The sequence below is a fragment of the Manihot esculenta genome, chromosome 2 (genome assembly GCF_001659605.2).
Source record: "Manihot esculenta cultivar AM560-2 chromosome 2, M.esculenta_v8, whole genome shotgun sequence".
Taxonomy (NCBI): Eukaryota; Viridiplantae; Streptophyta; class Magnoliopsida; order Malpighiales; family Euphorbiaceae; genus Manihot; species Manihot esculenta.
In genome coordinates, this window is record NC_035162.2 from 14,669,165 (window position 1) to 14,731,815 (window position 62,651).

The 62,651-nt window shown below is 28.3% G+C and overlaps 4 protein-coding genes across 16 annotated transcripts; 1 reads left to right on the plus strand and 3 right to left on the minus strand.

Moving 5' to 3' along the window:
- Positions 1-528: 528 nt before the first annotated feature.
- On the minus strand, positions 529-6,552 carry LOC110609029 (WD repeat-containing protein PCN-like). The gene is made up of 11 exons (XM_043954322.1): positions 6,173-6,552; positions 5,936-6,079; positions 5,297-5,603; positions 5,146-5,209; positions 4,839-4,952; positions 4,568-4,730; positions 4,196-4,346; positions 3,438-4,033; positions 2,685-2,866; positions 1,315-1,575; positions 529-1,125 (listed from the first exon to the last, which is right to left on the minus strand). The coding sequence occupies exons 1-11, from the start codon at positions 6,335-6,337 to the stop codon at positions 816-818; spliced, it is 2,457 nt and encodes an 818-aa protein (XP_043810257.1). The 5' UTR covers positions 6,338-6,552; the 3' UTR covers positions 529-815.
- A 2,598-nt stretch (positions 6,553-9,150) lies between these two features.
- LOC110606738 (probable S-adenosylmethionine carrier 2, chloroplastic) lies at positions 9,151-15,871 on the minus strand. 3 transcript variants are annotated; one of them, XM_043951416.1, is made up of 12 exons: positions 15,724-15,871; positions 15,293-15,427; positions 15,076-15,158; positions 14,079-14,155; positions 12,675-12,765; positions 12,260-12,313; positions 12,072-12,167; positions 11,658-11,747; positions 11,312-11,363; positions 10,494-10,555; positions 10,256-10,336; positions 9,151-9,475 (listed from the first exon to the last, which is right to left on the minus strand). In XM_043951416.1, exons 1-12 carry the CDS (start codon positions 15,794-15,796, stop codon positions 9,341-9,343), a joined length of 1,029 nt encoding a protein of 342 aa, XP_043807351.1. In that variant the 5' UTR covers positions 15,797-15,871; the 3' UTR covers positions 9,151-9,340. The 3 variants fall into 3 exon arrangements, with proteins under 3 accessions (XP_043807351.1, XP_043807357.1, XP_043807353.1); XM_043951422.1 differs by having other exon boundaries at positions 15,289-15,510; positions 15,724-15,833; XM_043951418.1 differs by lacking the exon at positions 11,658-11,747.
- A 10,362-nt stretch (positions 15,872-26,233) lies between these two features.
- On the plus strand, positions 26,234-30,706 carry LOC110604173 (probable choline kinase 1). Of its 2 annotated transcripts, none has more exons than XM_021742307.2 (8): positions 26,234-26,390; positions 26,761-27,143; positions 28,315-28,436; positions 28,539-28,734; positions 29,805-29,922; positions 30,047-30,094; positions 30,229-30,329; positions 30,425-30,706. In XM_021742307.2, the coding sequence occupies exons 1-8, from the start codon at positions 26,300-26,302 to the stop codon at positions 30,557-30,559; spliced, it is 1,194 nt and encodes a 397-aa protein (XP_021597999.1). In that variant the 5' UTR covers positions 26,234-26,299; the 3' UTR covers positions 30,560-30,706. The 2 variants fall into 2 exon arrangements, with proteins under 2 accessions (XP_021597999.1, XP_021598006.1); XM_021742314.2 differs by lacking the exon at positions 26,234-26,390 and adding an exon at positions 26,427-26,625.
- A 2,341-nt stretch (positions 30,707-33,047) lies between these two features.
- On the minus strand, positions 33,048-51,537 carry LOC110609323 (type IV inositol polyphosphate 5-phosphatase 3). Of its 10 annotated transcripts, XM_021748819.2 has the most exons (13): positions 51,264-51,534; positions 42,283-42,381; positions 41,915-41,947; positions 41,648-41,816; positions 41,434-41,514; positions 40,669-40,741; positions 40,318-40,422; positions 38,372-39,206; positions 37,610-37,794; positions 35,558-35,666; positions 34,707-34,849; positions 33,782-34,013; positions 33,048-33,306 (listed from the first exon to the last, which is right to left on the minus strand). In XM_021748819.2, exons 2-13 carry the CDS (start codon positions 42,331-42,333, stop codon positions 33,283-33,285), a joined length of 2,040 nt encoding a protein of 679 aa, XP_021604511.1. In that variant the 5' UTR covers positions 42,334-42,381; positions 51,264-51,534; the 3' UTR covers positions 33,048-33,282. The 10 variants fall into 10 exon arrangements, 9 of the variants coding, with proteins under 9 accessions (XP_021604511.1, XP_021604510.1, XP_021604515.1 ...); XM_021748818.2 differs by lacking the exon at positions 33,048-33,306 and having other exon boundaries at positions 33,337-34,013; positions 51,264-51,535; XM_021748823.2 differs by lacking the exon at positions 33,048-33,306 and having other exon boundaries at positions 33,338-34,013; positions 41,648-41,765; positions 51,264-51,535.
- Positions 51,538-62,651: the final 11,114 nt, after the last annotated feature.

Consider the following 62,651-nt stretch of genomic DNA (forward strand, 5'->3'; position numbering starts at 1 on the left):
AAATATATTAAAATATTAAAAAATTATTAATTAATTATTCTATTAATTTTAACTATTAAATATTTTTTTATTTATTAATTAATTTATTAATTTTACAAAAATAACTATTAATTAATCTTTTTATATTTAAAAAATTTTAATTTTTTTTAAACCAAAATTAATAAATTTTTTAAAATTTTAGAAATATTTTAATATATTTATAAAAATTCAACTAATCAGTTTACCTGCGTCAGAGAGACTCAGATGGCGGCGAGCACTGTCACCATCCCTTCTTCAAATAACATGTCTTTTCTATGCACTGTCACAAGCAATATTCAGTGTCTGGATATTGGCTCAATGTGACCAAAGACATTCGCATTAACACCGACAAACCAACCAAACCCTCACGCACAGTTCTGATTGATATTAGGACTTTTCCATCTGTTTTCAGTAAGGCACCTTCAGGAGCTTTGCCTCCATAGCATTTCCATAAATAAATATTGTGATAAAAATAAAATCCAAGAAACAAAAAATGGCGAAACAAAGAAATTGAATGCAAGGAATTTACGCACTTACTGATCAAACATATGAATTTCAAAATGGTACAAAGAAAAATATGCTAAAAGAAAAAAAAATGCTACTTTTTAACAGGTCAGAATTATTTTAGTGATACAATTGACAACATGCCCTGGAATATCTCAACCCCGGCCCCACCAAAACTCACCCAATATCCAGTGTAGAAAAACTCTATAGTATTGTCAAAATTTTGGGATCAATTGCCACTTCTGCATTCTCCCATCTGAGGCTGTAAACTACTAAAGACAACAACACAGCAGTTATGTCCCATATATATGTCTGTGTACAGGAGCGGCATCCAAACTCTTAACCACATCCATCCATGGTTTGTCCATAATCAAGATTGAATTTTCAGAAAGGTTTCCAATAAATAAAACAGGATCTCTGAATGCGAGAAATTCAAAATTTTTTGGATGTTTAACCTCTGTTTGACAGTCTTTTAACCTCCGCTTCAATTTCCCGTTAAGAAGAGTATTTTGTAACTTCTTGAATGGAGAATGCTGACTGTTTATCAAATCATTGTCCTCCTCGCGATCGACTGGCATCCCAAAGTTAATCAAGCACATTGCCCTACACCATAAGCAAAATCTCAGCACTAGAATTATCATTTGGAATAGGTAGTAAATAATATCGGAAATGGATTCTTGCAAAGTCGTGAGAATGATGCTTTGATATATTTCTTGTGTAGCTACTTTGATGAAACTAACAAAATAGACAATTGCTATGTAAAGACTTAGAAACCAAATAAGAGAGCAGCACCTGGCACTGTAAATGATAACAGAAGGTGGACTTGATAAAGGTAAGAATGAGAGCCCTATAACCTCCCCGGGAAATTCTTGGTATCTCCTGGGCAGAACAAATGTATGCCGCATGGACCATTCTCCCAACTGTTTTGCCTCCACGTCAAATGCATAAACCTGGTTTGAAGAGGTGGTGACTACAAGAACATTGTTATTTTGAGGAGGAAAACCACCAGCTGTAACAGAGGCACCATCCAATCTTGATATAAACCAATGCTGCCTGTTGCTCAAACACAAAATATTACTAATTATTTCCAGTGAGGAAAAAAGAAAAATACAGAATAGCAATGCAAAAAGCATAGAATTCATAGGAATTTCTAAACTGCAACCCCTTCTGAACGTTTGAGATTTAGTTTTGTTTTTCTGATTTCGATAATTGTCAAATTTTTTGTTCAGATTCAATTTCCAGTTGAAGATGCAATACAGAGCAAGCCTTAACTTCATATTGGAATTTTCTACTCGTGTTTATATGGATTGATCAGCAATTTTTAGGACAACTTTGTTCTTATTAAATAGAACTTAAACTTGAGATTTACTCTGCTTGATTCCAAAGGTCGTTGTTTTTCATCTTGTTTTGACTACATGGACTACTGTATAATCATGGGAAAAGGGGACACTTGGATCTTAACCCATAATTAATTGTTCTAAGCATCATAAAATAAATTATTAAGTTTTACTGGCATCCAAACCACACCATTCTTCCCTCAATATCTTCATCATTATAAACATCTTGTCTCAAATATCAAAAGTTTTTTTGTTCAATAAATAATATCAACAAAGTAGCCAGACCCTAGGTTGTTTCACAAGACATGGATACTATGTAGCCCAAACTTGAAAAACATTTTCACTGGGGCCTCAGTCTATCAAAGAGAATATAAATGGCATAATTGGATTAAATAATACTCACTCCGTCCCATAATTTGTCTACATTGCTTCTTCACACATATTAAGAAAGACAATTTATTAACCTTACAATTATATCCATCTTAAAGACATTAAATTTTATTGAATACTAAGATTAAATTTTATTAAATACCAAGAGATGTTTTGAATACTCATTTAGAAAAATAACAATTTATGAGAGATTTGGAAATAAGATAAAATTAAATAGTTATAAGAGTTAATTTACACATTAACCATAATGTACAAAAGGAATGTGGAAAAATTATGGGATGGAAGGAGTACATAAAAGCTATTCAGACCTGTGTCCATTCAAATCAGATTCTTTAACAGTGTAGTCAATCTTATTTCCAAAAGTACCACAGATAAAATCATCACAGACACCAAAAAGAAAAGGTGAAGTTTGAGAATAAAAGTATGCTTCCATACCTTTGCGTCTCCAGATTAAAAATATATACATCTCCAAAGCAATTGACAGCAGCTAACCACTGTCCATCACCACTGGTGAACATTTTAGTTATAGGGGGCTCAGTGGGTGGTAATTCCTCATCACATTCTTCATGCTGAGGGGTGAAAGTATGTACTAGTTCCAAGCTGCCCACGTCCACAACCTGTAGCAATTGTTGTAAATAAGAATGAACATATTTCAAACTAAGCCTATTTCTGACTAGCTGGAATTCTTTTCGCAGCTTCAACCTTACTTTTAATTCAGAAAACAAAGTATTCTGCAATTAGGGCTCAAAAAATTTTGCAAAAAAAAAAAAGAAAGAAAAGCATTAAGCTCATTTCCATAAAAAAAAAAAAAAACACTCATAACAACAAATTCATGGACATATAGCAGCCAGCAAACTAGACCTCAAATTAGGCTTAGAACAAACTCAAGCAACCTTCATCATGCAACCAAAGAACTTCTAACACAGCCAATTCAATTCAAGTGAAATAAAAACCTTGAATGAGTGCATTCAGCCAGTACAAACTCTCAAAACTCGATTATATGAAGTCTTTGATGCAATAAATAGAGATACCAACACATGGGCAACATGAGGAGAACATGAAAAATGGTAGTTTCCTACTCTTGGCTCAGTGTATAAGCCTTATTAAAATTATGAAACTTGTCAAACATAAAAGACAGTAAAGAAAAATTAAAGAACTATGCCAAAAGAATTGGAAAAAAAAACTTACATATATTCTTCTATCATGCCCTGCAATCATCAGCCTAGAAGAATCAGAACTAAAAATCATGGAATGAGCATATGGTAATTTCTGAGGAAGTTGCTTTTTATTAACAGCCCAAGCAGTTTTGCCACTATGCTTCTTCAATTCAAAAAGATTGGGTTTAACATGGTCTGAATAAGCAAACAATGTTCCCGCATTAGAAATGGTGCTGCATATGATCTTCCGAGATGCTTTAGTTTTAATTCGAGCCAGCAAATCCGTATTTGCATAACCACTAGAGGGGCCAGGACCAGCATCTGGCATGATCCCACTTTTCACACGAACACAGAGAATATCTAGCCAATAAGATCCTTGAACTAGAAGCAAAGAATTCCTGTTGAATACAGTATTAAGAACTAACTGAATAGGCACTCTCTGTGGTGCAGGGCAGATATCATGAGGAGAGAACTTGGTGAATTCCTTGGCAGAATAGGCAAACAGCTTTGTGTCATCACCAGCAGAGATCAGCATGGGAACTCCCAGATGGGCCCACTTACGATAACTAAAATCAATGGGCCTCTTTCTACTACGAGGTCTTTTTACCTTTTCATCAGGCAACGGATCTGCCAATTTACACACAATTTAGTTAACTGATAAACATGGAGATGTAGAGCCTATAACAACAAAATGTGTGAATGCCTGAAATGTTTGATGTAAATACAAACTTAAGAGACAAGGCAGGTAACATGAAAACTAAATGGTTTAAAACTAAATCGTGTGCAGACCTTCCCGACTGATTGGCACCGCAACTGTCAATGCCCTAACATCATGCGTGTGAGCTCTTACATAACCAACATATACCCATTTCTTCATCACTTTTGCAGACACATCTTCACTAGATCCAACCGTCTCACTAGAAAGCTTATAAAGAATAACCTACCAACAGAAGCACTCAATTTTAGCAGAATGCCCAACTTCATTCCAAACTACAATGAAAATGTAAGGAACTGAATGCTGGAAAATGATATTTTATAAGCAAAATTTACTCAACCTAACAAAAAGAGTATTCCAAACCAGGAATTGAGTTTGTTATTACTTAAAGCAACAGTCCCACAGGAATAATATACTAAAGTTTCTATTCTAAATAAAAGCTGTACCTGACCGTCAGATCCAGCGGAGAACACCCTGTTATGACTAGGAGCAGCTGCCAGAGCATTCACACCCCCTTTGTGAGAAGAATGTGCCTGCAACAGTGTCCCATGCTGAGAGTCCCAAAATTGAACACTACCAGCACTGTCTGCACTAACAAGGGTCCCACATCTGAAATTGACAATGATTGATCATCAGCAATGCCAGAAAAACTAAAGTAGTGACTTCAATATATCAAGTCCAAGCCACGTAGAGCACATAGAGTGCTTCCATTTCTACCTCAGAGCAAGTAAGGACCATACACAAAGTTCAGGTCCACTACCCACGCCACCAAGCCCAACTGTAATCCTGTACATCTCATGACCCACTTTAGCATCCCAGCACCTTATAAATCTGCAAGAAGGCTGACGTTGTAAGGTATCATACACTTCAATATAACAATAAGGAAGAAGAAGCTGCTCTAGAGTGCAAAATGCAAATGTCACAAGTTCTTCTAGTCCGGTGAAACTATTAAATAACAGCATGCACCTCAGAGCTTAGCTATCACAGTACAAAAATATGCAGAGTCATCCTTGGTGGAACTTACCCATCACTACTCCCTGAATATATCTTACTTGCATCAGCACTCCACGCCACACTTAAAACTCGCCCTGCAAGCAATTATACAAGTAAAGAGCTCTTCATAAAGGAAGAAGAAATGATATAGAAGAGAAGTCGGGGAGGTGAAGAAATCTCACCACTGACCCTTGGCAACGTTTTATTATATATTAATTCATCTGAGTCAGGAATAGTGTATATCCGCACACAGCCATCATCACAAGCAATTGCTACGCGTGGATCCTCAACAACGGATTGCTCGTGAGGTTCATCAGAGTCTGAATCATCTTCACTTTCACTGAATGGATAATCATCAGTATCATTCTGTTTATTATTTAAATATCCATTTTCAACGTTCTTGGGTTTAAGATCTTTTTGACTTGGTGGATTACTAGAAGGTTCCACTGCCATCTGCCAAATTGAGACAGCAATTGACTCTAGGACAGTCTGCAAGCACACAAATAAATACAGGTTATTCAATGGCAGAAATATCTAACTTGATTTCATTAAAGCAGCTTCCAAATAGCATGAATATTGCTCTTCCAACATATCTTTCACCTGTAATATATAACCCAATAGAATGAACACCTATAATTACTGCATTGAAATATACTAACAAGCTCAGTTTCAGATTTGCCAACTATGGATTTATTGGTAAAAAAATCTACTTCTTACTAATGAAGCGTAGTCTTTATTTCTAAAATTGTGGAGAAGAGAAAATACTACTTAATGGAAGACTATTATATGCAAGGAAATAAATGAAAGCAGCAAAACTTTACCTTCTGCTTCAAGTGAAAAAGATCCCATTCCGAAACTGAACCATCAATACTTGACGAGAACAACCTGCCACAAGGCAATCCTTTTGAGCCATCTCGACACCAAACGAGTGATGAAACTCTCGAATTAGGGTCTCCATGAATAGTCTACAAACCAAATCAGCCAAGACACCAACTAATTAATTTAAAATGACTAGATAAACACTTGCTATGTATACATAAAGATAAAACATTAAGTACCAGCTGACAGTGCCAGCCAACGGAGCCAGGAGACACAAGCCAAATCTCGAGTGAGCCATCCTCACGAGCAGCAGCGACCTGGGAGTCATCTGCGCTGGTGGCTAGAGCTACAACAGGAGATGGCTTCCACTGGATTGAGCTGTTCCTGTAAGCAGCTTCGAGCATTTCGGTTGGATAGAACAACAAAAACTACACCAAAAATCTCCTTTCTATCCACCTATATATTAGCTGAAGGTCCGAAAAAAGGAATAAAATCTCTGATCGGACGGAGCTTAGAAGCGCCTGGCAAAGACGGAGCCACGGAGGAGAAGAGAGGGAGAGAAAGGGCATCAGAGGAGACGCAGTGTGCAACTAGGTTTTTGAGGGTTTAAGCGCGGCGATTGATCGTTTGTGGGAATGTATATGTGAACCGGATGTAGGACCCGGATGGTTCAGGGTTTGAGTTAGACCGGGTTCTGGGAGCGGTCTGGTCAAGGCATGAAACGGCGACGCTTTTGTGCTATCTTAACCTCCTTCAACTAATTGCGTGCTTGAGTTTTGGTCCCAATCAAATTCAAAACTATGGTGATTAAAACTGTATTCAATTTATTTTATTTTATTTTAATTTAATTTTAATTCCTTATTTAAAATTAATTCTATGTCAAATCCAAACTAAATTAAAACTAAACAAAAAAATTGATTTTATAAATAATTTTTCTATAAATTTAAAATATATTATATACTTTTAATATTAATTTTGTAAAATTAAAATTAATACATACATTATTTTTTATTTATTTTTTTCTTAATATTTAGTGATATATTAAATCATTTTATAATTTTAATTGTAAGTATATTGTATATTGTGTAATCAGTGACGAAGTTAGAATTTTTGTTGAAGGTGGGCAAAAAATTAAAAAAAAAATTATCAAAATTATTTGTCTTTTATATTCTTTTATTTATATTTTATTTTATTTTTTATTTATCTAATTTTATTTTTTAAAAAGACTATGTCGTTATTATTTTCTAGAGGCTAATGCAAAACTTTTCAATTTTTTGTTTTTCTTATTTGAATCACACCACTTGTTTCTATGTTTACATTGGAGAAAAAAAAAATCTACTTGTCAAATGTTAGCTTTTAAGTTATAATATACTTATAAAAAATATATTTTAAGGCGAATATTCTTAATTATTAAGGAAAATAAAGTTTAACTATATAAATAAATCACTATTTAAGGTAGTCAATTGCTTACTATATAAAAATAATTTATTCTCTCTATCTCTAATAAACCAAACCGTTCGTGAGTTATTCGAGATTCGATTCGATAAAAACTCGATCGAGCTCGACTCGATTTCTAAACGAGCCAAGTTCGAGCTTAATTTTTAGGCTCGTTTGGTAAACGAGCCAAACTTGAGCTCCATAGTATTCGGCTCGTTAAGGCTCATGAGCTCGGCTCGTTTCTGAGTTCATGAGCAGGCTCGCGAATAGGCTCGTGAATAGTCTCGTTAAGTAAACTGAAATTACTATTATAAGAGAAATAAACTCAAACCCTGCATATTCTTTAATGAACCAAATCTAAATTTTTTAAAATTCAGCTCTATATAGTTTAGTTATACTCTTAAACTTGCATATATTTGGATCATTAAGATTTAGAAACTCATCTTTATAAGTTTACATACTAATTTGTAGATATACTTATTTAACTAAAATTATTTTAATTTTAAACTTATTAGTTTTAAACTAAAACTCATTATACATGTAAATAAATTAAATTACTCGTGAATTATTCGAGACTCAGCTCGATAAAAGCTCGACTCAGCTCGATAAAAGCTCGACTCAGCTCGATAAAAGCTCGACTCAGCTCGATAAAAGTTCGACTCGTCTAAGCTCGTTTGCTAAACGAGCCAAGCTTGAACTTTTTAATACTCGGCTCGAGTTCGATATGAGTAAAGCTCGAATTCGGCTCGAGCTCGAAAAAATTTTAACGAACCAAACTTGAACTCTTCAAAGTTCGGCTCGGCTCGATTCGTTTACGCCCCTAGTTTCTTCCTATAGAGAGATTTCTAAAATGTATTTTCTCCCTTCTCTTTTATAGAGCGTTCTTCTGCCTTTTTATAGGTTTTCATTATCCCTATAGCTAGGAGAAGCTATTTTCTAACTCTTATTCTAATTGTATATTGTTTTTCCCGTACTCTAGATGGAGTGTGAATAGTATTTTGACTTGCTTTTATTAGTGTAGATTAGAGAGTTTTAACGAGAGAACATGCATATCGCATACGAACATGCATATTGCATACTTTACTTTCTACCTTTCATGTATTGTGGTAGTATTTTTTCCATCATAAATATTGGCGAATCTAGTTTTTAAATAAATTTTGCTTTCGAAGGACTTGATTTGGTGGTAGTCTTTCCAGATTTGACCACCTTTTGTTAGCTGCTCTATGGTAGTTGAAGATCCAATTTGGTCGATTTAATCTTTCTCAAGCTAGGAAAAAAGAAGCATTCAGTTTTAAGTGTGATATTCAGCTCCAGGATCTATAGTAACCGTCTTACCTTGGTCACATGATACTTAAAAATTCAAAAGTTGATGAAACTCAAACCTCTCCAGACATCTACAAGAAAATACTTTTTCTTGTTTGGGGCTACCATGGTGGTGTTTTTTGAAAGTACTATGCTTCTTGACTTCTATGTTAAATTTCTTGCTAGGAGACGCGAAAGATGGAAGGGCAGCGGCGACAACGTCTCCTCCTCTACAACCATAGGGCTTTTTCTTTAGAGGCGTCGTGAGCCTTGTATTTGTTTTGTTGGGCTTGGGTGACCCTTTTCTATTTTATCTCTTATACTCTTGGATTTCAGTTGGGCTTCTTTTGCAACTTTAATATAATTATCATAATCCTTGACAAAAAAAATACCCACCATACACTGGTCCTAGCTTTGCCACTGTATGAAATACGATTAATCTTTAATTATGTACAACAACATTAATTAATAACAAAAATTAAAAAAAGAAAACAACCACCAAAAAGTTCATTTATCCATCAAAATTGATCCCAACACTTACAAACCCTCAAGCATTTAGCTTTAAGTCAATGCTGAAGTTTCTAAAATAGTCTAATTCTCTAGTAGCTAAAGGAAACTATCAAATGGCAGATGATATCCAGCAGAAGATTCAACTGGTTTTGCAAAAGTTAATCTTGCTTGAAAGAGATCGACTTCCCTGGAGGACCTGGGCATCTTTGAGCTAGTATCTGCTTTGTCTTTTCAAGGACACCAAAGAAGATTGCACCTCCAACACCTATCCATATTATCCTAGGTCCAATACCCTGCAACGCATAGCATACAGTGTTAGTATGTTGTAAGCTCGTTTGTGTCTTGTACATGTGTTACTTTTGATTGATTTGTTACAGTAGAGTCATTAATTTTGGCCACAATTATTTGTTAGGAATTGTCTAACAGAGTGTTTACATGAACATGAGGAATAAATTACTTGTTTCTTCTAAGATCCCAAGTAGAAAAAAATATTAGAATTGACAAGATACTTTGCCCCATTTTAAGACATCAATGTCAACATCAGCATCAAGCTTGTCTGACTATGATAAGCCAGCAATCAAACTTCTTCTTCCTCCTCTCTCCCTCTCTCTTTCTTTATCTTTTTGTGAAAGCGTCACTACCATGACATTCATTCATGAGATAATCAGTTGTGCTTAAATGCTGCACCAGCAATAAGGTGTTCACAGAGAAACAATATCCGAATAAACTCCTCTAAACTGTAGCTTATAACCTGTTAGGAGGTAGAAGCAGGCTTCATGTTTTTTTTTTGTGTGAACCAGAAGGATAAGAAAGCCAGAAACAAGAAGATAAGGGTTAAAGCTGAAATCAAAGCATAAAATTGATATTCTTGAAAATTTTAATATATATATATATATATATATATAAACTACTATTCATAAACCGTCTTATCCTTTTAAGTTGGTTGGAAATCAGTCCTAACTCCTAATATATGAGCAGCTATGCTATGTTATATAAGCATAGAAAAATTTTATTAATGGCTACGACTCTTTGACAACTGCATGTGATAGGTAGAGAGAATTAGGGAAACCGACCTTGAGAAGAGCATGAACTCCCTCTTCTTTAGTAATAGTCCTGGCACAATCGAAAAACCCTTTGTACTGGTTTGCTGGTCCCTGCAAAAATTTGAAAAGAAAACAAGCATAGAGAAATCTTCAGTGACTTTCAATCAAAGGAAGAAAACCACTAATCATCTGTGAAAAGGTTTAGAAAGGAAAGGGAGATGTAGAAATTAATAGAATCTATAAAGAAAGCATAACAGATTATTTGTACCTGAACCATTAATCTAGTTTTCACCACATCAAGCGGAGTAGTTAGAGCTCCAGTTATTGCCCCTGTATATGGACCAGCATAAAAAATTGATCAGCATCGTGGTTTGTCCACATTGTAGAAGATTGTGGAAAATAGCACATCCCAACTAAAAATACAATTGACCATTAATTTATTTTCAATATCGCATCCCCCAAATAGGAAGGAAAGTTTGAACTTTAACCCACAAAATAAATCAATTCTGGATATAAACAATTTTTTGTTAGGATTTACACCAAAGACCTCTCTAGATTTGGTTTCCTGCTTGTAGTTTTCTGATGGAACATTACAATGCTTTTTTTATTTTAAGAGAAGCCGATTTCCAAACTCTATAAATTGGAGAGACTTTAAAGTATTATAAATTTTATGAACTATGATAAATTGTTAAGATAATGAATGAGTAAAAGACTAATCACCTTACTCGAATAAATGAAATAGAAGGAACGAAAACTACCAGACATGCAACACAAGAATTCGAGTGGTTCACCTACTATATAGGCTTGCATTCACTAGATAAAAGCAATCATAGAAAGTAAAATCGATTAGCTTTTGCCTAAGATATTGGCTTGACAAGAGAGTAATGGAACTCAAAAAAAAAAACTATTTCACTCACTGGATACAGCAAAGAGAGCCACCCATTGAGTGAAAATGGTACTTATGGAACTATCTTACTCACTCCGCGATATTTACAGGACTTATTTTTTCATGCAACATGGATTATCACTTATTAGAATTCACAGAAATCAAGAAGAAATTTAGGAGCTTCTGAAATGTTCCATTACCAGCAAAAGCACCAATTATAGCAATCTCAGGATCTTTCAGATCTCTTTGTGCCTGCAGAAAAAGGCAACAAATTTTTTATTTCTGCATAATTTTTTTCGCTACACCAAATTTTCTTAAAACATAAATAGTAGATTCATTTGCTTCTTATTGATGTGATTTAAGAAACAATTACTCAAATATTAGATGATCTATGCATGTACGCCATCAAGACTTTCATGAACAACATTTCAATACCCTTTAGATCTCAATTTGATCAGGATCCTCACAACTCCTCTCAATCAAGCAAAATCCAACTAGAATAAACTTTATGCATGTACATGCCAAACAACAACAAAGTGAGTTTACCGCTAGCTTATATCCCATTAAGAGTTGCTCATAGATGCAGAACTGGAAAGCATCAAAAGGCAAATCTCGTAATAAGAAGGATCCATATCCCTGCAGTTTTAAAGTAATGAATAAATAGGGTGCACAGACCAAGATCAAGTTCATAAATAAAGACAAATAACATTCACGTGCTTAATGACAGTCAAACAGCAGTAAAAAGCAATGGCGCGCAAGTGACTAGTAGATTGCTTGAGCCTTGAGCTGTGAGAAAAAAAGATGCCCACCATAGTTTACTGCATCAGTCTCTCATGATCATCATATGACAATTATCAGTTATCTTATTCTCCAGGAAAAGTTTGCAAAAAATACAGAAGCACCAAAACTAAATCCCGGAGTTCCATGACAAAACTTAAGACATTTAGAAGTATAACATACCGCGTAAAGACCTTTGAAACCCTCTTTAGTAACAATAAGACGGACAGCAGTAGGGGCTGAAGCAAATTGCCCAGTTTGCATCCTCTGCTTAACAACCTGAAAAAAAAAAAAAAAAAAAAAAAAAGCCCAGTTCCAGAGAACTAAAAGAAAACAAAATAGGCTAAATAAAAAATAGCCAAGTTAATTACCTCTGACGGCACACGAATAAGGGAAGAAACGGCACCTCCAATTGCACCTGCAGTCTGAGTGAAGTCTTAATCTATTATAATAAAAAAGAAATACTCTATCCAATATATTAAATCCCAAAATTCTCTTTGTTTTAGAAAAAGATGTATTGCTCAGTAAACTCAAACATCAAAGCGAAGAATGTGCCAAATTTTTCCCTCAGTTTAGTTGCAAAAATAAATGATTATGATAAATATCGTTGGGTGTGTAACAAGTGAATTGCAAATGTGAAAGCTACAAGGCCTTAAGGGAAAAAATTTAAACAGAGTAGACTAGAAAACTGATGCTGGACTCAATAAGACATATAATCCCAGACTAGTTAACAGTTTTCCTAAGAGTTAGTTTAGCAACTTGAAGTACATTGTTCAGGAATCTTACCAAATGAGCAAAAGCACTGAGGTTTTCAGGCAAAGTTTTTAGCAATTTCTGTTTCACAGGTTCATAAACACCAAAAAATATGGCAGAAGCCCTGCAGATGAACAAAAAATTCATAAATTGAATGCCAACCAAAAAAATAAATAACAATTTTCTAAATGTCCCTGGCTGCTGAACTACATGAATTGAAAAAAAGGACTACAAGTCCACATTTTATCACAAAATCCCTGCTAATTTGAAAGGGAAGCGCTACAAAGACCAAAACTCAACCAACCATCAAATATGATTGCAAACATTGAGTGGTAAAGGAATAATATTCCACAAACTAATCATGGAAGAGATGAAGTTATAAGATGCATAAGTGATTGGTGAATGTATAAGACAAAATTGAATAAAAACAACATTCATAAGAAGTGGTTACCCAATGAGTATATGTTAAAATAGGACTAATTGAAATAGTTTAAATCATATCCATGACAGGCAAGTGAACAAGTATAAAAGCCTAACCATATATATAAATGTTAAGGGGTTAAGGGAGTAAAGGCAAGAGGTAAATTAAGTATAAAGTGGGTAAAATGGTCAAGATGATTTAGCATCTCTAGCATGTTAAGGGGTTAAGGGAATAAAGACAAGAGGTAGATTATTTAGCATTCTAGCATGGTTTCAATTGCAGAAATGTAGTCACAGTCATGAGTAACAGGCCTACAAAGGTCATAATGTAACATTAGTGATCAGACGATACCCAAATTTTTTTTTAAAAAAAATTGCAAAGTTCATGAAACAGTTAGATATTAGCAAATACAAGTAAAACTGAGATACACAACTATATAATAAGGAAAAAAATAAAATATGGACATCATATAGATATACTAGTCATGTAGTATATGATAATGATACACAACAAGATACATCAAATAATGAAAAGAAGTTGAAAAAAAAAAAAAGAAAATAGTCATCTTTTTGCAAGAAACTCTTTGTGGAAAATAAAGATAGGGAGAGACATGTAAAAAGGAGCAACATGGGTGGAAGTTTGAGGTAATGTGATGGAAACAGTAAGTCTAGAAGGATGGAACATGTAGAAATGAAAGAAAAAAAACATTGTTTTTAACTAATTTATAGAAGTTGCATTAATGGGTTAACAGCCGTTACTGTTATGCAGCGGTAGTAATGGCCTTTAAATAATAGGGTAACCAGTAACGAAGCCTAAAAACCTATAAATAATGGTTGTTATTTAAAACCATGACCTCTAGACCTTTAAAAAAAATGTGGAACCATTAATGGAAGAAACAAACCCATATAACCAACCCAGATAGATTGGAACCAAGCTTGAGTTATATATATATATATATAGAGAGAGAGAGAGAGGTGTGTGTGTGTGTGTGTGTGTGTGTATTATTAAGTACTCACGGTAAGGCACCAACAAGGTTTCCAGCCAGTCCAGAATATAGACCCTTGAACATAATTTTTCCTCCATCATGAGCAGCCTAGCATCGGAACCACAGTTATCGAATATCATAACTAAATAAAATAAATACACAAATTTGGAAGTGTTGTATATTAAGTTTGAACAAGTAGATTAATCACATCCAAAACACACAGATAGACATTGGTCCTCAAAAGAAAAAAGGAAAAAATCTAGCAACTCTCAACTCAAATATGCTAAGCCATTATCAAAGTAGCACAGTTTAAATTTTTTCTTCTGTCACCTCCCAAAATCATAAGAAAGCAAACGTAGAACCACCAAAGTTCATGAAACCCACTTTGCCAACTATAAAACATCCTGCTCCAAATAGGCAAACAAAAGAATAGTGCAAATTAATGATGGCAATGAATGACATAACTTATAAGGAAAGGCAAATAACACATAAAGGAGATAACTTTGAGGTCTTTAAACCTGAAACATATTGTTAATATTAATCCAATTACTTACAGAAGACAGAATAAAAGCCTTCAAATTATGAGGAGCCTTGGTCAGCGCAAAAAAAGATTTGCAAGAGAAGGTGCCAAAAGAATCTGACATCCAAATAATTATACCCAACTCCAACAAGAGAAAACAAAAGTTGAAAATGTCATGCAAGGAAAGGGTGTTTCAATGACCCGAGAACCAAGGAAATATTACAATTTTGACAAATAGCCATGCTGCCACAGAATTTGGGACTAAGACCAATAAAGCAGAGATAAAAGAAATAATCGTAACACTCTAGTGTCCATAGTTCCATCTAGCCAAGAGCAGCATGATCAAAATATGCTGACATCTAATATAACCGCATAACAAAGTCAATAAGAAAATGGGTATCCATCAGATTCTACTATTAAACTCCAAAACTATCCATAAATAATCCAAGAACGTGGCCGCAATATCCTGCAATAAATAGAGCAAAAACATGTTATAATATGAACTTGCCTGCAGTCGAGTTTTTATTGTATCAACTGGGTACAAAGCCGCTTCTGCAATAACCCCCGCGGTGCTTCCAGCTATAATGCCCTCTGTGGAAGTCAAACAAAATTAAAGAAAATATGAATGCAATACAAGCTATAATTTCAGCACACAGTTTTTTATTTTTATAACAAGCTAAATTTGAAATTCTGTGGATCCAGTTCAATCCAAATTCCATACCTACCATATAAAGCACCTAAGAAATCAAATGGCTTATCCTCTCCTGCACTAACTGAAGCAACAAACTTTTCTGGCTCTTTCTGAGAAATGAACTCCTTATACTCGAATCCATTCCCATGACATTTTCGTTGTTCTTCTTCTGCAGCACAAAAAACAGCTAACGAAAAATTCCCAACAATGGAACAAACACCATTGCTTGAAATTCAAATTCATCCACTGAAGCTTTTGCTCAAACACAAAACACCAATCAAGAATTTAAGAACTCAAAAAATTTAAAGAAGCCAACAGCATCCATCAAAACGTAATGATAAAATTCAAAATTGAAAAAGCAAACCCAAAAAAAAAATATCAGATAGTGGAGCGGAATCAAATTCCAGAGTTAATTTTCAGCAAATTTGCAAAATGGAAAAGTATTTCTATGAAAAATAAAAGTACCTAGAGAGAATGTCTGAGAATTTCGGACTTCCATTGATGCAAACTTGCAAAGCTGAACAGTGGTCTGGTTCATTTTTTCCTTCTTAGTTATTTTTTTTTTTTAATTTTAAAACTCAATTCGAGTGTGAGTTTGACGAATTTCAGTGTTTTTTATGAATGTTCCAGAATACCCTTGGTGCGCCCGCCCTACCCAGCCTGCCACTTTTGAATTTTTGATTATTTTTTTCATTATTTTATGGGAAATTTACTTTTTAGTCCATGAGGTTTAACGTAATTAACACTTCTGTCCCTCTATTTTGGCGACCCAACACTTAAGTCCCTCACTTTCTCTTACGTCCAAATTCGTAGTCCTTCCGTTCATTTAAACCATTGAGTCAAAGGTGAAATGTGATAATTTTTTCCAAAAATACCCTTCTTTCAATGTGAAATTCCAGAAGAAGAAGAAGAAGAAGAAGAAGAAGAAGAAGAAGAAGAAGAAGAAGAAGAAGAAGAAGAAGAAGAAGAAGAAGAAGAAGAAGAAGAAGAAGAAGAAGAAGAAGAAGCTGCTGTAGAAAGAGTAGGAAGAAGAAGAAAGAAGAAGAAAGAAAATAAGAAGAAGAAAGAAGAAGAAGAAGAAGAAGAAAGAAGAAGAAAGAAGAAGAAAGAAGAAATAAGAAGAATAAGAAGAATAAGTTGCAGAAAGGGGAAGAAGAAGAAGAAGAAGAGGGTTAATTTTGTCAATTCACGTGTTCCAAACGGCTATTTTGAACGGAAGGACTACGAAGTTGGACAGAAAAGAAAGTGAGGGACTTAAGTGTTGGGTCGCCAAAATAGAGGGACAGAAGTGTTAATTACGTTAAACCTCAGGGACTATAAAATAATTTTTCCTTATTTTATTTACTACGTAATTCAAAGATTTATTAAAAAACAAAAAAATAATTCAAAGCTAAAATGTAATTTCGGTCCTCAAAAAATATATTTCTTTTTTTCTCATAAAAATATAATTATAGCTATAAATAATTAAATATATTTCTATTATATTTTACACTATTCAATTATTAAATTATTTTTAAACTAATAAATTTTACTTTCTAATACACACTAAATAAGTTAATAAAATTTGTTACTTAAAAAAGTAATTTATAATTAAGATAGAATATATATATGACAGGAAAAGTTTTTTTATTTTTTATATAATTATCTCCAATTGCAAATTAAATTTAATATTTTTTAATATTTAAAAAAATTTCAAAATCAATAAATTAAAAATAATTAAACAATAAACTCAAATGAAAATCCATATGGGGTTACTTGGCCCAGAAGAAAATCCATCTAGATTAACTCAGATTGATCAATCGTGACCCATCACATATCAATATTGATATAGATTTTATTTGGCTCAAAATTTTCAATTTTAATATATTTTTTAAACAACATATTGTTAAAAAATTTACGATAAAAATATATTTATAAGCAATTTTATTTGTAAGAAGTAAAATTGTTTTAAATTTATTAAACTAATAATATTCAAATATAATTTATACTTTAATAAATTAAAAAAATAAGTTAATAAATTTCATAATATTTAACTAAGTTGTAGGATTTTTAGGATTGAATTAAAATTGAAAAATAATTAATGATGTAGGAATTGAGTAGTATTGTATCCAACTTATTTAATTATTTAATTTTGATTTTTTATAATAATTAAATTGAAATCATGATATTTTATATGAATGAAATATAAATTAATAAAATCAATTTTATATATATAAAATTAGTATTGTTATCCCTCTCTATATAAAAAAAATTGTAATAGTTAACCATATTATATATATTAATAAAATAGAATTTAATAAAATTAGAATAAACTAAATTAAAATAATTATTATTTTTTTTAGCTAAATTATGTAATTTTATATAAAATTATATAGTTTTATTTAAAATTATACCATTTTACTATAAAAATTAAATAAATTTATAATATATCAAAAAATAATAAAAAAAATTAGTTTAGTTGAAGAAAAATTACAATAAAACTTTCAAAAGCTTTATTGAGACTTTTTTTTCCTCTTTTTCTTTACAATTTAAAAATTATAATAATAAAAATTATATTATATTTAATTATTCGGTGTATTAATATATTTTATATAAAATACTATATGATATTATCGATATTTGATATTATTTTGAAATTATAATGTGAGAATTGTTAGTTTAATATGAATACTATTAGTATTATATTAAAAATATTTTAATTATTTAAGCGAGATTTAAATTTTTATTATAAAAATTAAAAATTGTATCAAAATCATATCAAAATAAAAACTAATTATAGAACTGAATCAAAATAAAAAATACATGAAACTTGATTTTAATTCGATTTTAATTCTCAAAAATTTAAAAAAAATCGACTATCAATTTTTATGAAGAACCATTTTGAAACCGAAATCAGAATTAAAAAAATAGTATAACTTACTAATTATTTAGATAAGTTTTAGATCCTTCATATAAGGAAGTAGGATCTACTTCTCAATAAGTTATTTTAATAATGCAATTAAATAAGAGATTTTTTGCTTTTAAAAAATTTATACTTGTGGGATGTTTAAAGCTTTGGATTTGTAAAACCACAATATAATTGTGGGATGGCAAAGCAAATAAATAAAATAAATTAAACGATCTTTATGATTAAAAAATTTAAAATATAAAATGATATTTAAACATTTATACATTATTTATATTTAAATAAATATATTATTTTGAAATTCTGATAAAAAAAAATTATTTTTCCGAATATAGTGAAAATGATACAAATGATCACGACTCTGATATAAGCCATAAGAATAATAGCCCTGACCTGGCAAGCAAATGGGTCCAAACTCCATCGCTTGTCGCCTGTCGCCTGTCGCTGTGTGTCCAACACAAAACGACGTTAGTTTTCCCAGACCTGCAAGAAAATTTCACTATCCTGCCTTTTCTTGCTAAAGAGAGAAAGAAGAGAGAAAGGAGAAAAGTTAGGCAAAAGGTCTTTTTAAAACGTTAAAAGAAAGGCAAATATCTTTTAAGAATATTTTCAGTTAATTTTAATAGTTAAATATTTTATTATTTAATTTTAATAATTTTAAAAATTTATTAATTAATTTTTCAAAATTTTTTAAAAATTATTAATTAATTTTTTTATATTAAAAATATTTTTAATTTTTTATTAATACTTAACTAATTCATGAACTTTTTAAAATGTCAAAATAAAAAGAAATATTTTTGTGCTATTATCTGTATATATTTTCAAAATTAAAAATTTGAATTCTAAGTACTATTATTAGTAAAATTTATTAAAACTTTAAGGATTAAACTGTAATTAAATTTTAAATTTCAGAGATTAAAATGTAATCAAATGCTAAAAATGTATTGAAAAATCATGATTTTCATAATCAATGAGTACTTTGTGGACTTATTATCAAGCCACAGGGACCACAGTTGCTAATTTTTCTCAGAATATAAACAAATAAAAATCAATTTTCACATTAAATAAGTTTTTTATTCAAAAAATAGTAAACCTGTTTTATAAATAAATGTAGGAGTGGGTATCTATTTAATATTTAATAATTATTAATATATTTATTAAAAAATTCAAATATTTACTATTTTTACATTTATATTCTAATCTATAATAAAATCAATTTTTTTTATCGTCAGTTTTAATTATTTATCTTAATTAATTTTATTTAAAAAATTCATAATTCATATGTCATATTATATAGAATTATTTTTTAAAAAATTTATTAAATAAAAAAATTTAAATATTTATTTTAATTTATATTTATATTTAAAACTTTAAATTTTAGATAATAAAATTAAAACTTATTCGATTTATCACAATTATAACTAAAATTATTAAATTAAATCTGAAAAGTTATTAAAAAATTATAATATAATTTTTAAAATTTTATTGGACTAATAAAATAATTCTCAAAATATATATTTTCATTTCAATAATATTATTTTTTTTATTAATCACATTACTTCTTTTTCTCATTTTTATATACAGATTGCAGTTTAATAAAAAATTTAAAATATAAAAAATATAATATTTTATTTTATTTAATATTATTGATATGAAATTCAATTTTTATTATATCAACAAATAAATTAATATACATCACAAATTTATTTTTTGTATAAATGAGTAAAATAAAAATATTGAATATCTTCGATGATTAATTATAGGAAATATAATTAATATATTTAAAATTTTATAAAAATTATAAAAGGGATGGATTTACATACTAAAATGTGTAATATTTTATGTTATTTAATATTATTAATATAAATTATAATTTTTTATATGTTAAAAATATATACATAGTAATGGTGAGTATAAATCTTCAATGAAATATTTTAATATATAATATTTATTTGTGATATTTTATATAGTGAAAATTTTATTTATAATAAATATTTATTTAATATTATGTATAATAAATATAAAATAAATTTACTTTCAATATAAAAATTATATTTAAAAACTATATATTTATTAATATAAAACTTTAAAAATTATATTATAGTTTATTATTAACATTATACACATTTAATTTAGTATTTTTTATTATAATCATGGTAAATTAAAAAAATTTTAGTTTTATTATCCAAAATTTAAAATTTTTTATATAAATATGCATTAGCTACAACGTTTTAGTTGGACCCGTTCTCCTACTTTCCATCACATCAGACGAGTTATGCTCTCCTTTGGCAGGTTTAGGCCCTCGGACAGTTCGGCCTACTTTAGCCGTGGGTTGAATGACGCGTAATGAGTCGGCCTACTTAGTGGATCCTAATGAACTTTGGGGCTACTTCTTTTCTTCAAAACTCGACCTTAGTCCGAATGTCAGAAGTCTAACGGTTATTGAAAAATATAGAAATACTATTATAAAATAAATTTTTCTCTTTATTTTCCATTCAATATGCAAACATAAAAAAAAAAGAATAATAATAATTTACTACTCTTATTAATATATCCTTTATTTTCTCCTTCCATAATTTTTTATCCTATCCAAACATAGTATGAGGGAAGCAAAGAGGATGATATTGTACAAGACAAATGTCTTGCAGCTAAATGAGTTTACAATAAAATGGGTCCAAAGCTTGTCACAAATGATCGCGACTCTGATATAAGCCATAAGAATAGCCCTGACCTGACCTGACAAGCAAATGGGTCCAAACTCCATCGCTTGTCGCTTGTCGCTATGTGGCCAATACAAAACCACGTTAGTTTTCCCAGACCTGCAAGAAAATTTCACTATCCTGCCTTTTCTTGCTATACGAGAAAGGAGAAAAGATAGGCAAAAGGTCTTTCTAAAACGTTAAAAGGAAGGCAAAGATCTTTTAAGAATATTTTCATTTAATTTTAATAATTAAATATTTTATTATTTAATTTAATAATTTTTAAAAAATTATTAATTGATTTCTTAAATTTTTAAAAAATTTATTAATTAATTTTTTATATTAAAAATATTTTAAAATTTTTCATAATATTTAATGATTAAAATTAATAAAGACTTTAATTAATTTGAATTCAAGTACTATTATTAGTAAAATTTATTAAAATTTTAAGAATTAAAGTATAATTAAAATTTAAATTTTAGAGATTAAAATGTAGTCAAATACTAAACATGTATTGAAAAATCAACGAGTACTTTGTGGACTTATTATCAAGCCACATGGACCACGGTTGCTAATTTTCCTCAGAGTATAAACAAATAAAAATCAATTTTCACGTTAAATAAGTTTTGTTTTTCAAAAAATAGCAAACTCTGTTTTATAAATAAATGTAGGAGTGGGTATTTGTTTAATATTTAATAATTATTAACATATTTATTGAAAATATTTATCACTTTTTATTTTTATATCTTAAATTTAAAATTTTAGACAACAAAATTAATCATTTTACATTTACCTCAATTTTAATTATTATTTTAATTAGTTTTATCTAAAAAAATTATAATTCACATATAATGTTAGAATTATTTCTAAAAAATCTATTAAATAAAAAAATTTAAACGTTTATTTTAATTTATATTTATATTTTAAATTTTAAATTTTGAATAATAAAATTAAAAATTTTTAATTTATCATAATTATAACCAAAAATATTAAATTAAATTTGAAAAATTATTAAAAAATTATAATATAATCTTTAAAATTTTATTTAACTAATAAAATAATTCTTAAAATACATATTTTTATTTTAATAATATTCTTTTTTTAATCATATTACTTTTTTTATTTTTTACGTATATTATAATTTAATAAAAATTTAAAATATAAATAATTATAGTATAAAATATATAATATCTTATTTTATTTAATATCATTGATATATAGTATAATTTTTATCATATCTAATAAATAAATTAATATATATAGTAAATTTTTTTTATATAGATGATCGAAATAAATATTGAATATTTTAAATAATTTATAAAAAAAAAACGTGATTAACATATTTAAATTTTTATAAAAATTATAAAAAGAATGATTTGTAATATTTTATTTTATTTAATATTATTAGTATAAACTATAATTTTATACATGTTAATATGTACTATTACTATAAATATAAATTTTTAATAAAATATTTTAATATATAATATTTATATGTAATATTTTATATAGTGAAAATTTTATTTATAATAAATATTTATTTAATATTATATATGATAAATATAAAATAAATGTATTTTCAATTTAAAATTTAAATTTAAGGCTATATATTTATTAATATAAAATTTTAGAAATTATATTATAATTTTTTATTAATTTTTTATATTTAATTTAATATTTTTAGTTATAATCATGATAAATTAAAAAAATTAATTTTATTATTTAAAATTTAAATTTTTAGATATAAATATGTATTAATATAATCGTTTAAATTTTGTTGTCAATAATTCTACGTGGCATAATTCATGAATTATAAATTTTTTAAATAAAATTAATAAGATAAATGGCTAAAATTAAGAAAAATATAAAAAAAATTTGCTTTATTATTTAATAAATTTGATTTCTGAAATTTATCAATTATAAATTTAAATTTGTATCGAATAAATACATTAAGAAAAAAAATCTCAATATTTTCAGAACTGATGTGTTTATTTAATCAGATTTTATGCCTTTTTTTTCTTTAATTGAATGTATCAATTGATGTGTATTTGCTTCCGCTCATTTGGCATATTTTCATACTTTAGTAATAACTTTATTAGTCAAACTATTCAACATTCGTTAAGCAATTTCTCATTTTTATAGGATATTATTAACTCTCTTAATATATAATAAAAATAAAATTATATTATAATGCATAAAACTTTATATTAAAAATATATTTATTATATATAATATTAAATAAATTTTTATAATAAATAATTTTTTTATTGTATAAAATATTACATATAAATATTATATATTAGATTTATATTGATCATTATTATGTATATATTTTTAATATATAAAAAATTATAATTCCATTAATAATATTAAATAAAATAAAATATTATATATTCTAGTATAAAGTAATTTTTTTTATAATTTTTATAAAAATTTAAATATATTAATTAATTTTTTTATAAGCCATTTAAAATATTTAATATTTTTATTTTGCTCATTTATATAAAAAATAAACTTGTAAGGTATATTAATTTATTTATTAATCTGATAAAATTTATATTTCATATCAGTGATATTAAATAAAATAAAATATTTTATATTTTATATTATAAAATTTTTATATTTTAAATTTTTGTTAAGTATAAAAATAAAAAAAATAATGTGATTAAAAAAAATATTGTTGAAATAAAAATAAAAAAAATTATTTTATAGTTCCTGAAGTTTAGCATAATTAATACTTCTGTTTTTTATTTTAACGATCCAACACTTAAATCCTTCACTTTCTCTTCCGTTCAAATTTATAGTCTGTCTAAAATAACCGTCTAAATTCGTAGTCTTTCTATTTAAAATAGAGGGATAAAAATATTAATTATGCTAAATCTCATGAATTAAAAGGTAATTTTTTTAATAAAAATATGTATTGTAAGAATTATTTTATTGTCAATATCAAAATATTAATATATAAAAATTAAAGAATAAAAAACTATTTATTTTAACTTTTAATTACTCATTAAAATAATCACTGACTATTAAAATAATTAATATTTTAATTTGTTATTACGTGATTGAATAAAAGGAAAACAAAAATTAATGATTGATAAGACAAACAAAAGTGAAAAGAAAAGATAAGATGGAACAAATGCAGATTTCTAAAGTAATAAAACAATGGAGAATAATATTTTGTGAAGCATATGAAATTAGAAGTGTTGAATTTGAATTCAAATTAGTGGTAGGGTCTTTCATGTTTTGAACCATTCTAAGTGTTTTTTTTTTTTTTTACTCCAAGGAATTCTAGAATATAATTTTCATTTATTTTATTGACTGTAAAGTTAATTTTCGTATAATTTATTTATTTTAAATAATGGTATATATTTAATTAATATATACTTTTAAAATAAGACATAAGCTTTCAATTGTCAACGCCAACGATCCGGAAAATCCAAATAAATTATTATTTTGTTTGCTTTTCTTTTCTATAACATTTTTACAAGTTAATTAATTAATTAATTAATTAATTGTGTGCCAGATATTTGCAGACAATGCTGACTTTTCTTCCGCCGCACCCGTCATTTTCCAAGCCAAAAGCAAAAACTATGCCACTACTCCGCATTTCCACCTCTCATTTTTTATTTTTTTATATTAATAAAAAATTACACTTAATTTCTTTATTATAAAAGAAATTATTAATTAATTTATTATCTTTTATATAGAATCATAAATTTTTATAAAATTTAATTTATTTGATTTATTTAAAATGTCTTTTAAAATAAATATAAATTTTATAAAAATATCTTTGAATTTTTCTTGTAAAATGAATGAGAGGTTAGTTTTGACAATTATATTAAAGTTTTTTAATTATTTTATCTATTGACTTTACTATTAAGTATTAAAGTGGAGAAATTAATCAGGATAATATTTTCAAAATATTTTAGCATATTTTTAAATTTTAAAAATTAACTAATAATAAATTTATTCGTTTTAACATAATTTAAAATTTTAAAAATTAACTAATAATATTTTTTTTTCAAATTACATAAACTAAATAGTTAATATTGAATGGTTAAAGTTAATAGAGAAATAAATTAATAGATTTTTTAAAATTAATAAATTTTTTTATATTACATGAATTAAATTGTAATTTTTATAAATTATTAAAAAAGAGTGCAGAATGAATTATTAAAATTGTATTCTAAATTGTTATTTGGGAATAATTTCACATTAATATTCAAAGACTACAAATTTTTTTCATATTATGTCCATATATGTAATTTCAGATTTTTTTTTTTCAACTTAAACCATTAATTTATTAATATTTTTGCATGTGACAAGTTGATTCTTTAATCGAATATTTTTTATTTTTATATCTTCAATGTGCACTCTTTTCAAATGTGATAAATATTAATTTTATTGATTATTTAAATATTAAATATTTATGTTAAAATCGCATCTCCTCTCACATTTAATTTACAGACGCATCAATTCCAAATCCAATATTTATTCCCATATAAATTTATTTACTTTTTAGAAAAAATCATATAAATTAATAAAAATTATTTTTATAATTCCATTTATTATTTAAAAAATTTATTAAAATACGTTTGATATTTTAAAAAATTTACTAATTAATTTTTTTTATTAAATATTATAAAAATAATTTAAAAATATTTTTAATACGGAGAGATTAATTAATAATTTTTTTAATAATTTGATGGATTAATTAATAATTTTTTTTAAATTATAAAAATTAAATAGTAAAATATTTAATGATAAAATTAATAAAAAAATTAATTGATAAATTTTTAAAATATCAAAAATATTTTAATATATTTTTTAAACTGAAAAATTAAATAACGAATTTTTCTAAACTATAAAAATTAAATAATAATTTTGATAAAGATATTTTTTAAATTATATTTATTCTCTGTTTTTAAAAAAACATTAAATTTTAATAAAATTAAACTTAAAAATGAAAGTGTTTGAATTTTTAAAATAAATAAATAAATTTATTAATTATATTATAATTTAAAGATTAAAAAGTAATTTTTTATTTTTTAAATAAAATATTTCACTATTAAAAATCACATCATCAAAAATTGTTTAAAAAAACTAAAAAGTGCAAATATAGCTTGTTTTATTCTCCCCTAAAATACATTATCATTATGGTAAAAAAAAAATAATTAAAAAGTAGTTATGACATTATTCACACTAAAAACACGGAGTCGATATACACACACACGTCATCAGACATTAAGAAAGCGAGGAAAAAATCCTGACAAACACGTGTCAAATTCCCATAAGCAAAGGGCTTTGACTTTTGATTTTTCTTCATGTTTGAAAAGAAAATCTAACGATCTTATATGTACGAATTATTTCTCGCCTCTTATCTATCCATCTGAAGCTCGGACCTAGAAATTCGGCCCCCGAGAACGCGTGGCAGATGATGATTCGTTTGTCTCACTGGTATAAACCTCCGTCCGTAACTGTCACAAAAAACCTCACACGCATTCCAAGGAGATTCTACGCGGGAGGTTGGTTATTATTTAGGATCAGTAGTAATTTTAATTTTAATTTTTTATATAAAAAGATATTTGCTGCTTCAATTTCTTCATTTTTATCAAAATTATTGGGGTTCTTGTTGTTTCCCCTATAAATTCTTTGCCTCGTGCGCCTTTGGATTTCAGTTTCTTCTACTTTCTTGAGCCTCCTTGTACTGTTTCTTTGAGTTTGGGTTCCATTTCTGCAGCTTTTATCGGAGTTTATTGGGTCTGTGATCTGAAAACTCTTCCTTTTTCTATAAATCTTTTTTCATTTTGATCTTTGAAGCTTTGTATGAACTGGGTTTTCTTTAGATTATTTGTTTGGACTGATAACTTTCAGTTTTTGGTTTTTGGGTTGCAGTACGAATACATTCTGTTTCTACTGATACAAAAATGGTGATGAAAACGAAAGGGTTGATTGAGGGCATTTTCCCAGATGAGCTAAAGAAAATTCTTCGGTCTGTTGCATCTGAGTGGGGAGATGTGGTGGATGATATGGATTCTTTGGAGGTTGTACCGTTGAAGGGAGCTATGACTAATGAGGTTTTCCAGATAAACTGGCCAACAAAGAGGGGTGATGTTATTAGAAAATTATTGATTCGGATTTATGGTGAAGGTGTTGAAGTTTTTTTCAAAAGGGATGAAGAGATTAGGACGTTTGAGTGCATGTCAAAGCATGGACAAGGGCCTAAGCTTCTTGGTCGGTTTGAAGATGGCAGGGTTGAAGAGTTTATTCATGCTAGGGTATGTGACTTCCCATCCTTTAATCCCCTGTTGAAATTAAGAATTTCGTAACAATTTGATTTAATTGATTTATTTTCTACTAATTCTCTTGTTTGGGATGAAATAATTCAATTTTAAAAGGAATTAAAATCATGCATGATTTTATAAGCTTGCAAAAGGATTGCATCATTTTATAAGCTTGCAAAAGGATTAGTTCCAAACGAAGTCTAAACATTTAACTTTGAAGTTTTAACTCTTATCATTCTGGAATCGACAGTATACCTTGTCTGTGTTTATGCAATTTGCATACTCATTTAACAGTTGACAGATTGAAATGCAATTGCTTTAATTAATTATAGATGCATTACTCATAATTATTGGTCTAACTCAAAGCTGATTTAAAAGTAAATCAAGATTTAAAGATAACTGAATTTGATACTTCTCCTCAAAAAGTAAATATCACTTTTGTAGATGTCTTAAACTTATGGCTCTTATGCTGCAGCTGTAGGAACATGGTTTTTCCTAATTGCAATGATTTGGGGGTGTTTTTATTCTTGAACCAGTGAAAATTTTTCTCTTTTCTTTCATGATCATTGTCATTATGAACCAATGTAATTGCAATTTCTTTTAGCTTTGATTTTATGTGGGAACAACACCTTTGTTTAATTACAACTAAGCAAACCAAACACAATGGACAAGTTTGTCCGTGAGGATTGACCAAATGGGGACCAGAATGTGAATAGAGTAAGCTAATTGTGGAATGATGCTTCCTTTACTCAGCATATTGTTCTTAGAGCTTATTTAGCCTCAGTATAGCAAAATTTTTCCAGTTAGCTGTTTCATTGACTGAGATTTTATAAATTGAACCGTGAACAGTAATCTTCTCATACCAGAGTTTAGCTGGAACGGTTCATAAAATTATGGCTTATTGTTGGGTCCTGTGTTATCCTTTCCCCTTTTCACCCTCAAGTTACCAATGTTCATCTCTGCTATTTTCATATTAGATATGTCCACGTGAATATGTATTGTATGAAACTGGTAATTACTTGTATTGTAAACCAGTTTTTATACATTAATAACCAAGTAGTTTGTCTTGATCAAAATGTTCGTTATTAAATGTTATCAGTTTCTAGTCATATAATTGACACTCTTTTCCTCTTATTTATTTTATTTTATTTTGTTGAATGTCTAGACACTATCAGCTGCTGACCTTCGAGATCCTGAAATCTCTGCTCTTGTAGCAGCAAAGATGAGAGAGTTCCATGATCTTGATATGCCTGGTCCAAGGAGTGTACTCCTGTGGAGCAGAATGAGGTACTGATTTCAAATTGAAAGTAAATTAGGTTGAAGATATGTAATGTCTTTCAATCCATAATTCTTACTCTTCCTCCTCTTTTTTTATTATAATTTCCTTAGGGATTGGCTGGCTGAGGCCAAAAGTTTGTGTACTGCTAAAGATGCAAAGAAATTTCATCTGGATAATCTTGACGAGGAAATCAGAATGCTAGAAAAGTGGCTGTCACTAGACTATCAGGATATTGGGTTTTGTCACAATGACCTGCAATACGGTAACATAATGATGGATGAAGAGACGAGATCAATCACCATAATTGTGAGTTTCCTTTTTTTTTTTTGTGAACTACATAATATGGCATTGATCTTTACTGTTTGCACTTTTCCCATTTGTTTTTATTGATATTTCTTTGCTTGGATACAAGACATCTTCATCCAACCAAGGAAGCAACATACTGATGTTAAACCAAATTAACATCTGATTTTTTATTAACTACTAATTTCTTGGTAAAACATGGAAGAACAAATGTGCATGTGCTTCCATCAGTCAAGAAGCAGCACTAGAAAATCACTTTTGTTGGATTCCAATCATTGGATTAGCGCTCTACAATTTATATGTCATTTAAAACCCTCTGTGTAATCAGAAGCATTAAGGTAGTGAACATATTGAGTAATGGAATAAAGAGATGACTGATAAAAATGGGAACAGGGAAAATGGTATTTTGATGTGAGTAGGGTGCTTGTAGTTGTGAAATTTTGGTTCCTGTTAGGTCGAGTAGCAAAAGTAAGGGAGGGTAAACCAAGTCTAAATTCAGTTCTTGCAAAAGCAATTAATATTTTATGGACTGGTGCATACACACCATCACCTTACTCGCATATTAAATTCCATTTGCTAGCTAGAATAGGTTTAAAAGCTTGTTTAGAATTAGTTTCAGCTTTTTTTTCATTTAACTGCAAAGTGGTTTTCTAGTTGATGGTTACTTTTACTGCTGAACAATTGCTGTTGAAACTAAACATATAAAGCAACATAAAAGAAAAATAAGAAGCCAAAGGAAAGGTCTCTGCCTTGTCTAAGGCATTACACCATTCCCTTTTAAAGAAGACTTTATCATTTACAAACTGGCCTTATTTTTTCACAAACTTAATTCGCATTCTTTTACCCTGAAATTTGTTATTACTTTTGAATTGGACAAACCTGTTGTTTTAGCATATATTATTACTTGTTACTTAGAAATTCTAATTTCCATATTGGCATGTATGTGATCCTGAAAGCCCTGTTCCCTTTTCTTCAGCATTTAAATTCCTTAAACCATTGGTGCTCATTCCTATTTATTTGGTTCCTCTTGTCCTCGTATATAATTATTCCTTGCTATTTGCTTTTCGTTGCAGGATTATGAGTACGCAAGTTACAATCCTGTTGCCTATGATATTGCAAATCACTTCTGTGAAATGGTAGCAGATTATCATTCTGAGACGCCACACGTTTTGGACTATAGCAAATACCCAGGTAACTTTTCATTCCAGTTCATTTCCCTCTCCTGCCTCTTTCTTTGCTATTAACATATTTGGAGTATGATGGGTGCCAAATTCAGGATTAATTTGTTTGTTCTTCTTTATTGCATTGACAACAGATTTGGAGGAGCGTTACAGATTTGTACACACGTATCTAAGCTCATCAGGTTAGTTGTTAAACTCATCAGGCTGCTTGTCTTCTCAGCTTACACAGTTACAGTTTGTGAATATACTATGATTGTTTATGGCGCAAATTACTCAAACAATATGTAAATTTTCAATTTGTGTTCTTGATTTGCAGGCAGTGAACCTAGAAAAGACGAAGTGGAACGGCTAGTGGATGATGCAGAAAAGTACACTCTTGCAAACCATATCTTCTGGGGCTTATGGGGAATAATCTCAGTAAGCATTCTGTGTTTTCATCTCTTCATTATCACCCACAAGCATCTCTGTCCAAGAAAGGTTTCTGATGTCGTAAAATTTCATAATTTTCACAGGGTTATGTGAACAAACTTGATTTTGATTACTTGGAGTATGCAAGGCAGAGGTTTGAGCAGTACTGGTTGAGAAGGACTCAGCTGTTGGAATCCTATGTTGCTCATGCAAATGGTTATGTTGAAGATGCTACATGATGGATTCAACATGTTGTAACTTTGTAATTGCAGACTTCGCTTTTGAACTCACATAAAGTCCTCTATAGAAATCAGTCTGTAATATATTGGATAACTGTTTGTTTACTTTACCATATTAGGGTTTTTTTTTTTTTTTTTTACTGTTCAGAAAGGGATAAAGAACAAATTAATTTCAGAAGCTTGTCAAAACTCACCAGTCTCTTTATTTTCAATTTAAAACAATTTGGTCTTTTTTTTTTTTAATCTGCTATTTAGATTTTAGGAAGCAATTTCCGTTATAAAATAAAAAGCTTAGTTAAATTAAGGGTTAATTAATTATTCGTTAAAAAGCTTATAATTATTAACTTGTACATTAGAAATTTTTTAAAAACTATATCATGAATATGTGGAAGATAATTAGCTTGATGATAATAAATACTTTTTAAAATTTTAAAATATAAAATTTATTTAAATTTAAAATATTGAATGTTTGATAAAGATAAAAATAATGAAAATTTTCAAGCTAATATATTGAATTGTATAGATGATGTTAGATTTTTTTAAGATATATTTTTATTATTTTAATATTAATTAAAGTTATTTGCTATTGGTTTATTTAGTAATATGGAGAAAGTCATGTTTTCAATATTTTTATGAAGCACTTTAATCACGTGAACAATTTTTTTTATTTTAAAATTAATAAAAATAATTTTTTTTTAAATAAATTTATTTGCTAATAATTTAGTAATATGAGGAAATTCACGTTTGCAACATTTATTATTAAGCACTTTAATTCTTTTTAAAAAGCACTTTAATTATAAGTATTATTTTAAACTCTTTTTGCATCACAATGAAAGTATTTCATATCTTTTGATATTTAAAATTTGATTGATTAAAAATTGAAACCTTAAAACCATCAGTGATGATTACCCATTTCATATGTAAAATTAATTAAAGTATAATTGGTAAATTATATTTTAATTTTTAAAATTCACCATCAGTAATGATTACCCATTTCAGATGTTTTTTTTCTTTTTGAATATGTACCCATTTCATATTTAAAATTAATTAAAGTATAATTGGTAAATTATATTTTAATTTTTAAATTTTATCATAATTAATAAATTAATTTTTATATTTTTAAAATTAAATATTTAATATTTTTATAATTCATTCGTTCAAATTAAAAATTCGTCTATTTATTTTTATTGTTAAAAACATGTGAAAATATTTATATATAAACTATAATTTAATTTTTGAGTTTTATATAAATATTTTTAAAATTAAATAATTAAATTTTTTTATAATTAATTTTTTTAGACTCTAATCCCTTCATCCATTTTTTACTATTAAAAACATAAAAGTATTTTTATTATCTTTTTTTAAAATTAAAATGGTAAGGAGTTAAAGTTTCATCTATTTTCTACTATCTATTAAATTTAAATATTTTCATTTTTCATTTTTCATTTAGAAGAAAACTCAAATCCCTTTTAACTTTTGTCTAAATTATTATATTTAACTATTTTTAACACATTTTTATCGTTCAATTTTCATTCCTTAAAATATTTTGATACTTGATAACTTCAAAATTTCTTCTAAAAAGTGCTTACAACTTTAATTATTTTTAAGTGTACTAAGTAATTTTCAAGTATGTTATTGATTTTAACACAAAGTATTTTAAAAATAAATTATATTTTCAGAAATTTTACCACAGATTAATTTTAAACCAATATCTATAATGCATAGAAAAATTATAATTTTAAACGGATTAAATATAGAGAGATATAAGGACTGATTCATTAATTACGCTAAAATTCAAAAATTAAAATATAATTTTTGCTATATAAAATATTTCACCCATATTAAAAAAAATTTAAGTATTTATAGAGTATTTTGAATGTTTATTTTTTCTTTCACCGGTTCACTAACAAAATTATAAATAAAATAACTTTCAATTTAAACAATTAATTATAAAAGTTTAAAAGTTTAAATGTTGAATTTTAAAAATAAAGAGAACGATCTATTAATTAAATTAAAATTTAAAAATTAAGATATAATTTATTCAAAAATATTTAATTTAATAATTATGAAATTAGTTATCTGAGAAGGTCTAACTTATAATAACAGCACCAATTCACAAAATACATGCATTAATTATTATTATTACTTTTTAAATGCATTTAATATATGCATAAACTCATAAAAATGAGTATGAATTTCAGAATTGTTAACTGTTTACATTGAACTTAGAGTAGATTGATGACAAAGTATTATCATTACTCTTATATGTTATAGTATGATCGTTATAAATTGTTATAGTAAATAGATGACAAAGTATTATGCGTTACTGTTATATTATAGCCGTTATGTGTCGTTATAAATCTGTGTTTCCGTTATTAGATATCACAATTTAAAACTATGGGTCAATGATAGTCAAATTAAATGTTTATATCCATCTTAGGGTAGATAGATGACTAATAAGAGTGGAGAGAGCTGCACACCTTAAGGATTGTTCGTTCTAAATACACATATTACCTTTCATTAATGCACATATGTATAAACCCACCACAAATTTCCATCTAACTCTTTATCACCCTTCCATTAACACACTATTACAACAACTAGAATTTACAATATCGGAAAAAAAAAAGAATTGCAATATCAAATGAGAATGACCTCTAGTGAAGAATGGCAAGCTTATCACTCTCAGCTACTTAAAGCTTTTATATTACAGAAAGTCTCCATTAACGCTCCCATGAATAAAAATCCTGCAACAGATTTGAAAAAACTTCCAAGTCAGAACATATGTCGGGTAAATAAGAAAGACCAAGGCTCTAGTTGGAAATAAGCACAATTTTTTTTTCAGCCGGTTCTAGAATATCCATGACAGGGGCCTCCACTAATTAACCATAACTGCATAACATTATTTTTCTTTTTCAAACAGAAACTGATATGATCGAGTGAAATGATTCAGAACCATCTAGTTTTATGATCATGGAATCACTAATACGACACAAAGATCTATCATTTTCCCATGTCACTATCTGATGTTTAGGGTTTAAAAATTAGCAGGCCACTTGTCCTCACAGTAAAAGTAGATAATCCACATGTTTTTAAAACAGATTTCTTTTCAAGATAAGAATAATGTTTAAGAATTTTATACATTTAATACACCCTTCAGACGCAACAAAGTATCAAACCTATCCATATTTAAGCAGGGCACATGCATATATTACTACTCACCTGCTCCAATCTCAATTGGTTCATTCCAACATCAATGGCTTCTTCTAGAACTTCCTCATTTTCAATCTCTGCATCTGTGTACGTGAGTGCCTTCTGTAGCTTCCTAGGACAGAACACCTCAACCTCGGCCATATACGTTGCTGTAACAGGTCGATGATCAGAAAGTTTGAGCTCCTTTCTCCTGTACTTGAGTAGCCTCATACCCTTTCCATAAGAAAGGATGCGATCACACCTAGAAGATTAGAATAAATTAGAGAAAATTTGCAGAATAATTTTTATTATCAAACAAAAAGGCGCATTAGCTATTAATCATTGTAGGAGGGAAATTTTTTTCTCTTTTTTTTTGGTAATGAGGATAGAATATTTCACTATACGGTTAAAAATGAACACTCCAGTCTTTCATGTTTAGTTTTGGCAAGCATCTCTTAAATATCAGACGTTACCTTCAATAGAGTAATATATAATCATGAAATCAAACCTGTACTAATCATGCAAGGTAAGATCTCAAGACACAGATAATGACAATTGTAAAGAACATGTTAAACTCTAATGAAATATGATGACAACCATATGCTCAGGTATAAACAAGTTCAGCAAAATAAGGAACCAAATTCCAATGAACCATGTTCCTTTACAACCATAGATACAGTATAGATGTGTGAAAGTACAGATACTAAAACCAAGCAATATACATGTGCGCACATTCACATATTATAACCAAGCAAAAGAAGAAAACACAGTAATCGAGAAGAATCAAGAAGTACTAAGTAAGATTCATCCGAAGTGCTTATTTCAAGAGAAAAAAAAAATCTTCAAAAACTTGCAAGAAATTTCAGTTATAAGATAATCCATTAACAATCTAATAAACAAAAGAAAAATATAGTGGAGCAACTGCTACACTATTCAAAATCCAACAGAAGCATACCATGCTGGAACACGCCTCCCAGCTTTAGGATCCTCTCCATAATATTTGTCTGAATTCATTTCATACTTATATGTTGGTGGAAAATTCAACGTACCCTCAGTCCATCCATCAAATGCACGACCTTTTCTTAGTTCTCGTACAAGCTGCCATTGCAAGATATTAATAAATTTAATTGTTAGTTGGCCTTTTATCTACTTGACATTACTTACCATTGTTTTAATGAGAAGGGAACTGCAAACGGACATGAGATCCAAGAAAATTGCAGTCTATTGCCAGGTAATAATAAAGAAAATAATCCCAAAATAATTGTTCAAAGTGAAAAAGAATCCAAGTGATGCAGTACAGCATTGGAAGATGAATCAACCTAGAATACTTGGGAATATAGTCATTCTGAAGTTAAAAATTTAGGTTATTATTATCAGGAAGTTTTTAGGAATATGATTATTATTTTTTAGTTTAAGTTTGTTTGCGATTTCTAAATAGTATTTTATTGAATTCCGGTTTCTAAAAATCCTAATGTAATTTGGGTTACATAACTCTATAAATAGGACCTAAGGTTTATACATAATTAGCTTTGGTTATTATGATATTGTTGACAATTAAATAAAGATTTTGAGAATTAGTTCTTTGGAGAATTTGTTTCTATTCATTTAAAAAATTTTGTGAAATTGTTTCTCTAGATCTTTATTTTTTCTGTTCTGAATCACTAAGCCAACCAATTCTGCAAATAAACATGCATGCAAACACACGGATAGCCTAGTACTGGTAATTGATGATACCACGGTACTGACTGTGAACAATGCCTCAATCATCTAAAATTTATTGCATACAATATTAAATAACAATTCTACCTGATCCTTCTCCACTAACTTAGACCACTCCTTTCGGGAGATTAGTTCACGTGTTTTCTCATATGACAAGTTGATGCGATAGTTCAAATCACCTAGCCAAATAATTCTCCTGCAGAAAATTTATAGTATTAATAAGAATTTACAAATTAGTACCAATTTGAAGTTCATCAAAAACACAAAAGCAAACAATAGTTGTTTTTTTTTTTTTTTTTTTTTTTTGGGGGGGGGGGGGTGTATGGTGGGAAAGCATAAAGTTAGCTATGAAAATTTTATGAGAAATTATTTCTCTGCTCCTCTGGCTTTATGCTCATATGCCTGAAATTTCAGGCATCGCAGTGACTTGAGAATATACAATATGCTTCTTTCCTAAACCATTAATTCAAAAGATCAGGAAAATGGTAGAAATTGCAAACTCATATACAGTATAAGAAGTTGGGAAGGCCTTTGCCAAAGCATCAGCACTTCAGAAGTACCTTCCCTTACTCACCTTTTTCTTTGTCTTCACATAAGCAACAAAATTGGCCAATTTACCTAAATTCTCCAACCCTACCTGCTCCTTTTACAAAAATTGACATGCTACACCACGAAGTGTGATGCAACATCTAAAGCATGACTACTACTGAGTCTCAGTCACAATATCCAATTTCTTTCCATAATTCTAGAAGAGAGATGAGTTTCAAAGTTTACTTCTCAACCAGGAGTCTGCATTAGGTGTTTCATTTGTCAATGACAAGTATAAATTTTTAAGTTTCTTTTACCAAGTATGTCTTTTTGGAAAAATCATTTTCAATATTATACAAAACATCAGAGGAACAATAAATCATCAAACAAGATTAAATTTCTTTATAGCAATAGCCTATAGAATATGTAATGCAGTGTGGAAAGATAAAGATCCTAATACAATTAGGAATTTTCTTCATTGCAGAATTAGGAAATTTAGGACTCAATTGTTTAGGAAGTTTATTATTTTTAGGTTTTATTATTTATTTCTTAGTAAATCTCATTTAATATCTCTAATTAGATTTGAATTGGGTTTCCTAATCCTAATTTGGTTAGGATTATAAGCTCTGTAAATAGAGCCAGTTTTCAATTATTCAGCAGCTTTTAAATTATGATAATTATTTGAGAAAAATACAATTGAAATTCTTATTAAGAATTTTTTTCCTGTTTAACTTTGTTCTTTCTAGTGCTACATCTATATACAAAATGCATCTCGGTTTTGAAATCAAAATGCCATGGTATATTGCAAATCTGTGCTCTATTGCTTGTGCGAATAGTTATTAGAGACATTTATTCTGGGAATTCCTCAACACCCATGAACAATAAACAGACTACAGGCTAAGAAAACAATATTCACCAGCAAAATGACCCCCGGCTCTGGTCTTCCCACTGGATGATATGAGATAAAATGCTGATCATTCCCTTTTACATCTGAGGGCCTGAATGCATCTCCACTTAATTAATTTCACCAAATTAACATCCACAACGCGATATAAATTTACTTGTGGAATCTCACAGCCATATTAACATACCAAACCTCTCACTTCCAACGCGCACACACAAAAACAGAGAGAGAAAAGAAGAAGAAGAGAAGAAAAGAAGGGCACAGAAAAAAAAAATCCTGAAATGGAAAGGCAACCTATATGTTTACACATTATCATGAATGACAAAGCTACTAGCTTTTAACAATAACAATATGTTCTATTTCTTCTCACCGTTATTTAGGTATTAAAAAGAAGTTTAAGTTGCGCTGACAGACTTAGTCTGGTGGTAAGTGCATCTGAGTAAATCTAAAAGATATCAAGTTCTACTCTCCCAATCCCCAATCCCCATTTCAAAAAAATAAAAAGAAGTTTAAGTTAAATAACCAAATATACTTTATTTCTTCTCACTGTAATTTAAGTATCAAAAAGAATTTTTTAAGTTAAATAACCAATCAGACAGAAATTCATAAAGGCAGAATAGAGAAATTTTAACTGCATGCAGACATCAGATGGGAACAGCTGACAAGAAACCTGTTCTTCATGTCTTATTAAGATGTTGTGTACTCACTCATGATCAAGGATGCGTTTTGGAAGCCCAATACCAGAATTGCTATGAAATAGAGTTCTCCTACGTATTTCATGCACATCAGAATTTCTTTTGTGTTCATCTCCATCTTTTTCACCTGATGTCAGGTGAGAACATATAAAACAGAAAAGAGTCTGATATACAGACATACTGACTGATATAGATCCCTGGAAGATTAAAGAATATCTTTAGTGTGAAGAATTTCCATAAAAGAATTAAGTCTGATGCATTTCAAAAATAAAACAGCAAAGACACCATTACTAATTAAAATTTGGTTAATATTTCTGCGTGCATGACAACAAATTTGAGGAATTGGAAGCAAAAATGATGAAGCATTTCTTATTTGCATCAACAAGATCTTAGGTAGTTGTACTTGAGCAGGTTATTTGTAAAAGAATTGAATGCAAACCTTTAGCAACAACTTCTACCAAGAACATTCAAAATAGTTCTGAATGTATGCATTAGCTAGCTTCTGTATTCTATGAAGTTGATGTCTAAGGCATTCTCAAAAAGATAAACTATTATTGGTAAATAATCTGGAGGGAAAGTAAATTTAATTTAAAAAATGCAAGACCCTGCCACCCGCTAAATATTATTAGGTCTTACAGACATGATAATATATGTTGAGCTTGAAAGAAGTTGCAAGAATGTTGGAAAGCAAGTCAAATGGAATATTAAAAATTAAAACAAATTGATTTTTAAAAATAAAAAATTCAAAATAATTGCAAAAAGTATGGAACATACCTTGTTACCAATATAGCCCATGACACCAACACCAACAGTAGACACTTTCAAGTTCTGAATGTACTTCCGCAAGCTCCTACGAACCCAAATTGTGAGGAAAATTCCAACCATCTGCTTACTTACTATCCTTACATATTGTGATCTTCTTTTGCGTTTCATGAGAGCTTCAAGGTCAAGTTCTGCAAGCAAAGCTAAGTCTGATTGCAGTTCATTTGTGACCGACTTAAAAGAACTATATGCTCCAAAAGACTTGCTTGCTTTAAAAGATTTAACTGCCTTAAAGGAACTTGGTCTCTGTAAAACATGCTGAGATAACAAGTCCAGTGGGCGCTCTGGCCAGCTCAAACCAATCCTTTCAGTGCCACTTAGCATTTTGGTTAACTGCCGGTTGTTTTGACCTGCCAATACTTCTACATCTCCAGCAGAATCTTCTGTTCGCAAACAATTTAGTCTACTTAATTTCTTTGGAGAAGAAAATTGTCTCTGTAAATCCTGTTCTACTGGGACACCTAATTTGCCACTCGTATCAGATGCAACTCCAGAATTAACATCCATGTCACCCATGTCTGGACTATCTTCAGCTTCATCCAATGGATGAATTTCCTCACCAACATCACTATCACTTTCAAGTAATATCTCTTCTTCTATATCTGGCACATCATCAGATGGCTTAAATTTTGATGGAGATGGGGGATCAGTATAGCATTTAACTTTGGTCTTTGTTGGTCGAATTCTATTCAATGCATCACGAATAGTGTTTTCCCACTTTGGAACTGGGCGATTATCTTCAGCACCAAATATATTCCCAGCATTCAGTGGTACAATCTCCTGAAGACTGTGTAAGTGAAAGCATTTATAATGTTTTTCAAATGAACTCCAATTGCATGCACAACAGATTTAAACCAACAGAGACCATTTCCAAAATGATATAGACTAGCAAAACTAGGAAGACAAACTATACATTTAGGACAAAAAGCCTGTTTTGGCCCTCAAAGTATTAGCCAAATGCCAGACAAGCCCTTAACTTTTCTTTTCTTTTTTTTTAATCTGAATAGGTCCTTCAACTATTAAATTTTAAAATAGATTAAAAAATTTCCTTGGGGAAAATATATACCCTTTAAATTTTAAAATAGGATAAATAAGTCTTTTAACTTTTAAAGATAAATGGAAAATATATATATATATTAGACTATAACTCGCTTCTAAATCAAGTTCAGTGAAAACCGTAGCAAAAATTTTCTAGAGCATAATGTTTTCATCAGCTATCTTATGTATCCGAGCTCCAAAATCTTGATGAATATTTACATTATTCTAGAATAAATTGATAAATTATTCTTTGTTGAATGGTTCCAAAAGCTTCTCTACCGATTCATGTTCTTCATCATAGTCATAGTCATTAGTTTCCTTACGATCTAATGAGACATAATTTTGATTATTCTTTTAGGTGAGCAAACAATATAAGCTCATAGAAGTCAACTAATTAATGTTAGTAACAAAACAATGAGGTAGAATGTGAAAGAAAATATATGAATTAGAAGTAAAGATTTATTTGATATATTTTCAGAATTAAAGGTTTTATTTAAACTTTTTCAGAATTTAATGGTTCATGTCTCTTAAAGGCATATTTAATCTATTTTTAAAATTCAAAGGTATTATGTGATCTATTTTAATAAGTGAAGGTTTTGTTTGGAGGACCCATTAACCTGTACTTAAGGGCCAAATTTTGCCTATATTTATAAAGGAACAATTGAATACATTGCATAAAGTTAGGGAAACAAAAAACATTATAGATTGCCAGACTGTCAAGTAGATAAAACACCACATCCATTTTCCACATTATATTGGATATATTGATGTTTGATTTATGAGTGACAAAATTTTTGTAATAAATGTAAGTTTGACCGCAACAAGAGAACGTCCAGGAAACAAAAATTAGTGATACTTACCCAAAAATATAGATGTCAGCCGGTTCATCAATACCAATCCACTCATCAATATCTAGATCATCAGGTGGTAGTTTTCCTCCAACATTCCATGTACCAACGCATATTCTACAGCAGAAAAAGTTTGAAAGTTTCAATTATTTAGTTATTGAGTATTGTTGGGTGCGTTGTGGAGGGTGTTTAACAAACCAACTTATCTATAACGTGAAGGAGAAGACAACAAAAAAAATAAAGAAGAAGAAGAAGCAGCTCAGCCATCAACATATAATAAAACTGCAATCTTCGAACCAATACAAGTATGCAACTAGACTTTACACATGTCAATTGTCAAGATACAAGGAATGAGCACTGGACCTGAGTTCCTTAGTGTTTATATACTGTGTCCTAAATGTTTCTGATTTTCGTCTCCTTAGTCTTGGAAGAGCATCTGAAACCCAAAAAATCAGAAGAAATAGTTCAGTCAAAGGAGCAATGCAATACGACGAAACTTCTAATCAGACAGCATCAACTTTAAAGCATCCTTTAAAAAAATTAAAATTAAAAAATTTTAAAGCAGCATGGTTAAATTTGAAGTAGGAATCACTTGATCTTCAATATTATTATTGATTCTAATTATTAATTCTTATTAGGAAATGTAAAATGGAGTTATCATAAAAAAAAAAAAAAAAAAAAAAGAAAATTCTTTCATCAACAAACTATGATGCTATGGAATGATTTAATCAACGCGCATGGTCATGAAGTATCCATCGAAATCCGAAGTAAATCATTACTAGAACTTAAATTTCTAAAAAATATAAACAGTTAAAATTACAAAATAATAAAAAAGATACTAAGATGTGGACAGAAGCCAATCAAAATAAATAACCACGGTTTTGAAGATATTTTTAATTAGAATATAAGGGGAAAAAGTATAAGCAATGTATTAGCACCCAACTCCATTAACTTGGTCAATAAATAGCTGGCCCCTCACCCATTATCAACAAAATGAGCTGGCTCTTATTGAACACGATTCATAAAAGAAGAAGAAAGATCCAAACCAATGAAATTTCATCCAAATAACACTACAGGATATAGAATATGGAGGAAGTGAAAAAGAAGACGACGATGAAGAAACAGTACCATTGATAGAATCAACCGGAGCCTCAGCCTCCTTTCCTCCGTTACCTCTAAACCGTGATTCTCCGCCGCACGCACAAAATTCTGAAAGAGTTAGCAGAATTTCTTCAAATTTTAATTAAAAAAAAATCATCATTGTTTTCCTTTTCTCTTGTAGCATTTAAGCTTTATTAAAGCTAGGGATGAGAGAGAGTGAGTGAGCAAGCAAGCTACCTACCATCGGTATCAGAAGCAGTATCAGTGTCGCCGTTGTCGGAGTCAGAATCGGCGCTGTAATCGGACTCTTTGGCGGAGATGTTAAGCAATTTACGCATGACCACTCTGGGCCAAAACAGCTGTAGGCACGAACAACCCAAACAACAACACGTTTCAGCCCAACTTTTGCTCTGGCCAATTTCCCTCTTAGTAATAATCCCCATAACCCAAAAATCGAAATCAACCAAACACAAACAAACATTTAAATAGAAGAGAGAGAGAGAGATACCTCCGGCTGGGGCTTTGAGCGAGACTTCATGGTCTGTGGATGATTCAATTTCATGACGTGAAAATGTTAAATATCAACTGAAAGTAAATAAATAAAATTCAAAACGAGCAACAAGAACAGGAGAAACAATGGAGAGAGAGAGATCAATGGAAGTTGCAGAAATGGAGGGAAGGGTATCTGTTGAGAGTTGAGAGAATGAAGATTTGACCTGCTGGATTAACAAGGGATGATTGTTGGGTAATGGCGATTAATTAACTAATTGTGTGGATAATTAAAGAATTTTTTTATTTAATTTAATTAACAAAGATAATCTCCAATATTAATAACTATGATGCAAAGCACAGCTCCTTTTACAGTTGCAAGCTCACGTGGCAAATTAATTCGCTGAAGCCATCTGTCCCACACTGCGCTTTGTCCATATTGGATGATATTGTAAACTTGATTTAAGATTGGCCTTTCTTTCATACCTACGTCAGTTTAATTATACTATGTTATTTTAATACAAATAAAATTACAAACTAAATTAATGGTATTTTTTATATAATTTTAATTTTTATTAAATATAATTTAATTAATTCTGTAAAAATTGTCCAGAAAATATTTGACTAATTTTACTTCAATTGTCTATATTGACTGGAGGGAAAGAAATAACAAAATATTGGCTCTTGCCGCCCCGCATGGAGTGGAGCGCGGAGGCGGTTGGTGATTTGTGAATGGGGCTGACGGCTGACCTGTGATTTCCAGTGGACCCAGAGGACGTTGGTCACCGCCATAAAATCAAATTTGTAGGTTACACGTGGCAAAATCTAACCCACAAGATAATTAAAATGCATTGAATAAACCACCCAGAGAAACCGAATTCAGATCCAGACTTATGTTTGCTTTAGAGCGGCAGCTCACGCGTTCCAGAAAAAGCCATATGTTTATTATTATTATTTTAATTTTTTATGTTTACCGTCAATTTTTACCTTAATAATTAAATAATTTGTTAAGCTTGACTCTCATTTTAAATATTTCTTTTACTAATAGGAAGATGCGAAGAAAATTGGTTGACGTGTAGTTTTTTTTATTTTTTTTAAATTTCTGTTGTCTTAAAATATATATCAATATATTTTTTATGCACTAATTATTGAATATTTGTTTATAATATAAAAATTATTAGATGAATCATTTAATAGTTCATCATGTATGAGAGATTAAAATTTTAATTTAAATAAAAAAATTATTTTATTGACAAAAAAATATTTTAATAAATATTTAAAATATAAAAATTGACTTAATAATAATAATAATAATATTTAAAAATTAAATAAGAAAAGTTTATTGATTTTAAATAATTTTATAATTTATAAATTAAATTAAATACTAATTTAATTATAAATTTCAATTTATAAGAAAACTACTTAACATATGCATCAAATTAAAAATTCAGAACACAAATTAAATACAGAGAATATAGTGGTTTAACGAGGGAATTTGTCTGGCTACTTGTGACTTCGTCTTAAAACTATCAAATCAACAATTTTTAATTAATAAATGTGCACTGATAATTTCTTATCTCTAATTATTATATTTCAAGTTTCAAATTGCTTTTTTTTTTTTGAAAAAATTATTTTTTAGTGGATGAGATTTAACGTAATTAATACTTCTATCCCTCTATTTTGGCGATCCAACACTTAAGTCCCTCACTTTCTTTTCTGTCCAAATTCGTGGTCCTTCTGTCCAAATTCGTGGTCTTTCCGTCCAAAATAGCCGTTTGGAACACGTGAATTGACAAAATTAACCCTTACTAAAAATTTCGCTATTTTAAAATCACAAAATCCAAACCCAAATGTCTCTTCTTTTTCTTCTTTTTCTTCTTCTTTTTCTTCTTCTTTTTCTTCTTCTTCTTCCTACCCTTTCTGCAACTTCTTCTTCTTCTTCTTTTTCTTTCTTCTTCTTCTTCCTACCCTTTTTGCAACTTCTTCTTCTTCCTATCATTTCTGCAACTTCTTCTTCTTACCCTTTCTGCAACTTCTTCTTCCTACCCCTTCTTCTTCTTCTTTTTCTTCTTCCTACCCTTTTTGCAACTTCTTCTTCTTCTTCTTCTTCTTTCTTCTTCTTCTTCCTACCCTTTCTGCAACTTCTTCTTCTTCTTCTTTTTCTTTTTCTTCTTCTTCTTCTTCTTCCTACCATTTTTGTAACTTTTTCTTCTTCTTCTTCTTCTTTCTTCTTCTTCTTCCTACCCTTTCTGCAACTTCTTCTTCTTCTTCTTCTTCTTCTTCTTCTTCTTCTTCTTCTTCTTCTTCTTCCTACCCTTTCTGCAACTTCTTCTTCTTCTTCTTCTTCTAAACATGAAAGAGAAAAAAAAATAGGAATTTCACATTGAGAGAAGGGTATTTTTAGAAAAAATTATCACTTCTCACCTTTGACTCTTTGACCAAACGGTTTAAATGGACGAAAGGACTACGAATTTGGACGGAAGAGAAAGTGAGGGACTTAAGTGTTGGGTCACCAAAATAGAAGGACAAAAGTGTTAATTACATTAAATCTCAGGAACTAAAAAGTAATTTTTTCTTTTTTTTTCTCCTTTCACGAGATGCTCTTAATTTTGTCTTTATTTAAAGGAAAATAAGAAAAGGGTGACAACTTATAATAGTCTACAAAGGAAATTAAGGTTTGGCCTAATTGCCAAATACCTCCAAATTATTTTAAAATATCACCATAGATGTTGTAATTTTATGTTTCTTTCATATTTTGGCTTCATCTTCCAAGTTCCCTCATCCTCCATGGGAGCATCTTTCCAAATATTTTCTCATTGGATTTGGATTTTTTATTTTAATTTTCCAAATAAAAACGCCATTATTTTATTATATTTGCACATTATTTTATTATATTTGCATTTTGTAGGATGAAAGGCCTATGGACTCTTAATATTCTCTCATTGTATAAATATTATTTATTTATCGTTGAATTTCAATTTGCTATAAATAAATTATTATTATCACTTATGAATTCAAAATCGAATTTATATTCATATCTGGACGTATTTTAGTTTTGGCATACAACTGAAAGTGTATGTTTTCTACTTTATATTGTGATTTTTATAGTTTTAATGTTTAAGAACCTTTCTTTTATCATTCAATTGGTTTAATCTATGTTATCGAGTAAGAAAAACCTAATTTTTGTAATTCGATTATGTATTTCTCCTTCCCACTGTCAGGTTGGATTGTAGATACATTATGCATTTTGTGTTGGTTTTATATTGTTAGTATTGAGTTTTAGAAGAAGAGAAACCTTAGTTGGTCAAGTGATTTTCACTTGTTGAAGAAGTTTTATGTGGCTTGATCTTTTCATCTTTTATATGTAGGAGTGATTTTCATCTGTCTATCGTTAGGTTGGCTGAGTTTTCACACCTCCAAAGACATTTAGGTCGCTGATGGTTTTCAAACTTCCTGTTCTTAAGGATATAAAAGATTGAGAAGGCAAGGAGCTCTGTTACCTCTCCTTCCAAGCAAGCCATCTTAGCTTCTTTTCCGATGCTACTCTCATGGCTAGTTTTTTTATGAATCTCACGCCTTTTCTTGCTTTCTTTCCTTGGGTTCTTATGGTTTTTGTTGTGCAAACACCTTTATGGAATGCTTCATTTGTGTTTTCTCATTGAAAAAGAAGAAATCTATTTTGGTTGTGTAATGCCTCTATGGAATGCTTTGTTTGTGTTTTTTCATTAAAGAAGAAGAGATCCATACATACAGATAAGAGAAGAAAAATAGACAAAAGAAGAACGGTGCACTATGGAAAAAGAAATTCTAGTCATTTGCAAATCAGATTTGACACTTGATGAATCGAGATTCAGTGGGATCACCAGATACAGACGCCTAGACTGTGATTTGATTTGATAAGCAGATCAATGAACTGTGATTGATTTGATGAGGAGTGAATACTTTTGAGATTTTATATGGGTCCCTTCATGCTCGACCTTGAGGAAGGGATCTACAAAATATGAGAAAATTGTTAGGATCTATTGGGGATGTCCCGGTGGAGACCCTTCGATATTCAAGTTAGATTTAGAACTTTTAGAGTGAAGTCTTCATATAAAGAGATGCAAAGAGAAAAAAAATATAGAAGAGGAGAGAAAGGAAGCTCCGAAGGAAAAAAAAAAAAAAAGAATGTGTATGAGAGTATGCGTGTGAGTGTGAGAGAGAGTTAGAGAATATGAGAAAGAGTCTCTTTTTTGGGTTAGATCAATTATATATATACTCCTAATCGTTCTTATAACCCTTGTGTCATGTCTCATCGGATTGGACGAGGATATTCTCTTGCAGGTGTGTCAGACAGCTTATGAATATTGGTGGCTGGATAATAAATGCGGAATCGGCTAATCTATACTTTGTTTATCATATACGTCACGTTAGTCTATCTGCTGCACATGCATTTTATGACTCGATGTATTAAGGAGACAATTAGTGTATAAGAGGTTGGCATCCTACCCTAATCTCATCAGGTTGTAATCGACTCACCCGATCTGTACTGAGATAGGTCCCCTAGTTATTTATAATTGGTCAGACTTGCATCTAAGATCAAGCCCTAAAAAAGTCTATCCGTCCGTTTCGAATTTTGACAGGATCAAGAGTGTTATTATGATTTTTATATCTCCTAAATCAGATTTTATACTATCCGGTCGAATCATACATTAAAATTCATAAAAAGTTTTAAATCAAATATTGAAATTTTAACGAGTTCTATTTATATATTATGAATTGTATGGGCAAGGTTTTCATGTAATGGGATTGTGGAGTTTTTTTAGCTGGAGCATACGATAGTTCTAGACTTGTAGGTTTCTTCAAAAGCTTTTCAATTATTGCACCTACTCTTTGTTTTAATGAAATTCCGATTTTTTTTAAAGGAAAACTAAATTCCAAAGGATGCTAAATAAAATTCATATTTTTAGATTTTTTTTTTGTTAACATTGTAACCCCACAAATATCGTGAGGCATTAATCATACTATTTTTGGAGTAAATAGAGTCCTTTCAGAAAACCCTAATTATGCGCATATTAGATTCCTTGCTTTTTGTTGAAACAAATCCAGTTGGGCCAGATGACTAAGCCCTTGAAAACAGAAGGCAAACCATATGGTTTCTGACATGGATTCCATCCCATGTAATGATTTATTTTCCAATTATTCTCAACCATCTTATTCTTCTCAAAAATCAAAATACATAACCACCTTATTGTATATGGGATCCTCATCCTCCTGTCCTTACAAGAGAATTCTCTAGACACCACATGTGACTCAATACATGCACATTATGGCTCTGAACAGAAATATATTGCATTGTATATTATCACACTGATTCCTTTACCAGCATTTTAAAGTTTTAAGAACGTCATTCTAGAAAAAGTCAGATTCCTTTACCAGCATTTTAAAGTTTTAAGAACGTCATTCTAAAAAAAGTCAGATTATGAGAAATTGAGATCAAAATTTTATGCTTTAAGCCATTTTATCTATATGGCCCGGATAAAATTACCGTATTATTAACTATAACATCAATCTCAATCTAAATCGTATTCAAAATTAAATTAAAAGAAAAAAAAGTTTATGTTCGATTTTTTTAGAAAATTTTGTCTCAAATTTAGATTTTTTTATTTAAACTCCTAAAGGTTTTATAACACTATGTTTAGTTATTTCTGGCTAGTAAAGATATATTTTATCTTAATATAAATATTAATAAAAAATATATATGTAAACATTGTATGTATTGTTTATCATATAAGAAAAAATTACCATTGATTTATATATAATATATATTTTTTATATTTATTTATAAATTACAATTTTAATAAATTTTCTAAATATGTATATGAATAGTTGATAAGAAACAAATTTAAAAATTGAGTTGACACAAATTGCAGATTTACAGTTTTGGTTGGTTTAATTTTAACTTTGAGTTTAATCGATTTATGGATAATATATTTTATTTAATTTTAACTAAAAAATAAATTTTAAAATTTCATCCATTCTAAATATCACTCAATTATTATTAGTGAGGCAAAGCTCATTCTCCGGGGAAATTATTTCTATGAAAATGTATTAATAATCGGAGGTGGAGTTGCCATTTTTCCACAGATATAATTAATGCTGATTTTGACCTCTTCCGACTCCTAATTTATCTCATTTCATATTACACGCATAAAATAAAATTGCTTCATATAAAATAATTTTTAAGAATATATTCTCTATATTTTTTTATTTAAAGAAAAAATCAAATCAATTTTTAAAGAGTATATATTTTGAAAGGAATGAATATTTTTTAGACTCTAAAAATATTTTTTTAAAAATAAAAATTAAAAATTGAAAGAATAAAATCTGAAATTTTTTAAATTTATTTAAATATATTTACCACCAAACTAAATATATATTTTAAAAATATTATTAATATTTTTTTATATAAATTTATTATTATCTTTTATTTTTACATTAAAATTAAATAATAAAAAATAAATTATTTTGCTGAATTAATTCACTTTATATATGCTTGCATTATAGAGTAGTAGTTTATTCAGGCACAGAACTTCGTTTGATGATTATAGAGAATATTGCCCCCTAAATTTTGGAAATTTTTTATTTATATTTTTATAAATTTTATTAGTTATATATATATTTTGGCCCCTCCAGTTTCGCAATTTATATATATTCTTGTATTTTCTATATATTTTTATTTAAATTATATATTTAACCTCAAATTTTAAAATTTTTATTGAAATTATTAATATCTTTTAATTTTTATAACTTTCTTTGCTAGTAATACTTTTGAACTTAATTTTCAATTAACTCTTTAGTTTTTATATTTTTTATAAGCATTATTGTTTTTTATATTTTCTATAACCATTTTAGTTCACATATAAAGTTTAAAAATTTAAAACTTAAATTATCTATAAACTAGTAATTTGAGTGTGTATTTAATTATTTATGTAATTTAATTTTAAAATAATTTTTTTAATTAATTTTATCAATTACGTTATCAAAAATAGATATTTTAATTAAAATAATACAAATTTTATTTAAAATAATAATTTGAAACAACTATAATTCAAAAACAAAATAAATAAATAAACTTATTCCATGAATCCAGAACCGGCTGAACCGCCCCCGATACGTTTGTCGGATATGGACAAAATTCCACGGATTTAACTGTCCGCAGCTTCGCATGTCCCCACATTATTTCCATTGTTCCACTTCGCACGTGCCGAGTGGGCCCACAATTTTAGCTTCCAATTAAAGGAAGCCACATTATAGGGTTTGATTTATTGTCGTATCATCTATAAGAGCTTTTTGTTTAATAAGTGAATTATTATTAAATCTATAATTTTTTTAAAAAAAATCAATAATTTATTTTTATTTGAAAATTTTAAAATTAAAATATACTATATTTTATAAAATCAAAGTCTTAAATTATTATATATATTATTTAATTTTTATAATTTTAAATATTTATATTATTTAATTTTTATAATTTTAAATATTTATATTACTTAATTTTTATATTTAAATTTAAAATAAATTGATTAATAAATTTTTTTAATAAAATGAATTAAATAATTTTAAAATATAAATAAATTAATAAATTTTTAAAAATTTAGGGATGTTCTCTTTTTTATTAAATAATATAGAATTATGTTTTTTGAAATTTCTTTTACATATTATTATAAATAGTTCCACATTTTTATGACTAGATTTTGATAATTTCGATTTAACATTTCTAACATGTGAATAAAAAGTTAATTTAAAAGGTAAGTAAGTATTTAAATTTAAAAAAAAAAGTTAAATCCAAACATAAATATTGAAAACTTGTCAGGGTCACGTGAGCATCTTTGGGTAAAATCAAGGGAAAAAAGTTCTTTAATTTGACAGGGCAACAAACAAGATCCAGAATATCTTCTTTATATTTTTCCCAATTTTATTTTATTTACCATGAAAATATATACCCAATAATGCAAAAAAAAAAGTAAATTTAAAGAAAAGAAATCACAGGAAAAAAGTCAAAGAGACAATAATGACAAGGGATAATATATATAGTTTTTTATCACGTAGGAGAAAATTGAAAATTAAAAAAATATATAAAAAGGTATATTATATATTTTTTCCTATTTTTCTTTCACATGGTAGAGAAAATGAGAAATTTATTTTTCTCTTAATTACTACTTTTTTTTTCTTTATTTACTTCTCAACTCAATATGAAATAAATTAAAATTAAATTAAATTTTCAGAATATTTATTTTTAATTTATTTTTTTCATCTAAATAAACACATTGTAGGTTTGATTATCATGATACTTTGACTCTATTTTATAAATAGTTTTTACAATAATATTTATAAAGTTGATTGCGGCTATGTTTCAAAAAGTTTTAAAATAATATTTAGGATTTCTGATTAAAGAGGTAAATATATAACTAATAAAATAATTATTTGCTACTGACATAATTAATATTAGAGATAATAATACTTCCTTTAAATTAAAAAAATTGACTAAATTAATTAATTTTAAATTTATTTTAATATTTTTTTTAATTTAATTTTTATTTTTAAAAATTTATATTATTTTAATTTAATTTAATTTTATTAAAAAGTTAATAAAATTGAATTAAATTGATTAATAATTAATTATATATTATTAAATAATATAAAAATTGAGATGAGAAAGAAAGAGGAACGTTTTACTAAATTATTTTATGTAGGATTTTAGACGAATATTTGAAAAATATTTTTATTAAATTATTTTATGCAGGGTTTAATTTTAAATGATAGTAAATTTTTATTAGACTTTAGAACTGATATTTCTGTTAGATAGATTTGTTGTGATACTACTCTACCTCTTTCTATTTTGAATATAAAAATTAGATATAATTATTTCTCTATTTAAAATAATAAATTTTTATTTGATAAAATTTTATTAATATAACCAGTAATTTTACTTTTAAAAAATAATATAAAAGTTATATCATAAACTATTGTGAAATACCGGAAGGTATAGAATTTAGACTCCAAATTAAGAAAAAAATTGAAAAATAAAAATAAAAGTAAAAATAAAAATAAAAATAAAACCTATTATATCTGATGATATATCAGGAAGAAGCAGCTATCCAAACAGACTTTGTGCAGGCAAAAGGCTAAAAGGATTGCAGTTTTCGTTTGTTTAATTCAATGAAGAAGAAGGAAAGAAAGAGAGAGAGAGAGAAAACATGAAGCAAATATTACTATATCCAAACAATGGACTGATCAATTCATGCCTTTCCTTCTTTCTTCAAAGTGATAAATTATGATCATAAATGAATATTTTTGGAAGAGAGATAGGAATCACAGTTGCATACCTGATTAATTCTTCTCAATTTTGGTGAAGACTGGCCTTTTCAAATCTTCCTACAATCGGCGTTGAAGAAGAAGGAAGGAAAGAAAATAATTACAAGAAGAAGAGAAAGCGTTTGTGTGTTTGATTTTGTGAGTGAGGGAGTGGAAAGTGAATTTCCCTTCTGAAGATCTGTGGTAGCTGCTGAGGGAAGAAGGAGAGATGAGCTTTAATGGCTGTTTATAAAGAGCAAAGGAAATTGCACTGCCTTTTGACAGATTCTTTTTTTTTTTTTTTTTAAAGAATTAGATATACATCATTTTCTACCAATATTTCAATGAATAAAATCAGCCAATAAAAAATAACCTATTAATTAAGATCATAATAAATTCCACAATTAAATTTAAAATAATAATAATAAATTATGAATTAATCTATTTTTTAATATAATTAATATATAAATTGCTATTATAATTTTATTTTATTTTTAAAATAATTTTTCATTAATTGTTAAATTATTTTGTAATATTTAATAAAATTTAATATATTTAAAATATATATAATTACAAAATTATATATAAAAAATAAAAAAATATATAAAACAGAAAAAATATTTATTTATTTAGGTATTTTACGTTTTAATCTATTTCCCCGTTTGTCTTGTGGGCACTGACGTTACATAAACCTCGTGGGCTCCTCCAGATGCTCCATGTATCTAAGTTTTAATTAAATTAAATAATATTAAAAAATTAATCAGTTCAATAAATCTCATTTTAAAAAAATAAAAAATTAAAATATTACTGAAAATGTAAGTTTATAATCTCCTAAAATATTTTTAACATTAAAAAATAATTAAATTATTTTAAAATCATATAAGAAAAATTTACAAATTTACTTCAATTCATACTTATAGGCAGAATTTAAATATTAAATAATAAAATTAAAATTTTTTAATAAGTAATGATTATAGAAAAATAAATAATTTTATAAAAGTTAACAGGTAATTATAGTTTTTAAAGTTTTATTTAATTAATAAAATTATCATTTAAATTCAATTTAATATTTTTCTATAATTATGATTAATTAAAAATAATTGATTTTGTGAGTAAAATTTAAAATTTTATATGTTAATATAAATTAGTGCAAACATTTGATATTTTATAAACTATTTTTAAAATATATATCATATAATTTTTTAGAAAATTATTTTACATCAATCAATGAATTGATAAAATTTCAATTTTGCCATCCCCATTATGAAAATCGGGGGACAAAGTCTATTTTTGAGGATGCGAAATGTGAATTTTCTAGGAGAATGAAAAGCAATTCTAAAGCATATGTTAATCATGGTGCCTTTAGAAAAATAATTATATAGAACTATTTAAAAAATAAATAAAACATGGCGATTTATATTCTATCATAAATATTAACTAAAATCATTTGATTAAGATAAAATTTAAAAGGATTAAAAATCGAAATTTTTTATAATTTTCAAAAAGTTTTAAATTTTTAAAAAAATAAATTATTTATAATAATAAAAAAATTTAATGTGTAAATTTATAAAAAATTTTAAAAATAATTAAAATATAAAATTAATCTCTAAACGATAAAATTTAAATTTGAAACTTTGTAACGAAGGGTCGTAGAGTTTAATTATAGTTTTAAAAATGATATATTTTAGAATGTTTTTTATAAAAAATTATTGTTAATTTTTAGTAGATATTATAAGTATAAATTATTTTTTTTTATCTTTTAAATTCGGTCTAAAAATTAAAATATAATTAAATTATTAAAAAAAATTTAAAAAATAAAATCGATTCTAGACATCTTTCAATAATTAAAAAAAAATAAAATAAAATAATTGAACGTAAATCTACTCTCAATAAATTTAATAATAAATAAATAAATAGTTACAAACACCGACTATTTTTCCACTACTTTTAAAAAGTTACTGGCACTACTCAACAACACATAATGTGATTTTACTATATGTTTCACTCATTCATTCACGAGATTTCATTTATTTTATAATTAGCTATTGAATATAAGTTTAACCGGAACTTCTCAAATACAATTTCTTTCTAATTAAATTTTTTAAAAAATATTTTCTAAATAATATTTTAATAATAATAAATTTTTATTTTATTTTTAATTTTTAATTCTATTTGAATTGAAATTTCAGTACAAACATAAAAAAGACAAACCAACTTATTTCTAAGAAGGACCTACCTTACCATTTTGAGTGTCCAAATTTGAAAACCTATTATATTACAAAAGGAAAAAGAAGAGTGTAGATTCACTTGTTAGAAGTTTTAAACACTAAAAACCATATAATGATAGGAATGTGGTCCAAAAATTTTGAAGGTGGCTTTCCTCATTTTTGTGAATTGGGCATGTTCAATTTAAGGCTATCAACTCTCATCTCTCTAACTCAACTTTCCACCTGGCATTTTACAAAGCCGAAAGAAGATTCTTGTGACCACCCTCCACCACAAGAGCCACCATCTCATCGCTTTCTTTATATATGTACATATATATAATTATGCATAATTTTATAAAATTAAATTTATTTTAACCGAAAATATTTTATTTATGTTCAATAAAAAATTTCATATTCAAGTATAGGGTAAACGGTATTCGGTTCAAATAAAAAAATTGACCGAATTGAATTAATTTGAAAATTTAGTTCGATTTTTTATTCAATTCGATTCGGTTTGATTTTTAATTTCAGAAATTTCGATTATTTCGGTTCGATTCAGTTTTGATTAAAAAAAATCGAAAAAATTGAATCGAACTAATTAGTGATAATAATGTGTTATTTTCAATAATATAGAGAAATTAAATCATATTAAGATTAAAATATTTTAATTAAATTTTAAAATGCTAACAATAAAGTGTAAAAAATAAAAAAAATATTAAAAATAAAAACCGATCAAATTGAATTAAATTAAACCGAATCAGACCGATTCAATTCGGTTTATATAAATACTAAAATTTTAAATTTTAATTTATTCGATTCGATTTAATTTTAAATCAAACCAATTGAATGCTCCCAATGAATCAAGACAATTGGTTAAATTTGGTGTAATCATTTTATAATAATTTATTGATTTTTTTTTTATAAAATAAATTATCTTTGACTACGTCTTTAAGTGATCACGTTTAGACATTTGAGCATAAATAAAATTAATAAGTTATTTACTAGCTAAATTTTATTTAAATTACAAATTGAGAGGTGCAAATGACTAATTACTTAATTAGGATTAAGTGGACAGCTGCTTGTGTAATAATCAGCATTCATTAGTCGAAATATGCAACGTGGCAGTAAGAAGATTTAATAATTTTATTAGTTTAAGGATTCCATTACATCAATGATTACAAATTTCCTTAAAAAATTTGATAAATTAGATCACCAAGCAAACATAAGGACAAGATAATCTTTCTTGGTGTATTAATCATCTATAAAATTATTATTTATTTTTTAAATTATGAGAGTTTGATATTCTTCACTATTTAATATTCAAAATCTAAAACATTATATTTAAATCACATAAACATGTAGTCAACATTAAATTACTAGGTTAAATATATTAAATTTATTATTTAATAAATTTAATTTATTTTTGAATTATCCAATTAAGAATCGCTTGTTGGATGTGCTCTTCGTTTAGTGGCTAATTCAAATATTAGGTCAACACTATTAAGTCATTCAAATGAAGATAATAACTATATTTTTTTATAAATAATTTATTTTAGTATGTAAATTGAAAGTTTTATCTCATTTCAAAAAAAAATAAAATTGTAAACTTATCTTTATTTGATAATTAAAAAAACCTAATTAGTAATGCAAATTGTAAATTTTATAAATGATTAATAATTAATAATTAATTATTAATTTAATTAGCATTGATGAGGTAATGAGTCTCTATTCATCAATCAGCATTCATCACGCCACCATTTTCTCCAATCATGTCTTCGTCTCTGTCCACTTAATTATTATTATTAGGTAAACCTTTAATTAATTATTGATCAGAGATTTTTAAAATAAGTAAATTAATATACGGATAATATTAACCGATTTAATTAAACACATATGAATAATATTCTAATTTAAATTAAAAATTTAATTGAATTGAATTAATTTAAATATTTGATTTGATTTATTTATTTATTTTAATTTGATTAAATTTAGATCGATTTTAATAAAAAATTAAAAAAATTAAATCGAATTGATTAATGATAATAATATATTATTTTTAATAATATAAAAAAATTATATCATATTAAAATTAAAATATTTTAATTAAATTTTAAAATATTAAAAATAAAATATAAAAAATAAAAAAATATTAAAAGAATCAAATCGATGAATCGATTTTAATTAAATTGAATCAAATCGATTCGATTTGATTTGATTTATGATTAAAATCGATTTAATTTAATTTTTATTAATACTAAAATTTTAATTTTTAGTTTATTCAATTCGATTTGATTTTGAACTGAACCGACCAAATGCAAATCTCCAACGCCCCTAATTCGAATCGAAAAAATTTATATAATTAAATTTTATTTTTTCAATTTAACTTAATGTTTATTTTAAAAATTTTAATTATTTCAGTTGAATTATAATAAAAAAATTAATAAAATCAAATCAAATTAATTAATAAATAATAATATATTATTTTTCATATGAAAATTAATCTATAATAAAAGTTAAAATATTTTAATTAATTTTAAATTATTAAAAATAAAATATAAAAAAAATAAAAAATTTATTAAAAAATTTAACCAACCAAAATAAATTTAATCGAACCGAATTAATTCGATTTAATTTAAATTAATTTATATCGCAATGCAATTCAGCTTGATTTTTAAAAATAATAAAATTTTAATTTTAATAACTATTATTTATTTTAATAGTTATTATTATTCTAATAGTTATTAAGTAGAAGTTATAAAACCTTTTATGAATTACCATTATAATTTTTAAATATTAGTTGTTGAATTAATTTCTTATTTTATTTTAAAAATCTAATTTTACATTTTTTAAATTATAGTATAAAATTTTAACATCAAAATGTTAAATTATATATAATAAATAAAAATTAATTTTGCTCTAAAATTTAGAATAATTATATGTTTCAATTAATTTTTTAAAATTTTGTTTACTGAAAATAATGTTATAAGTATGTAGTGGCACAACTGTAATGAAATTTTATTTTTCAAAAATCACATGAATCATATTTTTATTAATTAATTAAAAAATATAAAAAAAACCTTATAATTTCATTTATTTTAACTTTAAAATTTATAATTTAATTTATATAAAAATAGTATGTGAAATATCGTGTTAGAAAAATTTTTTTAATATTATTAAAAAATAATAATGTGATAATTAAAATATAATTATTAATTAATATGTTATAATTTTACACATTAATATTTTTAATATCTAAAAATTACTGTTTTTTATTAATGGTGAGATATTATAAATTAATCACTTTAAAGGTAAGGTAATGATTCACCACTAAACGGCACCACTTAGTTAAATTCTGTTATTTATTATATATTTTTTTGAAAAATACTATTTAATGTTATTGAATTTAGTACTAATTATTTTTTAGGATTTATATTAATTATAAATTTTTTGAATAATCATTAATATCTGCTTCCAATTCGAAAATGATCAGCAAAATTGAAGATTATATCAACCTTTGACGTTGATTTAAAATAGTAATTTAACTAATTTAATTTTAAAATAAAAATAAATAAAACTTCATAATAATAATAATAATAATATTATTATTATTATTATAAATTAATAATATAAAATTTAAAATTAAAACTCACGCTTTTAATATTGAAAAAACTTTTATTTTATTCAAAGTGATTTTAAATGCTATAAAAATATTGACGCTATTTATTAATTATAATTGTAAAATTAATTTAATATCACTTTTAAATAATTCAAATATATAATATGATATTTTTAAAATTTATGGTATTATGAAGTCTTTCCGGTAAATTTTATAAGTGTAAGTATATATTTTATTAAAATTAATAATAGAATAAAAAAGAAGACGACTCTTCATTACTGAGGAATTTTTTTTATAATTAATTTTAATTATAGAGTTTGAAGTCGAGATATTATAACCTTAATGATATGATTAAGCTTAGTGATAGAGCATATTTTAGTCCATTTTATCATTATATTCTTGATGTTTATTTACATCTTTTCTACTTAATTTTGTGGTTTTAATTATGTTTTGCAGATATTAGGTGTAAAGAGACAATCTGGAGAAAATGCTCTTAAAACTGCCAAAAAGTGTCAAATATGGAAAGTGCCAAAAAAGGAAAGTTTCCAAATAAGGAAAGTTTTCAGAAAAGGAAAGTTTTCAAATGAGGAAAGTGCAGAAGCAAAAGCAAACATGGAAAGCTCAGTCAAAAGATTATTTGAAATTCAAATCGCAGATCTTTCTTTCCTTGTTCAAAAATGTGCACACACTGCTGCAGTCATATCTTCCTATTTAGGCAGCAAGATCTTAAAGAGATGTTCTTCGTCTTCTGCATTCAATATTCAAATTTCAAAAGAGGCTCCACCTAAAAAGGAATGTATGGAAAAGCATATCTTCCCCTTTGAAGATCAAAATTCGTACATCTTTTCTATTCAGAAATAATCTGCACGCTTTCCTCTTCTGAGAGTCATCTGCGCGCCACCTTCCTTTTCTACAACAAATTGGGCAGCAAGTTGCACATGGGCAGCATCTTGGGCAGCCTCTACACTAATTAGGAAGTAAGGTCAGCATCTAAACTTATTTAGGAAGCACAATCTGCGCCTCCTTCCCTTTCTGAGACCAAACCACGCGCACCAACTTCCTTCCGCAGTGCATTTTCGCGCAGCCTTCCTTCTGAAGCCGAAAAGCGCGATTCTTTCCTTTTCAGACACATCTTGGGCAGAAAATACCTCTTGGGTAGTAAGTATGACCTAGGGCAACACTTCTCAACTATAAAAAGCCACATAAGGAGCCTCTACATGACCCTTAAGCCCCCCTTGGGAGACACCTACGAAATTCACATCTCTTCTTCTACCTTTCTCCTTTTATTTTATTTTTAGTTTTTTTTCAACCATGAGAGGCTGAAATCTTTTATTCTAGTTGAGGATTGGTTGAAACTAAGGTTGTTTAATGGGTTGTGAGATCTGAACATAAATTATTGTCTTTGGTTTTGTTCAATATTTATGCAATTGATACTTTAATTACATGATTACTTTGTTGTTTTGATCAAATTGGCCACTTGATTTTAATTGTAAAGTTAATTGATTGTTAGTTGGGATTATTTTTAGTCCGTAATTGCTGGAAATATTCTGACCTTAGAACACGTGGGATAAAACCCAAGAAAATTGCATGATCTAGCGTTATCTCCATACGTTTGGGTAGCTAGGATTGGATCTCTCTATTTCTTAATGCAATTGACAATTGTTTTGATGCCTAAGGCCCAAGGACGTTCCTTGGCAATTTGTTAATTAGTAATTAATTAGAGGACGTTCCCTAATTGGTTTAATCATAAGGAGAGATAATGGTGGTGAGAAGCGTCTTCCATCTCCATAACTAATCTATTGAATCAACCCAAAGGAAACTAAGTGTCAATGATCAATCCCAACAACTAAAGTGGATCCAATTCTTCAACTAGATCTTTCTTATTATTTATTTCTCTTTATTTTTATTATTTGCCTTATTTTTATTGCTTTCAGTTTTAGATTAATTAAATCAATCTCAAAACCCCCCCATTTTACTTACAGTTTAGTTGGTTTCAGTTTTATCTCGTTTTAGTTTATTTTGCTTTCCGTTTATTTCTCTTTCAGTTTTATCTCATTTCAGTTTTATCTCATTTCAGTTTATCTCGTTTTCAGTTTTATCTCGTTTCAGTTTTATCTCGTTTCAGTTTATCTCGTTTTCAGTTTTCTTCTTTTGCAGTTTATTTTTATTTCAGTTTATTTTATTGGTCTTGATAAGGAAAATAGGTAAGTCTTCAATTCCCTGTGGATTCGATCATTTCACCACTATCTGCAGTTGTAAATTGTTGATAACCAGAAAGGTTATTTTTGACCGGCTTCGACAACTGCGAGTCAAAAATTGGCGCCGTTGCCGGGGAGTTGATTTAACTTATTTGTTTTTTTTTTCAGGACCAAATTCCAAAAAAAAAAAATAAATAAAAGAACACTCTGCGCAGAACCATCTTCTGAAACATCTCAATCGCAGATCTGAATCATGGATGAGGAAATTACACCTTTTCGCCTCGCGGAACTTTATGAACAAATCGCTGCTGCGAGAAGTTTTGTTATAGACCAAGCTGAACAAGCTCTTAAAGTACGTCCATGTTGGGGAGACCAACCAAATTATGGCTATAAAGGGGCTAACTACTACAAAGACTATCAAGCCCAAGAAATACCTCAAGATCCCAGAACTAATTTTCGTAAGATGTTGGAAACTTTGCACAATCTCCAACAGGAAGTGGATCTAGTAGCCGCCAAATGGAGAGAAGACATGGTAAGAAAAGAGGAAGAGCGTGAAGCTGATGAAAGATGGCAAGTGCTAGAACGAGTTGCTGAAGAAACACAACCAGAACACTGTTTGTCCCAATAAACAGATCAAACAGAACTTGTTGATAATTCAAATATCATTGATTGTTTGAGCAAAGATAATTTTGATATAAAAGATGATATTCTAACCAATGATTCATGCAGGGAGGCTAGCCAAGAAGATGATGAAAGTCAGGAAGAACCAAAATTGAAAGAAACTGACTGTTGCATCCAACAGGTGGATTGCAGCCATGTGCAGAATGAACAGAAGCAGATCGCACCACTTCAGCTTGGTGCGCAGATCAACCTTGCGCAAGACAGTCCTACAACACTTCCAATCGCACCTCTTCAGACCAATCTTGCGCAAAAAGGAGTACCTGAAAGCCTTTTAGATGCGTCCTTTCAGTTTCCATCGCAGATGAGCTCCTCCAATCCTCCCTTTCAGTCAGATCTTGCGCAGAAGGAGGAAATTGAAACCAATTCAGCCATAGATCCAATGCAACCAGCCCATGCCCACAAGGAACAAATGGTACTCCAAGCACCTAAACCAAAGGACCATGCGGATCAATGCCTTCCCAAACCTCCGGATAAGGTAGAGTTTGTTTTGCCTGAATTAAGTACTAAATTGCAGCTAGCCATAGAGAAACATGAATTGGAGTTCAAAGAGCTTCTCAATCATCTCAAAAATGCAAACATAAGGGCTAGAGGCACACCTCATCTGAAAGAAGAGAAGCTAATCATGTTGCTTCATGAGTACATGGAAAAAATAAGATGGGTTTTGACTAAATCAAAAGGAGTGCTACACTTTTTGCTCAATGCAGTTGGGACTCTCTTCCCTTCTCCAATTACTTGAGCCTTGATCAAGTGGATTGCACCATGCACACCACACCCAGTGGAGTACTCAGTTTCCTTTGTTCTTTTATGTTTCTTATACATTGAGTAAAATGCATGATTTAGGTGTGGGGGTGTATATTTCTGAATTTTTACTTTTTGAGTTTATTTTTGCTTTGATTTTTAGTTTGCTTGCATTAGTTGAAATTTTTCATTTTTGCTTCCAATAACACACACAGATAGCCACAGTTTTTTTTATTATTTATTTTGTTTCCGTTTTTGAGATGCTTTACTCATCATATGAACTATGTTGGATGAGCTTTTCTTTCCATGACCCCATTGATGTGATGACTCTTTAAACTTATGTTGAATCAATTGCAGTGAGTTATATTCATGCTTGAGAATTGCCTTTTGAATTGAATCTTTGAGTTTGCCATGGTGAAAAATATATTGATGACCCTCAATTGATTGAGAATAAATTAAAGTTGTGTGAATGAACTTAATGTGACTTGATTTAGCGATTGGTGTTGATTTGCCCAAATCATTGAGAGAAAGAAAATTCAGCAAAGGCAAAGACCTCAAAAGCACAAATTGAAAATTGTTCCAATAGTCAAAAGACTATGAACAAGGCAAGTAGCCACTTGGATAGGTGACCAACTGAAAAATAAAAACCTTCAAATCAAAAATAGGTTGGTGACCTTTCCAAGCGAGATCTAAAGTGCAAAAGCCTGAATAAAGTACTTCAAGGTAAGGGCAAGTCACTCCGAAAGCTAGAAAAAGTTTTTAACAAAAATGTGCATGTATGGTCTCTCTTGAGGAAAACAAATCCTAGCCATGGTAAGTAAAGGGAAACAAGGAAAGAAGGTGAATAATCTTCATGCATATATTCTTCACTGCAATGCTTCAAAATAGGTGTCTAGAGTAAGAGTTTAAGTGGAAATAAGGATCAAGTAGCAAAGAAAGCTTGTTTGACTATGTTTATTTGCTTGAGGACAAGCAAAAAGCTAGGTGTGGGGGTATTTGATAGAGCATATTTTAGTCCATTTTATCATTATATTCTTGATGTTTATTTACATCTTTTCTACTTAATTTTGTGGTTTTAATTATGTTTTGCAGATATTAGGTGTAAAGAGACAATCTGGAGAAAATGCTCTTAAAACTGCCAAAAAGTGTCAAATATGGAAAGTGCCAAAAAAGGAAAGTTTCCAAATAAGGAAAGTTTTCAGAAAAGGAAAGTTTTCAAATGAGGAAAGTGCAGAAGCAAAAGCAAACATGGAAAGCTCAGTCAAAAGATTATTTGAAATTCAAATCGCAGATCTTTCTTTCCTTGTTCAAAAATGTGCACACACTGCTGCAGTCATATCTTCCTATTTAGGCAGCAAGATCTTAAAGAGATGTTCTTCCTCTTCTGCATTCAATATTCAAATTTCAAAAGAGGCTCCACCTAAAAAGGAATGTATGGAAAAGCATATCTTCCCCTTTGAAGATCAAAATTCGTACATCTTTTCTATTCAGAAATAATCTGCACGCTTTCCTCTTCTGAGAGTCATCTGCGCGCCACCTTCCTTTTCTACAACAAATTGGGCAGCAAGTTGCACATGGGCAGCATCTTGGGCAGCCTCTACACTAATTAGGAAGTAAGGTCAGCATCTAAACTTATTTAGGAAGCACAATCTGCGCCTCCTTCCCTTTCTGAGACCAAACCACGCGCACCAACTTCCTTCCGCAGTGCATTTTCGCGCAGCCTTCCTTCTGAAGCCGAAAAGCGCGATTCTTTCCTTTTCAGACACATCTTGGGCAGAAAATACCTCTTGGGTAGTAAGTATGACCTAGGGCAACACTTCTCAACTATAAAAAGCCACATAAGGAGCCTCTACATGACCCTTAAGCCCCCCTTGGGAGACACCTACGAAATTCACATCTCTTCTTCTACCTTTCTCCTTTTATTTTATTTTTAGTTTTTTTTCAACCATGAGAGGCTGAAATCTTTTATTCTAGTTGAGG

Bases quoted from the DNA above. Each gene is read 5' to 3' on its own strand.
- LOC110604173 (XM_021742307.2), top strand. From the start codon at position 26,300: ATGATGATTCGTTTGTCTCACTGGTATAAACCTCCGTCCGTAACTGTC. The intron at 28,735-29,804 runs GTGAGTTTCCTT...TTTTCGTTGCAG, and splicing joins CGAGATCAATCACCATAATT to GATTATGAGTACGCAAGTTA. The intron at 29,923-30,046 runs GTAACTTTTCAT...CATTGACAACAG, and splicing joins GGACTATAGCAAATACCCAG to ATTTGGAGGAGCGTTACAGA.
- LOC110609323 (XM_021748818.2), bottom strand. From the start codon at position 42,333: ATGGACAAAGCGCAGTGTGGGACAGATGGCTTCAGCGAATTAATTTGC. The intron at 41,515-41,647 runs GTAGGTAGCTTG...TAACTCTTTCAG, and splicing joins TACTGCTTCTGATACCGATG to AATTTTGTGCGTGCGGCGGA. The intron at 40,742-41,433 runs GTACTGTTTCTT...TTTGGGTTTCAG, and splicing joins TCCGGTTGATTCTATCAATG to ATGCTCTTCCAAGACTAAGG.
- LOC110609029 (XM_043954322.1), bottom strand. From the start codon at position 6,337: ATGCTCGAAGCTGCTTACAGGAACAGCTCAATCCAGTGGAAGCCATCT. The intron at 5,604-5,935 runs GTAAAGTTTTGC...GTGTGCTTGCAG, and splicing joins TTTTTCACTTGAAGCAGAAG to ACTGTCCTAGAGTCAATTGC. The intron at 1,576-2,684 runs GTATGGAAGCAT...TTTGAGCAACAG, and splicing joins TTTAATCTGGAGACGCAAAG to GCAGCATTGGTTTATATCAA.
- LOC110606738 (XM_043951416.1), bottom strand. From the start codon at position 15,796: ATGAACCAGACCACTGTTCAGCTTTGCAAGTTTGCATCAATGGAAGTC. The intron at 12,168-12,259 runs GTAATTAACTTG...TTTTTTTTTCAG, and splicing joins TTATTCGTGTGCCGTCAGAG to GTTGTTAAGCAGAGGATGCA. The intron at 9,476-10,255 runs GTCGGTTTCCCT...TATGCGTTGCAG, and splicing joins GAGTTCATGCTCTTCTCAAG to GGTATTGGACCTAGGATAAT.